General features: G+C 39.0%; 10 protein-coding genes, 2 long non-coding RNA genes and 1 other non-coding gene across 15 annotated transcripts in view; 5 read left to right on the top strand and 8 right to left on the bottom strand.

The window, feature by feature from the left end:
• Positions 1-662, bottom strand: part of LOC133714894 (31 kDa ribonucleoprotein, chloroplastic) — a 1,502-nt gene extending 840 nt beyond the window's left edge. The window contains exon 1 of the mRNA XM_062141164.1: positions 49-662. Within this exon, the coding sequence (XP_061997148.1) occupies positions 49-588 (540 nt within the window). The 5' untranslated portion in view covers positions 589-662. The remainder of the gene's footprint in view (positions 1-48) is intronic.
• Positions 663-3,927: 3,265 nt separating this feature from the next.
• LOC133717500 (uncharacterized) lies at positions 3,928-5,505 on the bottom strand. The gene is made up of 2 exons (XR_009849673.1): positions 5,068-5,505; positions 3,928-4,484 (listed from the first exon to the last, which is right to left on the bottom strand). It is a non-coding gene; the product is annotated as an uncharacterized LOC133717500 (long non-coding RNA).
• Positions 5,506-16,656: 11,151 nt separating this feature from the next.
• On the bottom strand, positions 16,657-17,245 carry LOC133716791 (profilin-1-like). The gene is made up of 3 exons (XM_062143447.1): positions 17,165-17,245; positions 16,954-17,082; positions 16,657-16,794 (listed from the first exon to the last, which is right to left on the bottom strand). Exons 1-3 carry the CDS (start codon positions 17,243-17,245, stop codon positions 16,657-16,659), a joined length of 348 nt encoding a protein of 115 aa, XP_061999431.1.
• A 519-nt stretch (positions 17,246-17,764) lies between these two features.
• LOC133716790 (profilin-4-like) lies at positions 17,765-18,421 on the top strand. The gene is made up of 3 exons (XM_062143446.1): positions 17,765-17,896; positions 18,056-18,193; positions 18,344-18,421. The coding sequence occupies exons 1-3, from the start codon at positions 17,765-17,767 to the stop codon at positions 18,419-18,421; spliced, it is 348 nt and encodes a 115-aa protein (XP_061999430.1).
• Positions 18,422-25,239: 6,818 nt separating this feature from the next.
• LOC133714792 (uncharacterized) lies at positions 25,240-26,220 on the top strand. Its single transcript, XR_009848818.1, has 3 exons — positions 25,240-25,400; positions 25,823-25,936; positions 26,135-26,220. It is a non-coding gene; the product is annotated as an uncharacterized LOC133714792 (long non-coding RNA).
• Positions 26,221-30,200: 3,980 nt separating this feature from the next.
• Positions 30,201-33,051, bottom strand: LOC133717920 (F-box/kelch-repeat protein At3g06240-like). The gene has a single exon (XM_062144680.1). It carries the CDS (start codon positions 31,858-31,860, stop codon positions 30,541-30,543), a length of 1,320 nt encoding a protein of 439 aa, XP_062000664.1. The 5' UTR covers positions 31,861-33,051; the 3' UTR covers positions 30,201-30,540.
• Positions 33,052-33,308: 257 nt separating this feature from the next.
• LOC133714747 (pyruvate dehydrogenase E1 component subunit alpha-3, chloroplastic) lies at positions 33,309-36,237 on the bottom strand. Its single transcript, XM_062141000.1, has 3 exons — positions 35,742-36,237; positions 34,405-35,185; positions 33,309-33,876 (listed from the first exon to the last, which is right to left on the bottom strand). Exons 1-3 carry the CDS (start codon positions 35,985-35,987, stop codon positions 33,599-33,601), a joined length of 1,305 nt encoding a protein of 434 aa, XP_061996984.1. The 5' UTR covers positions 35,988-36,237; the 3' UTR covers positions 33,309-33,598.
• A 2,334-nt stretch (positions 36,238-38,571) lies between these two features.
• TRNAC-GCA (transfer RNA cysteine (anticodon GCA)) lies at positions 38,572-38,643 on the top strand. The gene has a single exon. It is a non-coding gene; the product is annotated as a tRNA-Cys (tRNA).
• A 49-nt stretch (positions 38,644-38,692) lies between these two features.
• LOC133715561 (mediator of RNA polymerase II transcription subunit 4-like) lies at positions 38,693-40,996 on the top strand. 3 transcript variants are annotated; one of them, XM_062142095.1, is made up of 4 exons: positions 38,713-38,851; positions 39,013-39,239; positions 39,380-39,488; positions 39,589-40,996. In XM_062142095.1, exon 4 carries the CDS (start codon positions 39,620-39,622, stop codon positions 40,841-40,843), a length of 1,224 nt encoding a protein of 407 aa, XP_061998079.1. In that variant the 5' UTR covers positions 38,713-38,851; positions 39,013-39,239; positions 39,380-39,488; positions 39,589-39,619; the 3' UTR covers positions 40,844-40,996. The 3 variants fall into 3 exon arrangements, with proteins under 3 accessions (XP_061998080.1, XP_061998078.1, XP_061998079.1); XM_062142096.1 differs by lacking the exon at positions 39,013-39,239 and having other exon boundaries at positions 38,693-38,851; positions 39,594-40,996; XM_062142094.1 differs by lacking the exon at positions 39,013-39,239 and having other exon boundaries at positions 38,693-38,851.
• Positions 40,997-41,363: 367 nt separating this feature from the next.
• Positions 41,364-51,269, bottom strand: LOC133715560 (uncharacterized). The gene is made up of 19 exons (XM_062142093.1): positions 49,771-51,269; positions 49,322-49,633; positions 48,969-49,208; positions 48,723-48,849; positions 48,468-48,625; positions 47,702-48,335; positions 47,023-47,087; positions 46,830-46,931; positions 46,594-46,736; positions 46,293-46,348; positions 45,361-46,025; positions 45,068-45,258; positions 44,669-44,960; positions 43,899-44,186; positions 43,686-43,795; positions 42,995-43,328; positions 42,083-42,484; positions 41,737-41,983; positions 41,364-41,644 (listed from the first exon to the last, which is right to left on the bottom strand). The coding sequence occupies exons 1-19, from the start codon at positions 51,199-51,201 to the stop codon at positions 41,619-41,621; spliced, it is 5,823 nt and encodes a 1,940-aa protein (XP_061998077.1). The 5' UTR covers positions 51,202-51,269; the 3' UTR covers positions 41,364-41,618.
• A 3,736-nt stretch (positions 51,270-55,005) lies between these two features.
• LOC133714066 (granule-bound starch synthase 1, chloroplastic/amyloplastic-like) lies at positions 55,006-58,791 on the top strand. Its single transcript, XM_062140077.1, has 14 exons — positions 55,006-55,170; positions 55,259-55,599; positions 55,692-55,772; positions 55,852-55,950; positions 56,054-56,143; positions 56,608-56,671; positions 56,768-56,868; positions 56,954-57,063; positions 57,140-57,383; positions 57,466-57,642; positions 57,756-57,947; positions 58,057-58,143; positions 58,225-58,353; positions 58,437-58,791. Exons 2-14 carry the CDS (start codon positions 55,276-55,278, stop codon positions 58,557-58,559), a joined length of 1,821 nt encoding a protein of 606 aa, XP_061996061.1. The 5' UTR covers positions 55,006-55,170; positions 55,259-55,275; the 3' UTR covers positions 58,560-58,791.
• Positions 58,792-59,410: 619 nt separating this feature from the next.
• LOC133714068 (large ribosomal subunit protein P1-like) lies at positions 59,411-60,521 on the bottom strand. Its single transcript, XM_062140080.1, has 4 exons — positions 60,371-60,521; positions 60,193-60,265; positions 59,799-60,008; positions 59,411-59,699 (listed from the first exon to the last, which is right to left on the bottom strand). The coding sequence occupies exons 2-4, from the start codon at positions 60,259-60,261 to the stop codon at positions 59,646-59,648; spliced, it is 333 nt and encodes a 110-aa protein (XP_061996064.1). The 5' UTR covers positions 60,262-60,265; positions 60,371-60,521; the 3' UTR covers positions 59,411-59,645.
• A 2,104-nt stretch (positions 60,522-62,625) lies between these two features.
• On the bottom strand, positions 62,626-65,626 carry LOC133714067 (uncharacterized). Its single transcript, XM_062140079.1, has 6 exons — positions 64,665-65,626; positions 64,418-64,550; positions 64,025-64,142; positions 63,873-63,909; positions 63,479-63,752; positions 62,626-63,384 (listed from the first exon to the last, which is right to left on the bottom strand). The coding sequence occupies exons 1-6, from the start codon at positions 64,878-64,880 to the stop codon at positions 63,317-63,319; spliced, it is 846 nt and encodes a 281-aa protein (XP_061996063.1). The 5' UTR covers positions 64,881-65,626; the 3' UTR covers positions 62,626-63,316.
• Positions 65,627-68,221: the final 2,595 nt, after the last annotated feature.

Below are 68,221 nucleotides of genomic sequence, written 5' to 3'. Positions count from 1 at the left end.
TTAAGCAACAAACACAAAAAAGGGTAGCTAAGGGTTTATAAGGCTTACAATCCCATCCAATGCAGCAATGGCGGCTTTAGCGGAGTCTATAGAGCCCATTGTAATGTAACCACAGCCTCTGCTTAAACCGGTCACCGGACTCCGGGAAATCTCGACGGAGAAAACAGTCCCGTGTGGCTTAAACATCTCCATCAAGTCCTCAATGTCAGAGCTTCTGGGAAGATTGCACACGTACAACTCACACGGTCTTGGCTGCCGATTCTGCTTCTCCATTTCCAATCCCTCCTCGCCTGAAACATCGGCGCTGTGTCTCTCGTGCTCATACTGCTCTTCATACCCATTATCGTCCACACCTTGTTCTTCTTCCTCAGCCACTGAACTCACCGCCTGTTCCTGTTCCACTACGGCCAACGCCGTCAAAACCCCGGCTCTGTTCTTCGAGTACCTGATCTGGTGATGCAAGGAAGAAAATGGAACGGAACTGAAAACGAATCGTTTAAGTGAAATTGTGACTCCGGTCTTCGGGGTGGTGTTGTTAGTGATCCAAGAGGGAGGAGAGGGTGCTCTGATTAAGCAAGTGGCTGCCATAGCCACAGCACAACCTACACAGATAGAAATCCAATTTTTTCTTATGTAGTGCTACGGATAAGATGATTCGGTTTTTGTTTGGTATAGCTTTGTGTAGTAAGTGCTTTTACCAGGTAGCGTTTTTTATGTGTATTTATATTATTATTAAGGGTTTTTGTCCATTTACCCCATTTTTAGGGATTTTTTTCTCACTTACCCCATTAAGTTTTTTTAATTCTCTCTTACCCAATACACTCTAAGGGAGTCTTCCCTAATACCCCATTAAGATTTTTTTTTTGTTTTTAATTTTTTTTTAATACCATTTTACCCCTCACCCCTTTGTTACTTAGAGAGAGAGAAAAAATGGAAGAGAGAGAAACCATAGGAGACTTCGCCGGAGCCCGTCACCGGTCGCCGGAATCCGGTCACCGGCCGCCGGAATCCGACCAACTTTTGCCGGAATCCGGCCAACTTTCGCCGGAATCCGGTCACCGGTCGCCGGATTCCGGTCATCGGCTGCCGCCCACCGGAATTTGCTGAAAATCTCACCGGAAAGTTTTTTTGCCCCCAATAGACATCTATTGCCCCCTAATAGAGGGGCAATAGACGTCTATTGCCCCTCAATAGACGTCTATTGGCCCCCAATAGACGACTATCAGCCATGTATTGCCCCCCAATAGACGACTATCAGCCATGTATTGCCCCCCAATAGACTACTATCAACCATGTATTGCCCCCCAGTAGACGTCTATTGCCCCCCAATAGACGACTATCAGCCCTGTATTGCCCCCCAATAGACGACTATCAGCCATGTATTGCCCCTCAATAGACGTCTATCAGCCATGTATTGTCCCCCAATAGACGTCTATTGCCCTCCAATAGCAATTTCGGTCGCTGGAATCGGAACTAATTTCCTTAAATTTAAACTAATAAAATGTTGATTAAAGAAAAAAAACGAGGAGATGATATCAATTGAAAATATCTATTGCCCCCCAATAGACCTTTAATAGACGTGTATTGCCCCAATAGACTTCTATTGCCCCCGATAAAACTTCTTCTTTTTTTTCTTTCCTTCCTTCTGCCTCCGTTTTACCCCAAAAAAAAAAAAAAAGTTGATTTGGGCACCCAGAAAAAGCTCTGGGCACCCACATCTTCTTCTTCTCAATGGAACCTCAACGGAGCCGGCCATGTGTTTGCTGTGGATGTGGTCCTCATCAATCCAAGTCAAAGATAATCCGATGGCTTTCTCCTCGCTGGCTGAGCAGTCGAGGTCGTAATCGGACTTGGAGGCCTAGTTGTTGAGGTCGACGGCGCCAACAACTGAGCAGTGGAGGTCGGTGAGAGAATGGAAGATGCAGTTGTTGACGGCGACTGCAGTCGAGGTCGACGGCGGTGTGAGAGAGGGAGAGAAATCGGACTTGGAGGCTGAGTTGTTCAGGTCGACGACGACGGCAACTGAGCAGTCGAGGTCGGTGAGAGAATCGGAGATGCAGTTGTTGACGGCGACTGCAGTCGAGGTCGACGGCGGTGAGAGAGAGAGAGAGAGTTGGTGACGACGCCATGGTGGGCGGCCCGACTCTGGTAGTAGGTGGAGTTGGCGTCGGGGCTTTGCAGGCCGGGGAGGGCGGGGGAAGAGAGAGAGAGAGAGAGAGAGAGAGAGAGAGAGAGAGAGAGAGAGAGAGAGAGAACGCAGATCGGAGACTGAGAGAGAGAGAGTATTGGCGTCCAAAGAGAGAGAGGAGACAGAATGGCAGTGGGTAATTTTTTAATTGGTTTGAGGGCAAAATGGTCATTTGAGCTTAAATTGTGTATCTGGGAACAAAAATCTGTTGCTGGGGTAAGTGGAGTAACTTTTGCTTATTTTGGTGTTTTGGGTCAAGGACCCTATTATTAAGATGAGGTTTTGTTAGCTAAAATTAAAAATTTTGACAAATTTAATTTTGAAAGTTTAAAAAATTTTGAGAACAAATTAAATCACAAGAGTAAATATGATAATTATAAAATAGATTTTTATTAAGAAAATTAAAAAGAAATGATCCCACAACCTCCACTTTTCTCTCACTATTTTCTCCCTGCAATAACTGTTGTGTTTCATCTATTTTTTTATCATTTTTCTTAAAAAAAAAAATTATACATGCAGAGCATGTATGAAGAAAATTAGTATTACATTATTACGTTAAGGTACTTTGTCCAAGTACCTATGTGCTTCTTGTAGGACCTGTTGCTGCTGTTTAAGAAAATGCGTTTGAATTAATAAAAAGCTAATTTGCAGAAAAAAATAGAATGGGTTTTGAGAAACAAGTGTTTTCTTTGTATAAAATATTTTTCTCATAGTTGCAAAACGTTTTTAAGTAATTAAAAAATAAATTCAAATATGTGGTGGGTGCCTTGGCCATACCGAGGTAGGCCGACACTGCAGAAGGGGCACTCTAGCTCCGCCCGGTCGAGATAGTCTTGGTGGAATATGTGGTCGCAGGCCCGAAGTCGAGTCACCAGTTCATCAGGTCAGAGGGAATCCACACAGAGGGTACAGACTTGGAGGTAGGCCACGGTGATGATCCGCACTTGCCTCCACCTGGCGTCCGTTGCAGCGTACGATAGCCACTTGGCGTCGTCCATCAATTCTTTGTTTTTTTTTTTTTTTTTCAGATTTGATTTCCGACCAAAGAAACTGTTGAAACTGATATATATATATATATATATATATATATATATATATATATACTATTATTAAGATAAGAGAGTTTGTCAACCAAAACATAAATTTTTTACCAAAATATCCCTTAAATATTAAAAAATATTTGAAAAAGACAAAATGGTCAATTCACAAATAAAAGAAAAACAAAAGAAATTTAACAAAAAAAAAATGAAAAATGAAAAATAAAATATGAATATGTGCAGCAATTTTCTCCACATTCTGTGGAATAACTTCTCAAGTAATTATCCACACCCATAGGGTGTGTTTGGTGTCTAGTATATATATAGAAGAGACTTTGTTAGTCAAAACTGAAATTTTTGACAAATTTAACCCTAAAAAATTAAAAAACTTTGAGAATAAATTAAATCACAAGAGTAAATATAACAATTACAAAGTAGATTTTTATTAAAAAAAAAATTATCCCACAATCCCCACTTTTCTCTCCCATTGTTTTTTCTCTGCAATAACTGTTTTATTTTATTTATTTTTTTATTTTCTTAAATAAAAAACTATTACACATGCAGAGCATGCATGTACAGGAGCAGATCCAGGATTCAATTGTTGTCTAGGCTAATTAGAAGTGCATAATTTTTTTTTTTTTTTTTTTTTTGCCTTTAACAACATCCTTTGCTTGCCTGATATATAATCAATCAAAGGAGAACTTTAAATCAGGTATTCTAATACAATAAATTCAATCTTAAGAATACCAGATACATCCAGTTAACCTCTAACAAGAATTAAAGACAGAGGTTACAGCACAGGTACATGATGCCCACACAAGAGGGAGAAAAGGCATTCTCATAACAAATCAGAGTTAAATAAAACCTATAACACCTCAATTCGTTGACATCAAGGTAAAATAAACATAAAAATATGTCTTGTGTTTCTGTACACCACCGTAGCAATTAAACACAGACTTTCAACAGTTCGACTGTCCAACTAATATGTTATGGAGAAGCCTACACGAACCCTGAACACATCCTCTAAGTCCCCCAATCTGCACCTTACCCTCTCCCATGCTTACTTTACTTGTATCATAAGAATAATATAACAACGAACCATAAAACCAATCGGCAATCCCTCCAATTGTAACACATTCAGCTCTCTAATATAGACTAACCAATCCTCTTTCAAACACTGATTACCACACATCGAATCGAATAGGTTCCAATTGAGCAAATGTAGACACACAAAAGCCAAGACTAAATCGCACTGCTCGCTGCTAGATCCAAACAAAAACAACTTGTTATAAAACGTGAAATTCAAACTTTCTAGGATTCTATTCTCACATTTCCATCCATTTAACTGTTCGATCAAAATTCAACGACCATCATTATTTCTCAAAATCTCAAAATCCATATACCAGATTATCACACACATCCAACACCAAATCTGCAACACAAAATGCACATCTAAAAATAAATAAAAACTCTCCAATCCAACACCAAATCTAAAAACTCTCAAATATGCAACACAAAATGCACATCTATAAATAAATAAATAAATCACCACATAATCAGAAGCCAAAGAAAGCATCAAGAAATCCCAAAGCCCAACAAAATTACAAAAGCAATATTCACTTATTGTTACTTGATTTTTTCTTTTTTTTAGCTAGTAATTTATCATCAAAGACATTAGTCAAAGTGCATTCAGTCGGTAGTTCATAGTATATGCAATCATAGTAGTTAAAATACAATCATCAATTCATCAAGAACTCTAAACACATAAGAGGATCGTCTTGCTTAGTTATAACATCGCAAAGTTCTTCAGGTATAAATCAAGGCAACAACTGGGATACAGACCTTTGAAATTGGGCTTGATTAAGAGTTGGTTTTCTACTGGATATTCTCTCTCCTTCTAAGAGATCGTGATGGGGATGACCGAGTCACCGAGACCGACCATGATCAAGATTCAAGAAATCAAGAGCCTCAGTTCAGCAGTTCCTCACTCCTCAGCGGCTCAGCTAAGTAGCTAACATGGAATCTCTGTCCCTCTGTCTCTCTCCGCCACTGGTAGCACCGTAGCAAACAGAATCGGCGACGGCGATACTCTCGATCTGGGCCGACTGGGCGAGACTGCGAGAGGAGATCTGGGAATCTGGGAAAAACAGAGCAGGAAGAAGAAAAACAAAGCAGGAAGAAACTCTCGATCTACTGGATATTCTATCTCCTTCTGTGAGTCAGTGAGTGCCTCACACAGGCACTGAGGCTGCGAGCGGTGAGGGGCTGCTGTGATGGATATATTTTTTTTTTTCTTTGGGCTGGGTATGGGCTGATATATATATACCTAAGGGTTTTTAGCCCAAAATCTTGTCTAGGCTCAAGCCCATAGAGCCTTCCATGTCGGTCCGCCCTTGTGCATGTATGAAGAAAGCTAGTGGACTCGCACTAAAAAGGGATGAGAGGGCCTCTGAAACTTGCGGAGCGACCCGGACAGGCGAAACCTAGGTTTCGTGATGGCGGCAGGGTGCGTCGTGCTCTCCAGACCAGATAGAGGCGAGTGGACGGCGGCGTGGGTTTGGAGAGGCCGTGGTCTCTTCTGCAACAGTGTCGGAATCTCGACCAAGTTTTTCGAAGGCTCCGGTTGAGGCAATTCTCGGCTGAGGGTGGTTCTGTGAAAGTGGATTGCCGGATCGGGTCGAAGCCTTGGCGTTGGTGTCGACGCTGGCAGGTTTCGGGGCGACTGGAATCTGAGCCGTTGTGGAGGCGTCGGCTGGCCAAGGTTAGGCTCAAGTCGGGGCTGCTGGAGACGCTGGTTTCGGTGGCGTTGGGCTATGCTGCTGTGCCGCGCTTCGTGGAGGCGGCAAGAGGGCCGGCGAGGACTGGGCCGGTGGTTGGGACTGGTGGCGCTGGAGATCAGTGCAGCGGAAGGTCGCGGACTCGCGGGGAAGGAGATAGTTGTGAAAAATCGGCCGGATATATCTCACAGTTTCAAGGCCGGATATTACGTATTATGTCCATATTTTGAGCAGATTTATGCATCAACCTCGAAAGGCTCATTGGGAGGCAGCTTTACGGGTTGTACGTTATCTGAAATCTGCTCCTGGCCAAGGATTATTCTTTTCCTCAACCAGTGATTTGCGGCTGCGAGCATTCTGTGACTCGGATTGGGCAGGATGCCCACTTACGAGAAGGTCTACTACAAGGTACTGTGTGTTCTTAGGCCCTTCTTTGATTTCATGGCGGTCGAAGCGCCAAAAAACAGCCTCCCTTTCTTCAGCTGAAGTAGAGTATCGTGCAATGACAAGAGCTTGTTGTGAATTGACATGACTTCGTTATCTACTCAGAGACTTGGGGTTTTGCATCAAGAGACTGCATTGCTGTATTGTGACAATAAGGCTACATTACACATCGCAGCAAATCCAGTGTTTCATGAACGTACAAGGCATATAGAGATGGATTGTCATTATATCAGGGACAACTTTCAAGATGGTTCGGTGGAGACAAGGTTTGTGAGTTCTGCAAATCAACTAGCTGACATTTTAACTAAAGCTCTTGGCAAGGAGATCTTCATGCCTATGATTCGCAAGTTGGGAGTGCAGGACATCCACTCTCCAAATTGAGGAGGAGTGTTGGAAAGTATAGCATAATCTGTTAGAATAGTTGTCAATATCAATACATTCATTCTGTATCATTATGCATTCATTATGTATCATTTACCTAGGATAGTTTTCCTTATTTGTCACCTAGCTTTGTGGAGACTGATTGTAATTGCTGTATATATTGAACACTGATGTATAGAAGAGATTATCCAACCAAATATATTCTCTTTTCAACAGACACTTCACTAAGGTTGGGGGGAAATGGTTAAGTCATGGGCAAACGTACATAGTAACACTCCTCTAATAAATAATTTTATCAACTGATAAGGAGCTAAGAAATCAGAGACTCCATAATGCCAGCCTAGTAAGCCGACTGACATGCTTCTTCAAAATTGAAAAGAAAGCAACGATCTAATATCCAAACAGCTAAATAACTATCTACTTAATTTGGTTGTGCAACAGAATAAACATCATGTAGTTGTTTAATTGAAAACTAACAGGTAAAGTTGTTATTAGAGAATCCAAATGAACAGGAGAGACATGAATGGGTTAAGTTGGCATTCGTAAAATCTACAAAAGAGAAGCATTATGAGGGAAAAAATACTTTAAATACTCACCGGCCAGGGTCACGGAGCTTATCGGGATCAGCCAATGAGTGTCCTCTAAACCTCTGTGTTTCACATTCCACCAAGGTTGGTCCCTCTCCTCTACTGGCCCTTCCAAGTTCCAATTGCCTCCTCCGCTACTGCCCTCACCTTCAAAACATCTATCCTGTCCACATGAACACCGGGCATACCAAATGCAAGTCCTTTCCTCTAAATTTCAGGATCAGAAAGTGCCCTCAGATGCGACATTCCAATAGACCACAGATTGTTTTCCACAACAAATATAATTGCTATTTCCACAATGCTGCCACGCGCAAAATTCAAAGAACTGGCCATTGTTAGCAGTCCCATCTCCAAAAAATGCCAACGTCACGCGATCACTGTCTGGCTGTTTCAACACCTCCCTATAGAAGGCTGCTCCGGTTGCCCCTGTTTCAAACATCTCAAGTCCTCATCATATGTTTCATTTGATGGAAAAAAATATATATATATTAACATAAGGAACATATAAAGTAGGATAATTGTGCTTGCTGGGGTTGGGAAAGCGCCGTCCTTGGCTGTACCTTCCTCCATCATTGATGGATATTTGGTTCGGTGTTGTTGTCAGTGTCGGTTACTTTACGCACGGCTTTTTACAGTTGTTAGCATTAAAGTCACCCTCAAGTGCAAAAGGTATAAGTTATAGAATATGGGTTTAAGGTAAGGATAATGTCGAACTCACCAGGATTGGCAAATCTTTTCCTAGTTAGAGAAAACTTAGAGAAAAGTTAGAAAGAATACGCAAGTATACTATCACAAACAAAGGCTCACAAGCGAACCCAACTCCATAGTGAGTACGTGGAAGATGGTGTGTGGTGAATTGATTTTGATGTTGGAAACAGTGGTGATCCAAATTGACACAACTAGAACAAGTAATGTAAACTAAACTAAGCTAAATAAGTTGTTATCAAATGGATGGGAGTTAGAGCTTAGGTTGTCAGCCATAGTCTCCATTGCATGCATTGATGCTCAAACTACAAGTGATGCAATCCCAAATACCCAATTACCCTCTTAGCATCCGAGAAAAACTACTAAGGGCTAAGGCCTAAACTCCTTTGATTTTATCATTTTCAACCAGGTAAGTCTAGAATAACTACCTAATTAAGAACATATCCTATTACCGAGCAAGTCTCAATTCATTGTTATTAGATGCATAATGATTAGAGTTTAAATAACCAAGCAAGCAAACCAACCCTACGCCTAGGTGATTTTAACTCACTAATTAAAAATAAATAAAGAGGAACATACATTTCCTTACTAGATCTATTGAGTGGGAGAAGACACTACTCATTTGCTTTCCTGTTAGTTCAATTCCTGCTTCGCACTTCTCAAGTTTTGTCTTCAAATCTACAGCCTCCTATAATCATATCATAGAGGAAGAAAAAATAACATATCATTAAAATGATTAGGCACTGATGCAGCGTGTAGTGTACCAAACATCGAATACAACTAAAATATGAACGAAATATAAAATCCTAACTCTCGTTGATTCTCTAGATTGAGAATTGCCGTGAATTAAAGGGTAAAAGAACTAGATAGTACCCTAAATCACTTGTTGATTCTCTTAGTTACAATGGCTAAGGATTGTAGAGGCGTCTATGCCTCCTTGATTTCTGAAGGAATAGCCGAGTTGATAGAACAAGAACATGAGGAAAACTTCTGAAATTTTATTAATTCATCAAAAACCAATTGTTACAATGAAAAAATGGTTAATATAGTATCCAAACCCTAAAACAACTAACAATAATTAAGAAAAAACAATTAAAGAAAATATATAGCTATCAGGTCATGTGCGACTAGTAGCACGAAATCCGCGACCAGTTGTGTAGGCGCTCTGCTTGTGTCATGACTAGTAGCAGATATTTGCGACCAGTAGTAACAGATCAGGGCTGATCGTTATGACCAGTAGCAATAGATCAGGGCTAATCCTTGCGACCAGTAGCAACAGATCATGGCTGATCGTTCCCAGACAAGGTTCTGGGATTCACAAAACCACTGAAATAGCTCCAGTCCTCGACCCATTGCTGGCGATACTGACTCTGGCGGTAAACCCCTTACTCAAATGATTACATATAATTAATAACGTGTGAATTCAAATTTTAAAATTTGAAAAAATAAAAGCAAAAATAATAAAAAATTGACAACATCATGTGATTTAAATTTGCTTCCTTTATGGACCTAAAGATGTAAATTGGAGAGAACTCATTGACAAAATTAACAAAGAATAAGTGACCGAATTGCATCTACGTACTGTTGAGCTACGAAATTAGGCCTCGATTAATATTCCTCCCAATTAAATATTTAAAAAAAAAAATTTGAAAAATCCATACACACACCTTAGCGGTACTATTGGGACAGAAAGGGAGCGCGAACATACCCGTAACCCAAATCATGTAAAATGGGTGACCCGCTTTGACTGCGTTAATAAAAGCTTTGAAGTTGGGTCACGTTTGCTTCACCATCTTCGATCTCATCTTCTCCATCTTCAACTCTTCAAGCTTCATCTCCCTAATCTGATCGTACCAGCTTCCGGCCATTTACGGCCGTCTCTCAGGTAAATCTCTCTCCATCCTGCTTTCTTAGTTTTTCTTACCATTGCTAGTTCATAAACCATGGTGGCTCTCTAACAGTGAAATAGAGAGAATATGAATCAAGAAACAGAGAGAATATCAATTGCTGTTTCATTTCATTGTGAAAAGAATTTCTATTTACAACAACATGTTGATTACATGAACTCTGATCAGTTTACAACAAGAGCTAGCTCAACCCTATACAAAGAATGTAATCTGTAAACCAAACAAACCCAGAATGAATCAAATCCCTAAACCCATTACAAACCCAGAATGAATCAAATCACTAAACGGCTAAACCCCATTATAAACCCAGAATGAATCAAATCCCTAAACCCATTATAAACCCAGAATGATGTCAATGGAAACCTAGATTTCAACCCAAGAAGGTTCCTTTCCCAAAGAATGTAAATCTTTAACCCAGAAGCCCAGAAAACCAAGAAGGCTTACCAAGATCATTCGGCTCTTCTGGGTCGAGGCGGTGGTCGGCGGAGCGGCTCGTACGGGTCTGGCTTTCGCACATGAGTAAATTGTAAGCATCATTTTGTGAGATTTTGGAGGAAATTAACATTAAGTTATTTCATTATGTGTATCATACTAAAAAGGAAAGAGTTAAGATATCAAGGGGTGAATCTAGGGAGCTGCTCTAGACAAAACGGGCAATCAAAATATAGGGTTTATACGAGATACTAAATATAAGAAGCGTACCACTATTTAGACACGAATATTATTGCTTTGTAAAATATACGCAAACTTAGTTGTTAACATATCACTCTCATAATGTTAATAGAAGGAAGATATAACTTTTTTTAAAAAATATTTGTTTATTGTAGTTAAATCAAGGAAAAAAAACCTCATATCTTGAAGCTAGCAAAGAATTATCTTAAACAATTTGACATTAGTTCTCATAAAGTTATAGTTATCCGACATCTTGTAGCAACGTAGTTAGTTCCCTACATGTTCTTTACTACTCACTTGTCTGTCCAAACTTCTTCACTCTTGAAAACAAGAATCTTTAAACTGTTTCCTTATAATGACATGATTTTGATGACTTGTGTTAACACCAAAATTATAAGAATTTAACTTTTTCTCCAAAATATGTTTTCTCACTTTTTTCTATAGTATTGACTGTATTGTCAAGTCAAACTGTCAAAGCATCCTAACAGAAGTACTGAAATTAAATAACTTTAGAAAATTTTAGGATTCCATATCTCTACTTTGACTTCTCCTTTTTTCAAGCACCATTAAACACTGAAAAAGCAAGCCATAAAATTTATGACTAACCTCACAGTCTGCACACATCTACTATCAACCCTAGAGCAAATCTTACATCAGACAGTCGGATCATTAGATTAGTCATTTCCATAATAGACACATCTCATATGTCGTCTTTAAGGTTAGTTTGAGTTCAAAACAGAGGGTATTTGATGTACAATATTTATTATGAGCTCTCGACTATTTACTCAATTTGGGTCTAACAAATACTCCACTAAAAGATTTGTGCGCCAATTAACCAATTTAAAGATAAAAAATCATGTTTGCCCTTCAAATAATAAAAAATCATTGGAGACTTCGCCGGACTTCACTAACCGGTCGGAGGTTTCCAAAGAGAACGCTGGAGACTTTTATTACCTCCTAATAGAAAATTTAATAAATTTTTATTAGAGGCAATACAAAGTTTATTGGGTATCATTTTGTTACCCCCCCCCCCCCCCCCCCCCCCAAATAAAACCCAATAAATTTATATTGAAGGTCATAAAAACTTCATTGGGGAGCAATAAAACCGGACTCGGACTTTGATCACCGGTAACTGATCGCACTACTAGAATTTTGCCCCAAAGGGCACCGATAGAGGCCACTGATATTCAAGCAGTGCTGTTGTGATTTGGGTGCCACTGATGGGGAAAACGGTGTTATTTTTTTGGGTATCCCACGGGGAAATTTGACAAAAAAAGAGGGCCCATTAATTTTTTTAATACCAAGAATGACCAAAAAAGAATTTATAATAATTTTTTAATTCCAAAAAAGAAAATATCGGTGCCCATCTCTCTCTCCCTCTAGTATTCTCTCTTCGACCAAGCCTAACACACAGACACTCTCCCATCTCTCTCCTCTGACCTCTCTCCTCCCAAGAGAGTTCTTCACCACCCGACCCAAAATTTTCTAGATCTACAAAAATTTCAAAATTCAGTCAGATGCCGATTAGTTCTTCGCCTCAACCTCCGGATCTCCTCGGTCTCTAGTCTCTGGCTTCATTACAAACCCAGAATGAATCAAATCCCTAAACCCCATTATAAACCCAGAATGATGTCAATGGAAACCTAGATTTCAACCCAAGAAGGGTTCCTTTCCCAAAGAATGTAAATCTTTAACCCAGAAGCCCAGAAAACCAAGAAGGCTTACCAAGATCATTCGGCTCTTCTGGGTCGAGGCGGTGGTTGGCGGAGCGGCTAGTACGGGTAGGGTTCCAGAAGAGGCAGACGAGGACGGGGGAAGTGCTCAAAGGGATTGAGGCGTTTAGGGTCGAACCGGCGAGGCATGAGAGGGGCCCTTGCTGGCGCCTGCTCCAAAGTAATCTCCGCCGTCATGGTTGGCCACTGGTGGTGGGTGGACTGGCCGTAGGAAGGGAGGACGACCCCACAGAAGGGGCAGTCCGGCTCCGGCCGGTCGAGGCAATCCCTATGGAAAATGCAGCAGCAGGCGCGAAGTTGGCTGACGATTTCGTCACGTCGGATGGGGTCCGCACAGCGGGGACACAATCGGAGGTGGGCCACCAGGATGGAGTTGACTTGCCGCCTGACGTCGTCCATCTCTTCTCTCTTTTACTTTTTCTTTCTTCTTTTTCTTTGGGTTTTTGTCCATTTACCCCATTTTTAGAGATTTTTTTCTCACTTACCCCATTAAGTTTTTTTAATTACCTCTTACACAAAACACTCTAAGGAGGTCTTCCCTAATACCCCATTAAGATTTTTTTTTTTGTTTTTTAATTTTTTTTAATACCATTTTACCCTCACCCCTTTGTTACTTAGAGAGAGAGAGAGAGAGAGAGAGAGAGAGAGAGAGAGAGAGAGAGAGAGAGAGAGAGAGAGAGAGAGAGAGAGAGAGAGAGAGAGAGAGAGAGAGAGAGAGAGAGAGAGAGAGAGAGAAAAACTATAGGAGACTGCGCCGGAGCCCGGTCACCGGCCGCTGGAGTCCGGCCAACTTTCGCCGAATTTCGGTCACCGGCTACCGCCCACCGAAATTGCTGAAAATCTCACCGGAAATGTTTTTTTGCTCCCAATAGACATCTATTGCCCCCTAATAGACGTCTATTGCCCCCCAATAGACGACTATCACCCATGTATTGCCCCACAATAGACGTATATTGCTCTCCAATAGAACTTTCGGTAGCCGAAATGGGAACTAATCTTCCTAAAATTAGACAAATAAAACTTTGATTAAAAAAAAAAACAAAGAGATTATATCAATTTGAAAACATCTATTGCCCCCCAATAGACATTTAAAACTTTTTTTCCTTTCCTTCCCCCAAAAAAAAAAAATCTGATTTGGTCACCCAGAAAATGCTATGGGCACCAAATCGGAGCAAATCCACCCTCATCTTGCCTCTGCTGCCTAACCAAACCTATTTTCGAATTCAAATCATATGGCTTCCTTTGCTGGGGTAGCTTGATAGCAGGGTCGGATCGCCACTGCTTGGAATCAGAGATGTAGTCGCGTGGTGGCGTTGGGGCCGGAAGAGGGAGGAGTGGGTCGGGTCGGGTCGCCACTGCTTGGAATCAGAGTGCATGTCGCGCAGCGGCGGAGCTTGGAATCGGAGATCTTCCTCATGTGGCTGCGAAGCTTTGTAGGTCTTCTTCGCGTGGCGGCGGTGCTTCGGAGGTCTTCTTCGAGGTCGACGGCGACGGTAGAGCATAACTCTCCGAGCTCACATTCCGGCGGACTGTGATTTTTGGATTTTATCGAGTTCTGATATCTGATTTGATCGAGAACTCGCGGAGGTCTTCTTCAAGGTCGACGGCGACGGCAGACCATAACCCTCCGAGCTCACATTTCGGCGGACTGTGATTTCTGGATTTGATCGAGTTCTGATATCGGATTTGATCGAGAACTCGCGGAGGTCTTCTTCAAGGTCGACGGCGACGGCAAACCATAACTCTCCGAGCTCACATTCGGACGGACTGTGATTTCTGGATTTGATCGAGTTCTAATATCGGATCGAGTTCTAATATCGGATTTGATCTAGAACTCGCCGGACAACGGGAAAAGGAAGAGAGAGAGAGAGAGAGAGAATATTGTGCTGTGCTGGAGAGAGAGATATGAGAGAATGGCATTAAAATGAAGTTGTTTAATTAGACTGAGGGTATATTTGTCATTGTACTCTGAATTGGGTTAGTGAGAATAAAAATCTGTTGTTGGAGTAAGTGGGAAAAGTTTGGCTCATTTTGGTGCTTTTGGGCAAGGACCATTTTTCTTTTGTTGAGATTTGATTCCCGACCACGGGTCGCTGAGACTGATAGGTGTATATATAGTGCGATCGGAGGCCCAATTCGCTATTCAGTTACGCCGACCCAATTTGTTATTCAGTTACGCCGAGTTATTATACGGTATTTTGTTGTTGATTTTCTTTTTTCTTTTTTAATATATCAATCATAGATTATTCTCAATATATATATATATATATATATAAATAAAGGTGGATATATCAATCATAGATGTTGTAACCACCTCAACTGGAGATCCCTATAAACCCTTGTGGAAGCGACTTTGGAAGGCAAAAGAGTCCCAGGTAAAGTCCTAAACTGTGTTTGGAGAGCATGTCAAGATATCCTGCCTACCCGAGGAAAACTCACTTCCAAGGGTTAGGAAGCTGAACTGAAATGTGTCTCATGCTCTCATCCCTTTGAAGACGTAGCGCACGTTTTTTGTGCATGCCCCGTTGCAAAAGAAATCATTGCAGGCGCCCCCTTTAATTTACAGGTTTTCATCTCACCACCTTTTGATTTCAAGGAGTACATGCTTGAGCAAGCAGTAAATCTTCAAACTGATGTGTTCCAAAAATTACTCATGGTTTTATGGGGTCTTTGGAAGAATCGAAATGATACCCTCTGGTCATGCAAACCTCAGACAGCGCAAAACATTGTGTGTGGAACCATGGCTTGGTATTTTGAGTATCAGCAAGCCAACTACTCTCCTACTAAACCTGCTGGAGTATGGAAAACACAGAAATGGACTCCACCTGCTTCTGGAATTTTAAAGCTTAATGTAGATGGGGCTTTTCTGCCAAATTACACTGAAGGAGGAGTGGGGGGGTGTTCTTAGAGACTCTCATGGCCATTTTGTTGCTGCTTTTGCTCACCATATCAACCATGTTACTTCTGCAAAGCAGGTTGAGCTGCTGGCTAATAAATCGGGTCTGCAGCTATGGCATAATATGCAAGTCAGTGACTGTATTGTGGAGGCTGACTGTCAAGTAGCTGTAACTGAGATTCATGCGCAGGATTATCACAGTTTGGAACATGGGAACATAATTGATGATGTCCATTGGTGGATGCAAGGTAAAGCAGGGATCTCTATTATTCACACACAGAGCTCTGCAAATGCAGTAGCTCATTGGTTAGCTAGTGAAGCATATGAATCTGTGGATTGCTTAGATTGGCAGGGAAGTGCCCCAGAAATACCTAGAGATGTTCTATGTTATGATTGTAACCATATTGTTTAATCTCAATGCAATGATAATCCCTTTATTCAAAAAAAAAAAAAATCATAGATGTTGTAACTTGTAAGGGAATCTGCTTAAATGCTTTGTTGATTTCATTTTCGTTGATGACACTTGCTTTTTTGTATGGTTCGGAATTATTACGAGTAATTCACTAGTTAATTCACTCATGAGCAAAATACGAGTAATTTTAAAGAAACCAAAATGACGTCCAATCTCAAGTTTTCATTACCAAAATATGTGACCCTTCATATTTTTAAAACACAAGTTTATATTCATATATTAATGGACGAGCTTGATGAGCAATTATTTCATCGAGCTACGAATCATTTCCATTCATTCGATGACACACACACATACAATATATCTCTCTTTATAGTTTGTCATGTATAGCAATGTTCAAAAAAAAAAAAAAACTAATATAGAAGGGAGTTAGGCCGTTAAATTTGGACCTCTGTCAACATTTTTTGGGAAATAATTGACCAACCGTCACGCCAAATAAATACCAGTTGGATAGTGAATAACACAATTACATGTATGATCTCTAATTGAGCCACGCTCTACAAGTGTTACATGTTGTAGAACATATCACCCAAATAAATCAAGAAAGACAAGTTACATCAACATAAGGCAACAAATTTATCGCCTGAACAAAATATATAATTTAAACATTTCTTTAAAAAAGCAAATTACAACTAGTTCTAGAGACACCAATTAATTAATATTATTCTGTCAAGCTCAACTTTCATTAACAATATATGTGAAACACGTTATTTTTCAAATGATAGTTTTCACTCACTCATCAAATAAATTGATGAGTTTGACAATCAAGACAATATTGTCCACAAATTAAAGACGATTACAATCCCACTACAAGTTTCATAAATTTAAAGATAATTTATCCGTACCTATATCCCCTATTACATTCCAAGAGTATTAGCAATGTAATCGCCTAATGTTTCAACAAGTGCGTTGCACATGTCATGAGTCACAGGCTCCTCATAGATGCCGATAACCAATGCCTCCCTCGTCCTTTTGATGGTTACTCCACCAGAGCCCTAATATATATACACACACAAATTGAATATATATTAGTCATGAATAATTAGGTCAAAGATGAAAGTTAACATATCTAATGATAATCAAAAAAATATTTCAATGTACGTACGATCTTGCATGTAATATGTATTAAATATGGTTGAAATCTAAAATCTCACCCGCTCTCCCCGAATGACTTCGTTGTCTATTCCTTCAATTAATGTGTATTGCTTGCCACCAATAAGTATGTCAATCCTTCCAGGCTGGTCCAATTCTTCCACAATCGCAGTTATCTCACCATTGTCAAACTACAGCACCAAACATCGCATAGGTGAATAATCAGATATAAACTACAAAGTCCAGAAAAGGAAAGAAGTAATAGGAACGAACCGAGGGGAAATAGGAGCTTTGAGCCCAAACAGTGCCATCTTGTCCTACGATTGCAGCTGCGGTTAGGTGATTGCCCTTCATGGCACTGTTATTTTCGTGACCGGGAAGCTCAGTAACATCGCACATCAAGTGAGACCGGATATAGTCCTTCCATGTTATTTTCCTCTTCTCCCTATCTAACTAGCTCTTTTCTTCACTACTGTTTTGCTCACTAGAAGATGGTGAGTTAGGGAAGCCTCTGGCTGCTAAACAGACAAATTTATAACTAGCTAGCATGGAATTTATTTGAAGTTAATTTAGCATGAATTTGACTGGTGGTAAATTCATTCGAATTTGCATGACAGAGTGAATTTAGAATTATTTGCATGACTTAAATTGTTTCATGCAATGTCATATATTTCTTGACCGGCCAGAAATTGATGATAGACAATTAGGAAATGCATGACAAAAAATCATGGGAGGTTGATAAGTTGTGCTAAAATATAATGTCACTGAGCTACATATTGGTCAGAGAAAGAGAGGGTGCTGTTGTGTTTTTTGTTTTATTAAATTTACTTCCATATATAACTCTTCCATCTTCAAGTTTGTTTTTTTAACTCAATGGCGCTGTGGCAGAATTTTGTAGACCGCCACTTAATGGAAGCAGTTGATGGTGAGACTGGTAAACTCAATGCAGGTGCAATAATCGGACAAGATTATATCGTTCGGGCTGCAAGCCCCGATTTCCCCAAGGTTAGCTTGATCTCCTTCTCCTTTTCCTTTGTGTTGCTGTTGATGCCATTCTAGCAAGAATTTATGAATCCACGTACTCCAGCGTATTCTTTTTAATTTGTTAGCTCCACTTGAAAATAATAATAAGTGACGTTGATCGTGTACGTGTTTATTTCATAGCATGATTTTGAGGACATAACGGCTCTTCTAGATGGATTCGACGACCCGCAATTCTTCGAGTTGAACGGATTATCATTTGGGGGAAAAAACTACCGGGTCATCCAAGAAGATGACAATACCATCATTCGTGGAGTGCTGGTGAGGTTTTATTCTATATATACGTGACACAATTTAATATGGAAACCTATCTAACTTAAATAATAAACCGATACAATTTCAAATATTATTGTTTATCATATATAATTATTAGTTTGACCTAATTAATTAACGTCTGACATAATTGATTAGGAAACTGAACGAATTACTATAAAAATGACTGGGACTTTGTTCGTCATTGGCATCTATGATGAATCGATCTTCACATAATGACGTATGCGACCAACTTGTTAGAAGGCTTGGTAATTAACTAATTACCTAGTGGAAATGAATTTTTAACTCTAATCTCCACTAGTTCCTATTGAGCTCGGTTTGACAATAAATAAGAGTTATTTGTTGCTGGAACAAAGTAATGTAATAGCTATGCGTATGAATAACCGATTGATCTTTTCAATCTTATTTATGTAACCTCTTGGATATATATGGATGACACTTTCTAATTCTATTTTGTTATTTTGGATGAAAGGATGGTTTCTTACTTAATTTAACCAGTTCCATCTACATCTAATAATATAAAGCTTAGGAATGTTACGTAAATTAAAAAGAAGGCGAAGAGAGGATGCTGGTCTCTTTAATTTCCTCTGTTTTTGTTTTCTACAGTAAAGTTCTTTTATACAAAATGAGAATTAATTAATAAAACCGATCAGTTGTTGATTGTAGAAAGCTTAAGGAACATGATACCCCTAAGGATACAACAACCGATCAGTTGTTGATTACCAGATCTGAATTGCTTAATTGAATATTGGCAAAAATGTCAACAATTAAACTATAATCGATTTACAATCCAATTTTATTAATCACATCTTGCTTGATCGCATCTTATCTCAACTTAGAGTTAACAAAAATGGTGAGCTGGCCAATAATTACAAACTTCTTATATCATACCCAACAATAGATGCATGCCTAGCCTCTTCCATAACAATGATATAACATATTTAGTTATTTAACGAATTACTCACTTCTTTTTTTCTTTTTTTTTTAAAGGGGTTTGGAACCCAGCCTAGCTGGGAGGCTCAGCCCCACGCCCGGACGAATTACTCACTTCTTAAACACAAATAATATAATCATAGACTTGGAGATTATGATGTGTTAAATCAAAAGCTAGCTAGGCATGTTTTTTCTTCTTCTTTAGTTTACTAGTGATTTGCTTGAATTGTGGTGCCAAATGAAGGGTAATTTTTCCCACTGGATTAATTATGCGAATTTTCAGTGATTGTGCGGTCCATTTACCCAAAATACAACCTAGTTTCCTGACATTCTTGTACTCTCAACTTTGGTGCCCCTAGATTTAACCGTACCTCATATCGAGAAATTGATTAACCGAGCTAAGAAGCTATTAATGATAATGGGCATGGGTGTAGAATTTTAGAACTCAGGAACTATATATTACTTATATATGCAAACGAAACTAACTTGCAAACATGGAAATGAAAAGAATTAAGATGACAATACAGCATTACGGGTTCTGATGTTATACCAAATTCACCCGTAACAGTAGAAATCCTAAGCTAAACTAGGAACCGTACTGCCAGATTGACTTGAGAAACTAATCGATCAGAATAATACTAAACAAAGTTAACACATCTTACTCGTTTTGGTTGTTGTTCGAAGTAGAAATTAACTCGAAAAGAGTTTGCACATACAATGTTCATTCCTGATCGAATTTATTATAAAAGACAACTTAGTGAACCTACTAAATATTGTAGCATTTCCCCCCTCATCAAATTGCGGCTTTTGTGTTCTTCTTCCAATTCTTCTACCGGTTTTTTGTTTATATCCTCATCCGATCCGTTTCTGCTTTGTTAGTCCCTCAATTCCCTTCCTCATTGGCTTTTTTAGCCTTTCCCAACTTTTCTTTATCATTCATGGCCTTCTTTTCTTTGAGGAATTTGACAATCCCTTGAAGCACCACTCTCATAAGCTTGTCAGTTACTGCTGCAGGAGTGACCTCTGCGCTTTGTATTAAGCCTTCAATTTCTCCACAGAGGGATGAGGGTGGCTTTCATGGATTCCCAGGCAGTTAGAGGCTAAGGTTCTGAACCCACTTGGAGTGCAATATGACAAAGGAATGTGGACGTCCATCCGACCTGGAAGCAACAACGCAGGGTCTAGTTTATCCTTGTGGTTGGTGGTGAACACAACTATTCTCTCATCGCTACAGCATGACAACAGACCGTCTATGAAGTTCAGTAGACCTCGATAGAGTGTGAACTGCAATTGTCATAACACCATCTCAGTGCCTATTGACTATAACATATTAACATATACAGGTACCACGGTACCACATAAAGGTATGCTTAGCAGTGCAAAGGACTAAGGATAACAAGATTCTATATATTCATACTTAGGAAATCATGTCAAGGCTTAAGTTAATAACGGTATTTAAAGTTTAGGTACTGACCTTGCTTGTAGGACTACAGGGTGGGATCCCAAAACTCAGTTTATGGGATCCACCATAAATAAACCTCCAAAGATATTTTACAACTTTGTTCACGTGGCTGTGAATGAAAGTTCCATTCACTTAATTAAGTTTTTTTTTTAATAAATACTAACTTTGAAATTGGATTAGTTGTCTCTAAAAAAAAAAATTGGATTATTTGGCATCAATTGTCTTGCAAATGTGGCGTGAGACCAATATCAGACCATGTATGCTTCTGCACACGCGTACTAATACATCTTCCAGCGAGTTTTGCATGTTTAATATCACATATATCCCATGCTTCTTGCTATAAGAAAAAATCATACAAGTCTTGATTCTGGCATCAAAAGAACTGGTGATGTATGTTGAAGTAGCGCGCACATGAGTAAATTGTAAGCATCATTTTATGAGATTTTGGAGGAAATTAACATTAAGTTATTTCATTATGTGTATCATACTAAAAAGGAAAGGATAGAGTTAAGATATCAAGGGGTGAATCTAGGGATGTATCAGAATGAATCAAATCCCTAAACCCCATTATAAACCCAGAATGAATCAAATCCCTAAACCCCATTATAAATCCAGAATGAATCAAATCCCTAAACTCATTATAAACCCAGAATGATGTCAATGGAACTCTAGATTTCAACCCAAGAAGGGTTCCTTTCCCAAAGAATGTAAATCTTTAACCCAGAAGCCCAGAAAACCGAGAAGGCTTACCAAGATCATTCGGCTCTTCTGGGTCGAGGCGGTGGTCGGCGGAGCGGCTCGTACGGGTCTGGCTTTCGCACATGAGTAAATTGTAAGCATCATTTTGTGAGATTTTGGAGGAAATTAACATTAAGTTATTTCATTATGTGTATCATACTAAAAAGGAAAGGATAGAGTTAAGATATCAAGGGGTGAATCTAGGGAGCTGCTCTAGACAAAACGGGCAATCAAAATATAGGGTTTATACGAGATACTAAATATAAGAAGCGTACCACTATTTAGACACGAATATTATTGCTTTGTAAAATATACGCAAACTTAGTTGTTAACATATCACTCTCATAATGTTAATAGAAGGAAGATATAACTTTTTAAAAAAATTATTTGTTTATTGTAGTTAAATCAAGGGAAAAAAACCTCATATCTTGAAGCTAGCAAAGAATTATCTTAAACAATTTGAAATTAGTTCTCATAAAGTTATAGTTATCCGACATCTTGTAGCAACGTAGTTCCCTACATGTTCTTTACTACTCACTTGTCTGTCCAAACTTCTTCACCCTTGAAAACAAGAATCTTTAAACTGTTTCCTTATAATGACATGATTTTGATGACTTGTGTTAACACCAAAATTATAAGAATTTAACTTTTTCTCCAAAATATGTTTTCTCACTTTTTTCTATAGTATTGACTGTATTGTCAAGTCAAACTGTCAAAGCATCCTAGCAGAAGTACTGAAATTAAATAACTTTAGGAAACCACTGCAAGTGGCCTAGTGGTTCTTGCCTAGCTGGGTGTGCTCCCCAACCTAGGTTCGAACCCCGAAGCTGTCAAAGTGGCCAGGCACTGTGCTGCAATGCACAGTTGGAGCATTTCACATGCGCCGAAGGGGTTTATCTTGACAAAGTCAAAAAAAATAACTTTAGAAAATTTTAGGATTCCATATCTCTACTTTGACTTCTCCTTTTTTCAAGCACCATTAAACACTGAAAAAGCAAGCCATAAAATTTATGACTAACCTCACAGTCTGCACACATCTACTATCAACCCTAGAGCAAATCTTACATCAGACAGTCGGATCATTAGATTAGTCATTTCCCATAATAGAAACATCTCATATGTCGTCTTTAAGGTTAGTTTGAGTTCAAAACATAGGGTATTTGATGTACAATATTTATTATGAGCTCTCGACTATTTACCCAATTTGGGTCTAACAAATGCCCACTTACTCTACTAAAAGATTTGTGCGCCAATTAACCAATTTAAAGATAAAAAATCAAGTTTGCCCTTCAAATAATAAAAAATCATTGGAGACTTCACCGGACTTCACTAACCGGTCGGAGGTTTCCAAATAGGACGCTGGAGACTTTTATTACCTCCTAATAGAAAACTTAATAAATTTTTAGGGGCCGTGACCACTTACCCAATTTTAACCTAAAAATTGCCCACTTGCTCTACTAAGAGTTTTTTGACCCCATTTACCCAATCTAACTTCTACTGACATAATTACCCACATTTTAATCTCTCTCTCTCTCCCCCCTCACCGATTTCTCTCTCTCTCTCTCTCTCTCTCTCTCTCTCTCTCTCTCTCTCTCTCTCTCTCTCTCTCTCTCTCTCTCTCTCTCTCTCTCTCTCTCTCTCTCTCTCTCCCTCGCCCCCCCCCCCCTTCCCCCCCAGCTGGACGGCCAGATGCCTAGCCACGACGCCTTCAGCACCATCTTCTCCGAGATCGGTGCCGGCAAGCATGTCCCAGGCGTAATCTTCACCTAACTCGAGCCCACCATCTTCTTCTCCGAGATCGGTGCCGGCAAGCATATCCCAGGCGTAATCTTCGCCGACCTCGAGCCCACCGTCAAAGCCCGTCGTCCCAGTCGCTGCTGCTCGTGCTGGAAGCTCCCGGAGGCGCTGGTCCCGATGTGGGAATTCGGGTCGGATAGGAACGTCGGCGTCCACCCCCTACTTGTAAGAATTCTTCCTCACCTCGGTTCTTGTGCTCGGCCACAGAGACATTGCACCTCTATTTGCATATCTCAGGCGCTGCAGGTCCTCGTTCGTCTGGGCCGAGCGACGGCGCTGCTGGTGTCGCCGGAGGAGTGACATGGATTACTCCGGTTGTTGCGTTTTTTTTTTTTTTTTTTTAAGTATTGTTGTTCAGTTTTTTTTTTTTGCAAGGAATAGCATTTTTTTTTTTAAATGTCTATTGGATTGGAGGCCAATGGTCTACTATCTGTTCAACAATGTAAGTAATCTGACATTGCAATGTAACTGTGGGGTTTGTTTGATGGTCTACTGGGGGGCAGTAGACACATTATTGGCCCCCAGTAGACTTTGATACGAGGGACAAGGATCACTATAGTGTGGTGTTTTGATAAGTTACATGTTGTTTTCTGTGTATTAAAGTCAAATTATCTGTGAATCCTACAAAAAGGTGCATTTTTGGTGGTCTATTGGGAGGCAGTAGAGACATTGGACTTTGTATTGGGGGGCAATAATATGATTATTGGGAGGCAATAATATGATTATTGGGAGCCAATAATATGATTATAAATTGATCAATTGTGCCTGTAGTGTATTCATTTTGGTTTTGGGAGTTCATACAATTCACTGGACGGCAATAATATGATTTTTGGGAGGCAATAATATGATTATTGGGGGGCAATAATATGATTACTGGGGGGCAATAATATGGTTACTGGATATTATTAGGGACCGGTCGCCGGTCGCCGGCGCCCTGCCACTGGTCACCAGAGGCCGGCAAGGTGGAGGATGACTTCTCCCTCTAAGTGAAAAAGGAGAGGGCAAAAAAGTCTCAAAAAAAAAAAAATTAATTGGGTAAAGGGGAAATAATCCCTTAGAGTGTTTTGGGTAAATGGGGTTAAAAAACAGTTGGTGGAGCAAGTGGGCAATTTTTAAGCTAAAATTGGGTAAATGATCATTTTCCCTTTTATTATTAGAGGCAATACAAAGTTTATTGGGTATCATTTTGTTACCCCCAATAAAACCCAATAAATTTATATTGAGGGTCATAAAAACTTCATTGGGGAGCAATAAAACCGGACTCGGACTTTGATCACCGCACTACTAGAATTTTGCCCAAAGGGCACCGATAGAGGCCACTGATATTCAAGCAGTGCTGTTTGTGATTTGGGTGCCACTGATAGGGAAAACGGTGTTATTTTTTTGGGTATCCCACGGGGGAATTTGACAAAAAAAAAGGGCCCATTAATTTTTTTAATACCAAGAATGACCAAAAAAGAATTTATAATAATTTTTTAATTCCAAAAAAGAAAATATCGGTGCCCATCTCTCTCTCCCTCTAGTATTCTCTCTACAAAAATTTCAAAATTCAGTCAGATGCCGATTAGTTCTTCACCTCAACCTCCAGATCTCCTCGGTCTATCTAGTCTCTGGCTTTCTCACTCGATGGTTACCTCATCTCTGTTCTCAATAAATCTGGAGGAAGATAGTTTTGGTAAAAACATGTCTTTTATGCAAGTCTGATTTTGCCTATTATTTTTCCTGCAAAAAATCACTTTGTATTGGGTCTACTGGTCTGCATGTCCGTTTTGGTTCAATTTCTTAAATATTTGGTTGATTACTTATTTTGAAATTATTGTTCTCTGATGCTATGAGTCACTTAATAGCAAAAGATACTTTAACTATCCATGGGCAAAGCAATCAGCTTTCATGTCTGAGAAAATCTGAGCATGAGGGAGTTGTAGTGATTAATTTGTAATGGAGTATAAATGGTGATTTAATTAATATATTAGGGCAGCATTTAGACATTAATGTTTGATTACATTGTTACCTATCAGTGTTCTAATTAAAGGTGAATGATATTGGGTTAATTTTGTTTCATTTGTACGCACTTGTTTTATAGAAGATTTAGGTTATAAATTTTGGTTTTTTTTATGGACACATGTGCTATAAACTTTGATTGGTAGAGAACTTTGTTATTCAGCTTACCATTAGAATTGGGTATCATATTTATTTTTAGGGATGCAGCCTCAGGAGTACACTCTGCAGAATTGGGGCTGTTGCTATACATGTCATGAAATCGAGGTATCATGGTGTAGTCCATGTCAGCTATAGGAAACATTACATTTATATTAAAGAATGCAGTGTAGTAAATAAAAATTCTTATTGTGGTTTCTTTCCAATAATCTGTGTTTGAATCCTCAGTAAATTTTTTGGACCATTGTCTTTGTTTATCTGAGATTTTGTCTCTTTAGATGTTTTGACTATGATTTCTTTCTTAGAAGTAGTTCTTTCCTAATGCACTACACTTGCATTTATGTTCCTCTTAAGTTGTTTTTATTTGATATGCCTACTGAATGGTGCCTGGTCCTTTAATCATATTAGTGTAGTAATTGAAGTACTTTGATTTTTTTTTTATTGTAATGTACTTTTCCCTTGATTTTCGTATCATCTGTCTATGCTTATCAACTGATGAAAATTTGCTATTTTGTGGTTTCAAATTGCAGGTTATGATGAATACCATAAAAGTTGCTTCCAAAAGTACATTGGAAAGGAAACTTGAAAACTAATGATCACTCCATTTATTACTCTCTCATGTGCCTTATTGGAGTCATAAGCAGGTGCGTGATCGGTTTATCTGTTTGTAATTTGGCCATGTATAGCTAAAAAGTATCATCTCCTTCAAATTCTTTTTTGAGTGTTCTACATTGTGAACTTTGTTCTTCATCATATTTGCTTTTTGACTGAGGTCACAACTCTCTTTTTTATCTTTTATCTTGGATATGTAGAAAGCTAATAAGTATTGTTGCTTCTGACAGATTTGCCCCCTATTGTTGTTCATGTGACCGGTCTTTTAGTTTATGGTCCAATTTGCACTGGGTGATTGTGTTCATTCTGGTTGAAGGTAATATACTTGTGGATTATTGTTTCATCCATCTTTGCTTTGTTTTCTGACTCTGGTGTAAAATTCGCACTTAATGTGTTCATTTTATGTTTTCTCCTTTCTGGTAACCTTTTAGCTGTAGAATGTGCACGGAATGCTCCTGATGGTACCTTGGTGCATTCTTTGATGGGTCACAGTGAATCTGCAAGTAGTCTGGGATGTGAGTTTCCAGATTCCTTATTCTACTTGGAATTTTCATAAGTTTTCTTGAATGTTTTACTTGGGATATGTGTGCCTGTGTGGTTATGTATTTTGCCAATGTTGCAAATGATTTTCAATGATTACTTATTGTACTTCTATACACTTGTTAATGCTTTCATGAGATCGACTCCCCATCCTCTAATACTTTTATTGCTGTGATATTCTTTTTTTCTTAACTGTAGGTACCTATTCAATTCTCAATTGCTTTGAAGGGTTGCACTTGCAGGTATGACCGTATGAGTTATTATACTTTCCTACATGGGGTGGCTTCTTTACCATAAGTTATTATACTTTCCTACATGGGGTGGCTTCTTTATCACAAGTTATTATGCTGTTGTAATTTGGGGCACTTAGAATTAGACTGATATTTTGTTTTCTTTTTAAGATTTGGTTTAGTATGTAAACAAATGGTGACAGGATTGTACTTGGTGTTGTGTATGTTCACACATAAGTCTATATATAGCCTACTAAGTGTTTAAGATTTTACAGGCGGGACTTCCAAAGTTGGACAGAGCTAAACACCAGAGAGGGTCTTCATAGAGCGCAAAGTGCTAGTACTCTGTAACTTATTGTTTAATTTCAGATGTTCAGTATACTTGGAATCACTAAATGTATTTTATTGTTAATATTTTGTTATTATCAGTAGTGTGTATTACCATGTATTGTGGAATGCTATAATATGATGACCAGAAAGAAAAAAGGAAAAATAAGAAAATCTCTAGTGTGGGGTCATTTTAATGAAGAAAAAAAAATGGCACCACCTTTTAAAAAAAGTTATTTGGTGCACGCTTCCCACCATTCTAAGAGTTGCTAATTGGAGACATAAACGGTGTAAAAGAAGATGTGGCACTTGACAAAAGTAATGTGAGAGGGTGATGTGATAACCATGTCAGTTTGGTAAAAGTTTTTCAACCGATAACGTATTGGTGCCCTATGCTCTAAAGGAAACGGGAACAAAGGGCACTCTCAGGGGCTAATGAAGATTTAGGTGGCTTTTGTGAACAATGAGCACCCTTAATGGAGGGTGCCCTTTGGCCAATTTTGTAGTAGTGTCGTTGGAGATTTTATAGTTCACTGGAGATCGCCGGAGACTTTTATTACTCTCAATCAAAAACCAATAAATTTTTATTGGGAGCCAATAAAGTTTACTAGGGGGCAATAAAGTTTATAGGGTATTATTTGGGGACAATAAAACTGGACGCCTAACTCCGGTCATCGGTAACCCGCAATTTGGCAGAGCTCTAGCTTTTACTAAATGGTTAGTAAACTTTAAATTCTTCTATGCAATGATCTCTGTGTGACTTAGACTCATGGAGATTGATTTCGAGTTAAGAAACTACAAGAGAGCATTAATGAAAGTTGCTCTATGCAGATGATCTATTCATTTTTGAAGGAGCTACAGGGGGCGGCAATAATCGGTTCAGCTTCTCAAGCAATTGATAGGAGCATTTTATGCGACGTTTTATGTGTTTTTCTACTCACATTTTGCTATGTTATTTCCTTTAAGTTAATCATTTTAACTTAGTTTAATGTCTTTAGGTACATTTTAGCTACAAACGAAGAAAATGAGTTGTAGGAAGCAAGAAATGGAAAGAAATGAAGATTCTTGAAGGTTCTTGATGTTTCTACTTCAAACAAGATGTGGAAGACATGTGGAAGCATCTAGAAGTCTCAAGAAGATCATTACCGAATTGGACACAAATTGTTCTTTAAAAATCAAATCTATTACAGATTCGGAAAACTGCCAGTGCAGATCATTCAACTTCAACGGAGTGTCAAAAATCGTTCAGAGCTCAGAAAATTATGATCTTTATATGGTTGGAAAGCTACGGATGTCTAGTTTTCAGAACTTTTTACAGCTCGTCGATATCTATTTTCTAGAAGAAGTTATGATCATTTTAGTGCACTGAGGTCAAGTCTGCCGGAAATCTGTTTTGTGTCAAAGGAGTTCTAACTCAATTTTGTTTCTTCATCATCTATCTTAGTTTGTTTTCAAACTTGAGTACCATTTAGACAGAACATTTAGACTGTTATAGTATAAATATATTATAGTATAAATATCTATATCTTGTAATAGGTACTTGAGTGTATAGATAAGTACTTGAGTGTGTAAATATATGTATGAAGACTTGTGTGGAATAAAGTATATGGGGAAGCAACAAGCATGACAGCTCTCATAATTGCAGCAACCATGTGGAGTTGCAGCTATGATCATTGAAGCCATTATAATGGACTTCTTACCATTGCATTCACACTACAATGTATTTCTATAAATACCCTATTTTGTGAGCAGAATATAGATATCTTCCTTCATCCATCTCATGTTCTTTGTCTCTCCATCTCCTCTCCATTTTCTGTTCATTCTCTAGTCTTCTAGTTCTGCATTCTTAAGCAAAGAGAAAGAGAAGCCATGCAATACATCAATTTCCTAGACGCCATCCACCCTTGTGTCGTCCCTAGAAGATTGCTTGCTTTCAAGGATCTTCAAGTTCTTCGTCTCAAGGCTTTATCATTCATCTTTCAAGGTGTATTATATCATTTCTCTTGTTTTCTTTGTTTGATTTTGTAAAACTATGAATTATAGTTAACATAACGTTAAGGGCAAAGTTTAAAGCCCGTTTATATATTTTGAAATAAAGTTGTGATTTCTATATGTTGATTTATATGTTGCTTATGTGAGATTGCTTGATTGATTTTGGATTACAGAAAACTTTTGCATGTTTATGTTCTTTGGTGATCAACTTAGGATATATGCATATAATTGGAGCTAGATTTAAGTAGTGAAGGCTTTGGACAAAAGTCGAAATCAATTAAGGAGGATTGCAAATAGATGAACTTTTTCATACTAGGTTGTGCACTTTGGTTGACATCCTTTCTTTGTTCTTCATGCATTGAATGTGTTCTTGATTAGCTAGATTTCTAGACTATGATTGCATATTCAATAGGATTGATTTAGGTGCTTTCACTTAGATTGATTATTCAAGGAAAGTAAAATATGGGAAATCGTTTGCTTACTAACGTTTCACATGGTCAACTTATTTCTCATGACATAGATAATCAACTATAGGAATTGTAATTGGATTTCATTCATATGATTGTGGTTTTGATCTTTGTTCCTTGCGTTCCACCCTTGTAAATGTGTTTTTACATTCTCTTTATTTCATTTAATTTTAATTCCGATTCTATAATCCCAAAACCCCCCTTTTACATTAACTTGTATATATATTTCTATTCTTTGTTTTATTTTTGTACATAATACTTTTTACTTTATTTTTATACATAATTCTTTATTTGTTTATGAAATTAAAGGAGTACCCTCAATCCCCGGACTGAACGATCCCTGCTTATCCTATACTGACAACTACATTTTGCAGGGTTAAATTGACACTCATTTTGAGCGTATCAGCAATATTTGATTATTTTGAATTATTGACTTTGAGGTTAGTTAAGGCTGCATCACCAACAATGGCTACTGTTGGTCTTGGTCTTGGTCTTTCTTTCTACGATTATGGTTTAGATGGTACTTGAGTAAAAGCCACATTCCCTATTTTACAATGCACACTCTCTCGTTTCCGTATTTTATTGAAATCCTTAAAAAAAGTCAAAATTAAGTTATTAAGGACAAAAATTTAAGTTACTAGAAAATGAAATATGATGTGTAGATTGTAAAGTGGGGACTGTGAATTTTACTCCCTTCAAGAAAACTCATGAAAGAAAGCACCTATGAGGGTTAGGTTGGGTTTGGTTTTTTTTTTTTTTTTTTTTTTTTTTGGTGGAGAAATTCTATAATCTGCTTATTGCCTTATTGCAGCATTTTTATCTTAACTTGTACATCTTGTTAACAATTGTTCATAATACATCTCTATAATTTCTGCTGTTATATACTAAGATCTTCAAATAAGTTCCATCCAAAAGTTCGGTTTTTTATTCTACAAAACACATGAGATACTAAACAGAACGCTAATGTAACAAATTTAGTAAAAAAACACAAAGTCATAGCTTGCTATTAAATCAGAGAGCAAGATTGATTATGAGAAAAAGAAAAGGAAAAAGAAGAGAGGAAAAAAAAAAAAAAAAGAGCTAGCCTGCAGATTGATAAGAGTATTTTCCACGTCTCCTGTCTATCCATGGATTTATTCTCATGTTGTTGAGATCCCTTATGAGATCCCTAACTGAAACAAGGCTCTCAATGTATACTCCAACTCTACCAACTTTGCCAATTTCGCGAACCGATAAATTCTGGAAGCTTTGTGGATTTTCTTCATCAAAATTGTACAAAATTAACCTTTCTCCAAAAACCATCAAATCATGAGATTCCGTCCAAAAACCAGAGTGTGATAACTCAGCATAAGGGATGGAGACCCTCATTTTAGTCCACGACTCCCTCACTCCATATTCCTTCATGACCCAAAACTCACTATATGTTTCTGCATGATGGGGCTCCACTGTCGCTAATGTTATGCATAACCACTCTCTAAAGGCCCCTAGTTTCACCAATTGACTGCCACTGGATAATTCAGGCGGTAGTGGAATTTCTCGAGTCCGTATCAACGGTGCATCCAAAGCTACAATCACAAATGCCTCATCATCATAATTGTATCTTTTCAACGACTTCATCAACCAATGAAAACGACCATTCAACATGACCCCATTTTCGTTTCGATGCATTTGTGAACTTGCAGGAATGTAAGGATGCGGGGATGATAATTTATGTCGCCACGAATCAGTTTCAAAGTTATAGACACTAAACCAGGTTCCCCACCACCCTAAAAAAATATCATCATCATGTATACAAATGTCTCCCTGAACCAACTGGTATTGAGAAGAGGAGGAATCAAAACCAAACCCATATAGGTGATAATTATAATTATGGAACTCGTAATAATCTAGTGGTGGTTTTGCTAGATGCTTGGATTCACTTGTTGCAGGGTTAACCAAATATAACTCCAAATCAGATAACTCGAGGAGAATCAGGCCATTGCAGGAATGGAAAAACGGAACTCGAACACTTGGCTGCTCACGGTAAATATAATCGAGCTTAGTGGCAGCTACTTGTTCATCTTCTTCATCATCATCGTTATCAATACCATTATCTGTATCAGCCGCATGGTTCTTAAGAAGCACATGTTTATGATTTTTGAGAAACTCATCTAAGTCCAAAGTATAAAGACCATTGTCTGCCGCGTCGGTGAATATCACTCTTCTTCTTTGGAGGAATACATCCTTGTTCTCAGTGGCTCTGTTGATGTGCCTCTTAACAAAATGGGTGTCGGATATCATGGCTTTCCATGGTTTTGATACACACTTGAAGCGGCATAAGGACTTGGCTGGTAGCCATAAAAGAATATCATCCATAATCTCTGGTGGAAGGTACAAGTTAGGCTCGCCACGGTCTTCCATCGATCTTCTTAGCTAGCTAGGTGGTTATAATCAGAAAATAAAAGATTGTAGTTTGAGTAATGCTGCACAACTGACTCTATATCTTTATGCTCCAAACCGTGAGAAATATGTGGTTATATATAGGCAAATTTGCTTCAAATCTATGTTCTGCAAAACAAGAAATCCCAGTTGATCGAGTTAGAACCCTTATCACTGTAGGACGTGGATTCCTAAGCTTTAAATCCCAGTTGTGTTAGAATCCTTACTACTGCAGGACTGCTTTATGATTCTTATGTGTGCATCTCAATTGGGCTGGGCTGAGATTCTTAGGAATTACAATGATCGATCGATATATTAAAATACCGTCCAGATATGCTACATTATGCAGGTGTTATGTGTATTAAGTTCACATGTCCGTCATGTTCCGACTATGCTTGCTAGCTCCGTTACCAAGTGTTAATGGAGAGCCAAAATTCATGGATAGCCATTCTCTAAAGAAGATGCTAATGCAATAGTCTTCTGCGGATTCATGCCTCTCATTAGTCCTAACCATTTTTGGAGATGATGATCAAGTATGCTGTGTAGTTCTTGAATTTCTGTAAAATAGTAATGCACATTTGTTTATTTTAGAAGAAACCATGTGCTATTCCAGAATAAAGAAAAATAACACCCTTGGACCAGCAGTACACTGAAACACAAATGAAAGCAAAGAGGATTACAATTTAGGCCCCTGGGTTCAAAGGCTTCTTCATGCCGTTGGGACAAATGCAGCATGGCTGCAATCACTAATGACTGCCAACAACTACGATTCGTTCATACATTATGATGCAGAAAAGATTCAGTCAACTTGGAGGCCTTCAGCTGGACAGAGATTGTAGGGCATTAGTTAGCCACTTCTCTAGCATGACCCAAAGAACTGTTAAGAGACAATTTTGCTCGGCTCACTCAAACGGCAACCATCCTCAACTTAGAAAAGGTCTCTGAGATTCTGGATTTCTGGGGTGAGAATTCAGGACCTATGACCTGGAGACTGACACCAGCTGAGGTCAGGCGAGTTTTGGGTCTGAGAGTTGATTTTCAAGTTGTAATTCCCGCTTAACAGACACCTCTTCATATTTTTTTTGTTTTTTGCCTCTTCAAAAAGATTCATATCTTCATTCTTTTTGTTACCATTTCCTACAGTTTTGTCACCATATTTCTCTGTAATAATTCTATTTTTCAGCTAGATTCTATAACACTTGAGCTTGAACATGTACTAGTTATCATTCATCTTCCCAATAGCGGACATTGATAGTTTAGTTTCTTATCGTGTCAATTTCGCATGTCACTACATCTTTTTTAGTTTTTGTAAATTGTATCAATGCGCTGATTATGTAACAAGCCCCATATAATGTACAAGGAGGATCAACAATTTTTTGAAGTCAAGTGAACCATTTCTCCATATCACTTTAAACTTCAAACAAGGCAAATTTCTGAGAATAATCTGTAAATATAGAATTTATGATAAAATTGGACAAGAACCGACATCCCTTCAGGGTATTGTTTGCAATTACAGAAAGAGTGATAACTTGAAACGTACACGAATGACCAAAATTCAAATGAAAGACCCACGCTAAACACAAGTATCCTGCTTCCAGTAGAAATGCAAATACAATCTTCTTTTTAAGTGACAAGAACTGCTAGCAGTAACTAAAATTTAATAGCATGCATCTAGGAACAGAGAAATAGCACAAGTTGATTGCTATAGGTCCAACAAAGATTAGACTTTGGCAGTGCCCTGAGTAAATTTAGGGTCCTCACATCTGTAGTGGCCATCAGGCCCTATTCCAAAGCCTTTAGGATCGGCAAACACATTCTCGAGCAGCTGGCTGCGAGGTGGGAGCGGGCTCTCGTCGGCGAACTCAACAGCATCCTCAAGCACCTCATCTATCTTCTTATCTATGGCCTTCAGCTCTTGTTCACTGGCTAAGTTGTGCTCGAATATGTATTTCTTCAAGGCTGTGATGGGGTCTCTGGCAGCATAGTGTGCCTTCTCAGCTGGCAAATTAGAACCAAAAAATGGCAGTTAATATATAACAACCTCAATTAAATGACGTGAAAAGAAAATGAATCGATCATGCTAGGTGCAAAAGTCTGGTAAAGAATAATGATAATTTGATATGTGGTGTTCAAAATTGAAGTGAACAAATGAACAGACACTTCACTAAGGTTGGGGAAAAATGGTAAAGTCATGGGCAAATGTAAACTGTAGCACTCCTCTAATAAATGATTTTATCAGCTGATAGAGGTGCTAAGAAATCAAAGAAACTCCATAATGCCAGCCTAGTAAGCTGACTGACATGCTTCTTCAAAATTGGAAAGAAAGCAACTATCTAATATCCAAACTAAAGAACTATCTACTTAATTTGGTTGTGCAACAAAATAAACATCATGTTATTGAAAGCTAACAGGTAAAAATATTATAAGAGAATCCAAATGAATAGGACAGACATGAATGGGTTAAGTCAGCTCTTACAATGTACAACAGAGAAGCATGACGAGGAAAAGAAAAATTCAAATACTAACCAGGGTCACGGAGCTCATCGGGATCAGCCAATGAGTGTCCTCTAAACCTATATGTTTCACATTCCACCAAGGTTGGTCCCTCTCCTCTCCGGGCCCTTCCAATTGCCTCCTTTGCCACTTCCCTCACCTTCAAAACATCCATCCCATCCACATGAACACCAGGCATACCAAATGCAGGTCCCTTCTTCCAAATTTCGGGATCAGAAGTTGCCCTCAGGTGCGACATTCCAATAGCCCACAAATTGTTTTCCACAACAAATACAATTGGTAATTTCCATAATGCAGCCATGTTCAAACATTCAAAGAACTGGCCATTGTTAGCAGTCCCATCTCCAAAAAATGCCAACGTCACATGATCACAGTCTGCCTGTTTCAACACTTCCCTCCTATATTTAGAGCTGAAGGCTGCTCCTGTTGCCACTGGAATCCCTTCACCAATAAATGCAAACCCACCAATCAAATTGTGGTCTTTTGAGAACATATGCATCGAACCACCTTGGCCCCGGCAACAACCGGTAGCCTTTCCGAAGAGCTCACTCATGACTTCACGAGCGGGGACACCCTTACTCAAAGAGTGAACGTGATCACGGTATGTGCTCACCACAGTATCTTCCTGCTTTGTAAGCTTGATGAACCCAGTTGACACAGCTTCTTGGCCATTGTAAAGGTGAACAAACCCAAACATTTTGCCTCTGTAATACATCTGAGCACACATGTCCTCAAAAGCTCTACCCAATACCATGTCTTCATAAAGCTCCAATCCTTCCTCTCTCGTTATCAGCTAAATACACAAAAATTCAGAAACCATAGTCTCAGACACTGTTCATTTCATTATAAGAACATAAAATCTTCACAAACCACACTAGGAAAAAAGAACTCAGATGGGTACTTCTACATCCCTTTGAACTTAATTAGCTGTATATAATGAAGTTTCCCTTACTTTAAACATACTCGAATCAAATTGATCTCCAAACAAGTTGTATTTTCGATTAGACAAAGAACTCAGATGGGTACTTCTACATCTCTTTACACTTAATGAAATGTATACAATGAAGATTGCTGGACTCTTAAACACAACACTCAAATCAAATCAAATTGAACTAAATGCACCCAAGTTGAATTTTTTATTGTAAATTTTGGACCAAACAACTTGAATCATGCTTGATTGAGTTCAATTCACAGCTCGTAAATCTCAGCTAACCAGCTCTTCAAAACCCAAAAATCTTTCTTCAACAGTGAAAAACCAAAATCCAATTCTCTCCTATTCCAACCATGCATGGCAAACCAAACCAAACCTTCCAAAGAATTCAATCAAAAGAAATGAAAAGAATGATTACCAGATTGGTGGAAGCACTGGCCTTCTTCTCCTTGACAGCCTCGGAGACCGAAACCACCGCGGATCGGCGCTGCGCATTGGGCTTGGCAGCTACACAACCGGGTCGGAGCTTGCGGGTGGATCCCAAAAAAGACGGAGTCTTTGACATCAGCAGAGAAGAGGGTACCTTGTCATTGGATCTGGCAGCGGCGCCGGCGGTGGTGGTGTTGAGCCGGAGGGGCTGGGTGGTGGCGGCAGAGAAGGACATGGCTCCTCTCTCTCTCTCTGTGTTTCTATATTTTGGGTTCAAGGGAAGAGAGGAATTTGGAGGTTGAAGCGAGAGAGAAAAGGAGAGTATAAGAGGAGAAGAGAAGGCGGAGGAAACGAGAGAGAGGAGCTTGGAAATAACCGCCTGAAGGGCTCAAGGGCGTTGGAAATCCACCCAACTCAACTAACTGCTTGTTCCAAATCACTACTCTGCTACTTGCCACTTGTGGGAGTTATGTGTCTTGTTTGGCTTCTATGCTATTTTGGGGTGTCACATTAGGCCTTGTTAAGTCCGAGGGTCAATAAAAGCAAAAGAAACGAGGTAGAGAACGCGCCTCACGCGCCTGAGAAAAAAGCAAAAGCAAAGAGAGCTCCCTCCCGGCCGAACGCCGCCGCCGCCGCTTCGGCCGCTGCGTTCCGGTCCGGGAGAGGATGGTGGTTCCGGCTAGCAGCAGGGTTCAATGGCAGCGACTCGGTCCGGGATCCGAGAGAGGTTGTTCGAACTTGGAGAGGGCAGATCGATCTAGATCCGTTCTGGCTTCGGGGGCGAGCACAGGGGTCTGCAGGCGTGATTCTGTGGTGTTTCTGGAGCAGTTGGAGTGGCTCTGGGACACGGATGGCCGGCGGCGAACCATGGAGGCTCAAGAGGTAGTTTCGATCTGGGTTCGGGTGGAACTGGGTCCGATCTGGGTTTGGGGATGGACGGGGGTCTGCAGGTGTGCTTCTGTGTTGTTTCTGGGGCAGTTGGAGTGGCTCTGGGACACGGATGGCCGGCGGCGAACCGTGGAAGCTCTGCGGCAACTAGGGGCTGGGGGACGGTCGCTGCGATCCCGATCTGGTCGGTTCTGGATTGGGTTTTGGGCACCGATAGGGTTGAAGAAGGGCCTGCACAGTGTCGTGGTAATATGGCGGTGCAGGGTTGCTGCGCGGCGGCGTTGGTCTACTCGAGGGCGGTCTGGTACCGGAGGTTGCAGATCGATGCTTGCTTGGTGGGCTTCTGCTTTGGGCCTCTGGGAGAGATGGTGGATGGGCCGGGCTTCGGCTGTTGGGCTTTGCTGCTGTTTTTTATTTTATGTTTGTTTTATCTCTGTTTGTTGTTTTGTTTGTTTAGTTGTTTGCTGTTTGTGGGTTGCTTTGCGCATGCTGCGCGAAATAAGTCCCTGCATTCGTTGTGTAGGGATCGTTGGGCTTTTTGCCCGTGGGTGCACTCTTTGTGCCTTGTCTGCTCTAGGGTGGCGGCGAGTTCATTGCTTTGCCAAATGGTCGCTGCCTCCTAGTGGCAGGGTGAGACTTCTTGCCACTGGATGGAGATTCAAGTGGCAACATGATAGGAAAGCTGGTAGTATGGATATTACGCTTTGCTGCATTAAAGTTGCAGATCGAGTAATCTTTCCGTTGTGTCACCGCTGGGAAGCAAATAGAACCGTCTGTCGCGCGTTCTTTGCTAGCTGGTGTGGATTGGAGTACAAGTTTTTAGTTGAGTCGTCTCATGAATTTTTTTCTGGATGTACTCTAGTTGCATATTGTAATCTGGGGTTTAGGCACAATGTCCCCCCCTTGTATTCTCCGGTTTCATTAATGAAGGCTTGAGGGCAGCCGCACCGGCCCTTGTTCAAAAAAAAAAAAAATCCGAGGGTCACATACTATTATTGTTGTTCTTGGACAGTTGGGGGATTTGAGGTGAAGGGTTTTTTTTTCTTTTTCTTTTTGGGTATTGAAAATGGTAAAGGTGTTTTTGTTAGTGGTTTTGGGTTGGATTCATGGTGAGGGATGTGAGGCAAAAGATGATTGGAGAAAAGACATTCAATTTGTGTTAGTATTGTGTGTTAAATGTTGGTGTTGTGATTGTGACCTTGTGGACAAGGATGAGTTCCAACGTGTCATTGGATGAGGACTAAGAAGTCTATGACTACAAGTTTCTTTTTATCACATGGGTGACAGATATAGTCAGTGTTTTAAAAATTGTTAGGTGCTAGGGGCGTGAAGAGGAGCTTAGAACTTAGACGGCGAGTTTTGTGCGTATTACGAGATTTTTTTTTTTTTTTCATATCACTAAGCATCTTATATCACTAAGCATCAATTGCTTCGATTAGTTCGAGTGGCGCTCAAACTAGCCTGGTTTAAAAAAAAGATCAAAATATTTATTTCTTTTAGTCAAATGCTTAAAAACTACTTTTTATTTTTCTCATATTTTCAATAAATCATACTATTAGATATAGTTTTTTCTTTAATTGCCCTTATTTATATATTATAAAATTAAAATAAAATAAAAGTTCGCCTAGGAATTTACTTCAGCCCCGTCTAAACTCCTAGGCTCTATGCCCCTCCCTACCTCCCGCCTAGAATATACAATCCTACTCAAGTGGTTAGTTAATTCTATACTCAGTTATACTTAATTGTCATTAAATTTAGATCTACATATAAAAAATAATGAGGTGGTTCGCATTATTCTTCACCTTTAAATACACAAACGGGTACAAACTAAATTAACTATTAGAGTAACTTGACATGCCATGCTAAACCATATGCTTTAAACTAATAAGTAAACCTATAAATACCTAATAGATGGAGCTATTTGACAACAAGGGTCCATAGCTCAGTGGTAGAGCATTTGACTGCAGATCAAGAGGTCACCGGTTCGAACCCGGTTGGGCCCTTAGCTAATTTTTTTTTTTTTTTTGGCAAATTCAGTTGCAACCCATTGGACCAAGCCCACCCGGCAAGGGCAATAGTTCCCCTATTCTCGTTAAAACGGGAACCTTTTCAGGCTCTGTCTCTATGTCAGCGTCCCGGTCTCTCATGAAAATCGCAGGTGATGAAAGCTTCACTCTTTCCATTCCGTCGATGAAACAGAACAATCCCCAGGTGAGTTTATCTTATTCCTTACTCATTGCAGGTTTTTGCTGCTGTTTCTCTGAGTTTTGATTTCCATTGTTGATGAAAGATCTGCAATCTGGATTGCTTTGCTTTCCTTTGATTTGGGTCTCCTTTTTGGATGGTAGTAACTTTTTTATTTTGGGTTTTAGGTTTAAGGAGAAGTTACACCAAGGGGCGTCTCCTTAATCCTCCTGTTTTAAGGATTTTAGATTCACATTTTAGGCCACGGCTTCAACATTGTTATTAAAAATCGTATTTCAGATTGCTGATTAATTGTTTCCAACAAAGTTTGGATTTTTAGTGTAGTGTGGCCTAAAATGATATCCAAATGTAATTATTTCCAAGCTTTCAAAGTGTAATCTACATAAAGTATAAGGTGCTAATGTTTTGAACAAATTTTCTTTTTTGTTTTTGTTTTGCATTTTGTAGAGAGAGAGAGAGAGAACTGAACTAGTTCTTCAAATTTGCTTTAGTAAAAAAACCAGGTTAAGAATATGAATTTCTTGGATTTTGCAGCTTATGAAGAGCTGTACATAAGGAAAAGGAGAGTCCTTTAAGCAAAGCAACTTTGAATTCTTGGATTTTGCAGCTCACTAGTTCTACCTGGCTGTTACTGTCTCGGCTGGTGAGACTCCTTTTTCTTTTTTTAAGACCTAGTTCTTCCTGTTATCAGATCATGAATATTTTGTCCAATGTTAATGTTTCTTCAATTTCTTGATTTGTAGTGTAGTTTGAGGAAACAAGTGAAGTTCCACAATGCTTCAACCGCAGATTGTACAATCCCCAGCTAGGCTAGGCCTATCGAACCCCAATTCACCTGCTTTTCAAAACCCTACCCCTCCAAAACTCCCTTTACAGCAGCAGCCTTCTTCTTCTGCTTCTGCTTCTTCTTCTTCACAGCATTCCAATCTCTCCCCATCGCTGCTCTCTCTCCTCTCGCCCCTCCCAAGAGCCCAATCCCTTCTAGTTCAAATGGCCTCCCTCGCGTCTAAACTCTTTGAAGTCTCACCTAATCGGTCCCTTTGGCTCAATGCATTCCGCGGTTCCTTCCCAACCTTCCTTTCTTCCCAAACCCAATCTCAGTTTTCAATCCCGCTTGAGAACTGTCCTTCCTCCACCAAAGATGTCCTCTCCCAGTTCACAGCTCTTCAAACCCAACTCTTTGAGGCTGTTGCTGAACTCCAAGAAATTCTTGATCTTCAGGACGCTAAGCTGAAAATTGCACATGAAGTACGGTCCAAGGATGTCTCACTTCTTGCCTTTTCCAAGAAACTCAAGGATGTTGAGCAGGTGCTTGATAATCTTGTTGATGATTACTCTGATTTGTCCCGCCCCAAAAGGGTAAAATTGGATGATGGTTCAGAAGATGATTCTTCATGCACTACTACTGTTTCATCTCAGTTGAATTTATCAGATATTTTGTCATACGCGCATCGGATAAGCTACACAACATTTGCACCACCAGAATTTGGGGCTGGACAGGCTCCTCTTCGCGGATCACTCCCACCTGCCCCGCAGGAGGAGCACATGCGTGCTTCTCAACTATACAATTTTGCAAACCTGGATGTTGGTTTGCCCAAGACTGTAGATAGCACGGAGAAAACAATTGAAGCAATCATGGAGCCCCCACATCCTGCTCCAACAGAAGCCAATCAAGCTCCAAACTTTGGTGCACTTCAAGGTCGGCTTCCTCCAAATATCACAATTCCGTCTGGTTGGAAACCTGGGATGCCTGTGGAGTTGCCTACCGATTTTCCTATGCCCCCACCTGGATGGAAGCCTGGGGACCCAGTGCCTTTGCCCCCAGTGGGATCTCTTCCAGTTCCTAAGGTCGAGGATCAACATTTACGGCCTAAACCTCAAGCAATGCATAAACCGCAAGAGCCAATACAAGTTATGCATGTTGAACTGGATATTCCTGATCAAGACGATAGTAGCGATTATAGTAGCGATGAAGGAAGCTTTGAAGATGATGATTAGCAGATTGTCCTTTTGTTCTGACTTCTGAATGCATATGTGACTGTCGTTTTAGTATTCCATTTACATATTTCCCTTGAATCTCAATTTTCGTATTTCATGTACATTCAAAATCCACTTATTTTGAATATCAATAGGTGCACTTGGTCCTTCCCATCTCCAATTTTATTTCGAGTTGAGTAGTTTGAATGGAGAGATGAGAAACTATTATCATTGTTGGCTATCTTTGATTTGAAATTTTGAATTATGCCGTGGAAATACATTACTCTCAGTTCAGTTGGGCTTCTCGAGCATTCACCAAAGAAGCTCATTGCAGGTCTCTATTGGCAAAGCACTTGAATCGGAAGTCTGAAGTTGCCTGATTTTTACATTAGCAACAAACTTGGGAAGGATACACATTACACAGTACATCTGAAACTGCCAGTGTTCCCCAGTGACGTTGCTATTTAGGACTTTGGAGACTACCTTCTGAAAGTTCCATGCAGACGGTATCACCATGAATCCAGATAAAGACACGTGAAGCTGGAAGGAATATATTTGATTTACTACAAAATGGCAGATGCCTTTCTATAAATCATTTACAAAATTTGTGGTACTTTACAAAGTATTTACAACAGATCTAAATAGAAGCACAGAAGGATTAAAAAGAATACAGGAAACGGAGGGAAAACGGGTTAAAACTCAGCTAGCATGGTTAGTGCCTACTAGATATTATTGGACAGCCTCTGCAGAATCCAACTCCAGTATTGTTACTTGTTAGTTGTAGATGGCAATAGTATCATCGCCTGCTGATCTTGTCCTTGCCTGGAAAGTGGATATCTATATGTTAGAAATGGACACCTTTCACAGACTCACAAATTTCATTACATTTACAAGAGACCTAATGAGATACTTACCATTACCAAATAAGTTTGTTTTCAAGGGAAACCGAAGAGATGATCCTTTTACTTTTACCTCCCTGAGTTGCTTGATTTTACTTTGTTTCTCTGTTCTCACAAGATCACTGCTGCTCTCTCCTGGTGACAGAACAGGTCCGTGCTTAACCTTTTCATGGTACACAGCTGGTGGGGCAAGCCTCAATTGAGGCATGTTTTCAATCTCGACTAATCCACGATGTTTCTGCAAATTGGTCAACATCTCAAACTGCAATATCCAAGTTCAGTTTCTCAATTAGTTTCATGTACCAAAAATCAAGGAAACAAAAATGACAATAATGACAATGATAATAAGAAGTTGCTATACTCGTGATATCTGCTGAATCCCATAGCTATTCTCAGAAGTGCTTTCATGTGGGTGAACAACTGTTCCATGAGTATGATGGGTTCTTGATGAAAACACCTTCACTAAACTCTCCTCTGCTAGAACCGATTTGTTTTTAGACCTCTGAGATTTCTTCTTGGGCATACAAACTGGGCATCCAGAGGACGAGCTACGACTTGATGTTTCATTCTCTGAAACTTCGCATTTAAGATGTGTTGCATGACCACAATTGAAAATGCGAATGTAGCTGGAAGAGTTCTTGTCAAGGAGGCAATCGCATATGCAACATTTTGGGTTGCGAGGAGCATACCCATGTGAGGCTCCTTTCTTGAGGATGCTCATAGTATAGAATGTATCATCTTCTATCAGGGACTTGGCAGTATCCTACATGACAGATAGAGTTAAAGGCAACCGAAAAGAACAAAAAGAAATACAATACAAAGCTTCAGAGGAAACAAATTAGATATCCAGAGTCTAAATTTGAATCCAGTCAGTGCAGAAAGTTTAATATATCACTTAATCAGTAGACTCTGCATAAGATTTGAGTGCTGCTCAATAGCCCCACAATACAGCTAGAAATGAATCAACTGCAAAGCGTACTGCTTCTGTCTATGCAGATATATTTAATGCAACTGACAATTGTAGCTTTGACAACCAACTTTCGATGTTGTAGATATTCACAAGGAGAAGAAGCAGAGTAAATCACCAAAATGACATAGAAGATTTTATTGTAGTTTTTATTTTTTAGTTTTTAAGAAATAACATAGAAATTATTCATGCTTATTGCCTTGTAAGTACGTTCCACAAGAATGACTTTGACACAATAATTCCCTTGAACAAGAATACATCATGTACATAACTAGCATAACTGAGATTAAAATAAAGCTGCTGTACCAGAATTCTTCTTTCGAAGCCATATGTGCTAAGCATCCCCAATATTGTGAATTTAAAATCACCAAATTCCTGGCTACCATTGTCAGAAAGGAGCTTTGACATGATAGTTGGAAGGCGAACATACCCTATCATGCCCTCAACAATCTCCTTGATGAACCGAGAAAACAATTTTCTTAAAATATCAGCACCTTTATGAGCCTTTGGGATTCTCCACTTGATGGTGAAATTAATTTCATCCTCTTGTGAATGCAATGAATTGGTTACCATTCTATTATGATCTTCTCCTTTAGATACCGTACCAGCACTAAACGAATCCATTAAAGGCTCACAAAACCTGTATTGAAAGTTGGGAGGATGATTAGTCTTCAATAATTCCATGATCATGTACTGCAAGACTACAATGAAATCCTTCATGGATCATCCTAGACAGATAACAGAGAGCACGGAACCAGTTTTTAAAGTGCAATAATAGATAGAATGCTCCCTTGTATATCATAGTTATGCAAGTCTTTATAGTCAAGATAATCAAACAAGCTTCCTTTTTTCTTTTTCTTTATTTTATTTTTTGGGCCGGGGGGGGGGGGCGCTTCTGAATAGGGAAGACAAAATGCTGAAATTGAAGAATGCATTATGGCCAGATAATTGTGCATGAGTAAAGCTTAGCTGAGACCAAATTGAAAACTGAACTTACGAGTCAAGCAATTTGAACCAGAGTGCCTCTGATTCATCAGGATTTAGACGATGGGTGTTCCGTTGGCACAATCCTATACATGCATGCAATATACTGTCTATATCATTCACCTGAAATGGAAAAATTTACAAGTTATACATAACACTTCAACGAATCTATAGAAAGCATAAAAAACCTAACCACATGCTAGATTCAAAAATGATATTTACCGACCTCCTCCACTTTCAAAGCATTGCTCAAGTATTCTGTACTAGCAGAACCACGTGAAGCCCCACTTAAATTTAGACTACCAACAGCAGTTTCAAGCTTGATAAATTTGTCATTGAGGGTGGAAAGTGTAAGTAAAAGTGCACTTCCAACATCACCAACCCTCTCCAACAAGAATGATGAAGCATCTATTATTGCATATTTCTGGCAGAGGCGTAAACAGTGCTCCACGCGATAGCTATCAAATGTCTCTAGGAATTTGAGAACTGATTTGCATTCAAACTGGCATAACAGCTGCAGAAGTAAAAAGTGAAACATTTAAAACCTGAGTTGGTATCCCAACAAGTGCTCCACAAGAATTTCTGAACCTAATCAAATTGGAAGTAATGCATAAAGACCGCAATGACACTGAATAAGCTTCATGACCAGAAAACAAACTTGCTCACTATTTCAAGCCTCAAAGTTCAAAGTTGGCCAGAATGAATATATTGAAAATAAGTACACTTTAATTGAATAAGCTTCATGACCAGAAAACAAACTTGCTCACTATTTCAAGCCTCAAAGTTCAAAGTTGGCCAGAATGAATATATTGAAAATACGTACACTTTAACTGACCCAAATAGACTGGAGCACAATGGACACACTTAAAGCTCACAATAGCTCAAGAAGGATCAAGAATTTCAGAGACAAATGATGAGCTGAAAACATTGATTCATCCAATAAACTTAGTTAAAACTTAAAAATAACAAAAGATCACTAGTTTATGAAGCGCTCACCTCCAGATAAAGCTCAATCATATCATCAGTCAAATTAATAGGACTATCACGCAAAAGCTGTGGGAAACTAGAGACCCTTTCCAAGAAAGCCTCAACTCCTTTTGTTTGATCCTTTACTCCCATAAGATTGTCGGTTTTTAAACTTGAGAAGTCGAGGGTGCCAGATAAATGAACCTCAATCACTGTTTTTAAGTACAGGAAAAGGCTTCGTGGATGGGAGCGAAGTTCAGATAGGATATGAGAACCTTCTGCACTGGTAAAATGGTCCATGACCAAGAAGAATGCACCCTCTCTACATGGGATCAGAAGATGTTAGAAATTGAATGAATGAGGAAGAACTTCAATTAAAATGTGAAAGATGAAAAAGAAAAGAAATATTCATGATAATTAAGGAATCACCTGTTTAAGTTAAATAGCTCTGGAATTCTAGAAATAACTGCTGATCGAAAAGCAGCACATTCATCGTCAGTCAACTGTAACAATGTTTTGTTGATAAAGGCAAAGGCATGAATGGGTTCGGCTGCATCTTTCATATAGCAATCCAGGGCAGCAATATACTGATGTCTGCTGGTATGAATTAGGCCACATACCTAAAAGACATCAAGAAACCTTGTAGTGAGCAACACTGTATGAATTGTATCAACATGTTTCTAAGACAACATCATAAGCTAATAGGACACTTGAAGATATACCTGGTAAAATTGTGCTTTCTCACATAGCTGTAACACAGAAGATGAATTCCAATCAGTCTCCGGCACTACCTCAAGAAGGCCAAGAACCTGCTTCTCTCTTCTTTTTGAAATCATGCTATCTCCAGAAACAGACGTTGGAAAGTTATTCTCTGATGTCAAATACTCCAAAATCTGAGAAAGTACAGTCTTCGAGACATTAGCTTTTCCACATGCAACATAATATGCAATAAACTCGAATAGATGATCAATATCTTTCTTTGAAGGCCACTCTACGACTGATCCAGAGTCAACACTGCTAGCAGATCCATCCTTCTGGGGAATGTCCTTACTAATAATGTGAATAAGAGTATCAATTGTATTCTGGACCAATGAATCCTGACTTTGAGCCGTTGAATTATTCCCATACTGCAGCTCTGTATCTGCATCAGCTGAATTTTGAGAAGAGAAGTCCCATTTCGAGGTTTCAACTTCTGTGAAAGCACATCTCAGAACATCTAAAGTAGCTTCAGTATCTAGCTCTAAGAGATAATAAAGGTTGAGATATTCTCCTCCTGGGAATTCGCTTGAGAGTGCTCTTGAATTAGGGGCATCAGAACCCTCCAATAAAAACTGCAAAAGTTCTGTTCTGAGAGATGGCAAGCGTGAAGGAGGAATTTTTCCTTGTCCTGCAAAGAGAGATGATTGATGCAAAGTTTCTTAATCTGAATAATGAAGTCAAAGCCTAGGAAATATAGAGACTGAAGTGATTTAAACATGTGTTCCAGAATGCTGGTCCTCCTTCACCCCTTCATACTTATTCTGTGACATTTCTATATCTTTTTCTGTAAATTACTTCAAGATCCAAGCCATTTCTACATAGGTTTATAATAGAAAGAGATATCCTGCTAGAGTCCTGTGATATTGAAAGGCCCAACCTTAAGTGAAGTCTGTACCTGGTGGAAAAAAAAGGCCTGAAAAGCAGTACTTCAAATAAACTAGCATCCTGTATCTGCAAACAACAAAAAGTAAAATAAGACCATGGGAAAGTCAAATAGCAATATGCAGCTCAAAACTAAACTGAAATATATGATACAACTCATTATATGGTTTTTTATCAAGTTAACCAATGAAAAGAAAGATTCGCTAAGATGTCGCTGGAAGGAGAGGCAAACTTAAGTAGTACGACAAACTACTTAAAACATTTCCAAACTCAAGTGATTACAACATGAGGGAGAAACATCAAGGAGATCGTACCCAAGGGCCATAGCACCTTCTTTGTGACTATTTCGCAAGACCACCAACAGCTCCTCTAATGGTGACCTGAAATCATTCAATCCTTTGTTGAAAAGATACACCAGGGCACTATATAATCCATGCTCGCGGCATAACCTAACAACCTACAAGAAAGGAAAAATTAATGTGAGGTGAAAATTTAAAAGAAACAAAACTAGTGGACAAAAATCACTAGCAAAAATCTGAAAGGTAGAGACCTGATTGAAATCCAATGAAGAAATATCCATGTGAAGGACACATTGCTCAACACGCTGTAACCACCCTTTGTGACTGTAATGTTCTACCAGAGCTTGCATAATCTTAGAAAAGGGAAAAGGGAAAGAATGTCATTATGTAGATTGTAGAATATAGCTGCCAATACAGCCAAAGTACTTGAACATTATACAGTACCTCAGGCGGAAGAGAACCAAGCATGTCCTTCAATATATAAGGCTCCAATAGTTCCAAAAATGTGTCTAAAAAGATTCAAGAAAAACATATTAGTAGCATGCAATAGTGGATAAAAAGGAAAATTTTGTATGTAGTGTACTTCTAGCTATGAAACACAGCACATACTTCATATGCTGCAAATCTACAGCACTGCAGCTCACACAACCCGAAAGCAGTACAAAATTCCTAGAACCTAATTGCCTTGTTCTATCAAATACTGAAGTATTAATCCACTTACCATCAAATCATGAAAGGAAGTTGAAATGCAGGTCTACTAAGACTTCAACAAAGTTATTCTCAAAGATGAAAAGTTTCAACCCTATACTGCTTAATGCACTTCAGCCTTTAGAATGACCCTTGCCATGAGTTGTAGTAGGACAATAAAATTGGTACTTTCATTTTATGTATTGTTGATGCTACAAAGGTACTCTTCTTAAAATGCCATTCAGATTCAATCATAGTTGGTAGCAAAATGGAGTTTACCACTTCATAGGATAAGAAATTCAAGAATGATTCCCATATTTTTCACTTAAATAAAATAACTCTTAATCCAGAGATCCAAGACTTCAGAAAAGAAAAGAATAAATGCATGAAGTTCTACCAGACCATTAAATGCAAAAGCACACTGGGTTGATAATACCTCTCTGTTGAACAGCTACAAACTTCAAGAAGATCTCATCAAAAAGTATGTCAGTCCTCTTGATATGGACACAGAATTCAACTGCAACCCCACCAACACGGGTGTATTGCTCTTTAATTTCAGTGTGCACAGTACTACTTTGTCTGTTTAAGGCATCAACTTGATCCATTTTTTCAATTTGGTTGCAGAATGCTACTGAAATATAAGAAAAAACTTCCTCTACATATGACAAAAGCAGCTCAACCAGGTAGGGCATTATGACCTCCTGTACAGCATCCAGAGTTCTAGGAAGGTCAACAACACCATGAGCTTGGCCATCATAAATTGTCATTGCCATGTTCAAAGAACCCATCCAGTCACCAGCTCTCCGTAAAACCTGAATCCGTTCCTTCCATGGGAGAAGCCGGGAAACAATAAGATGAGTAGGTCCAAGTACATATACAGAAGCTCCTCTTACAGCTATGCAATTGTTATAAGCTTTTTCAGGGTTTCCAAATACATTGATGAAGTGAGTATGATAAGAAATGAGATCATCCCCTCTAAAACCATCTAGAGAAAAACTTGTTTGGTGAATTACAGTTCCATCCTTTGCAAACAAACAAAGTTGTCCAGTTATCGTGAGAACCACCAGCATCTGCAGACAAAAAACCTCAAATTATGCCCATCATGTTGTGAGCTAAACTTGACTCCTACACCATCTACAGAACTCTTCTAGGCAGAATAACATAAATTCAGCAAAATAAAAGACATTAAATCAGGCACATACCTGATCGTCCAACCAAGCCACACCTATGGCTGCACTTTCAAGAGACCATTTACCATATACTTTCAGCTCTGATTTGACCAACTTTGCTACCTGAACTTTCCGATCCCAAGCAATTGCAAGTAATGAAACTCTTTCAACTGCTTCAGTAGGCGTATTCTCTAATCCAAAGAAATAAATGAACAAATAAATGAATGGCTGAACTCTCATCTTAGGAATCCGTCAACTGGTAATTTAACAGGGAAAGTCAAACCTTACCACTATTAGTAGGTGAATTATGCAATTGAGTTGTGCATTTCCAAGCAGTACAAGGCATGGAACCCTCCCGAACCCCATCTGGTTTAGAAAGTTGTGCATAGACATGCAAAGTGGGAGTTAGTCTTACCTGCAAAGAAGACACAAGGTTTAACACAATGTGAAAAAATAATGTGCAAAAAGAGCCAAGCATCAATTCTTAAAATATAAGGTACATGGAATTCACTCTATCATCTGAGGGCTTCATACCACCAAAGCATTTTGATGGGTGACAAATACGACCACACCTTCTTCAAACAAAGAGGATCCTTCATTGAAGAGTTTCCAACCTGCATCCCCACCAACCACACCACCCATCATACCACCAATACTGCTGCCTGAACCCATCGCATTTCCCTGAGAGGAAAGTGAAGAGCTTCCACTCAATTCATCAATGAGGAGTGGTGAAGCTGACAGCGTCGTGCCTGTTTTTTGTCCATCTAGAAGGCACTGTTCCAGTGAAGATGAATAAGATGATCAGGTTGATAAAATTATATTGTTGGAAGATCACACATCAACTACTACATGCCTACATCTGTCAGCAATGCCAAATAGTGATTTACCTGTGTTTTGATGGAGAATCTATTAAGCAGGGGAACCACAGAGAAGGAATGTAACAGTACCAGACCCTTACTATCCCCAGTAACTGCCTTAAAATTACGTGTGACCTGAGAATCATGCCCCAAAAAAAAAGTATGTACAACTGGAGCTGTATGTTCTCCGGTAATTACTTTGGCAGCGGATGCCCTCTGAACATCCCAAACTGTAATGTGACCATCGGCGTATCCAGCTAAGAGTAGATCCCCTTGCTGATTGAAGGATATAGAAGTTACCGCAGCATAAGACCGCTCTCCTTGCAATCCAAGAAATATCAGCTGGAAAATATAATCCATAGTGATTAATATGAGTTACCTATCTCAATTTCATAATAGGTAAGACTAAGTAAAATATGGAAATGCTGCTTGAAACAAAAAGAATTAAAAGCAATAAGAGCGAGTTAACAGAATGTAACCTTTGCATCCATGTTGTCAGCATTATAAGGAGAGTATTTACTGGGGACAACAAGGACAACCCCTCTCGACATTCCTATTGCAATGTAATTACTGTGAACTCCCAGTACTTGTGGCGTACCATGATCACGCCTCAAAGCCGGAGCAGAAAGGGTCCGCGTAATGGTATTTTTAGCATCAACATTGAAATATCCCAATGTGGTGGACCCTCTCCGAACACCCTCAAGTCTCATAGGTTGAGCAGCAGCACCCTCTTCCCAATCCAAAGCAGTTGAAGCTTGTTTCTTCTCTAGCTCTTCGGCGATTTCAAGTGGCTTTCTTGATTTCTTTTCCGCTTTTTTACTAATCCTCCTGCTCTCTAGTTGCTCGATTCTCTCCTCCACAAGTTGAGTGATTGAAGTTCCCAATGCATCATCATCATCATCAAAATGATCCTCACCATCTTTATCATTGTCATTATCACCAACCTCATCATCACCATTATTACCACCAAGATGCTGCTCATCCTCACCAGTAGGCTCATCCTTAACATCACCATGTTTCAAAGAAAGACTATTTTCATCTAAATCTTCTTCCTCTGGTGGACCTTCCTCCGAAACCCGAACATTCTCATCCAATTCATTATCTTTAACATCAGTTGCATCTAAATTTGTTGAATTCTCATCCAATTCTTCACCAGCATTGCCAGCACTAACTTCATCAACCTGACTCACCTGCTCTACCTCCCTCTCCCTCTCCAAAACCTCATCTTTCCTCCCCAACTCACCACCAAAATCCTCCTCTACTTCATTCGAATTCGACGGCGTCGTTTCGGAACCAACCGCATTGCTATCCCCGTTAAAATTGGACCCTCCCTCCGATCTCTCACCCAATTCCGCAGCCTCCACAACCTTCTGGAAACTCCCGCTCCCGGCGCTCCTCCTCGACTTGATCGCCGCGGCGTGCGGCGTCGGCATCGACCTCGAAGCCGCCGCAGCCGCCGCGAGCGCGGCCCCGGGCTTCGCATTCGTCCTCACACCTCCCAACAGCCACGGCGACGGCCTCGAAACTCTCCCGACCGAATCGTCCGGGAAATCCCCGGACCTAGCCCGGCTGTACAAATTCAAACCCGGCCGGACCGCCTTCTCCTCCAATTGACTCAACCGCGCCGCTCCCTCGGTTCTTCCGCTGGCGACCGAAACGGCGTCGCTCTGTGGCGGTTTGGGATCGGACGCGAGGAACTGAGATAAGGTCGAACTACGCGGGGAAGAGGAGGGGGATGCTGACCTGGATGAATCGGTGTCGTTGAGGATTTCGTCGATCGTACGGCGAGGGACGGAGGTGAGGTCGTGGTCGGAGTCAGAGGAGGAGGAGGAGAGGTGTGAGTTGAGGAACGAGTCGAGGTCGAGCTCCATGGCGAGTTGTGGTTCCGATTGTGTGAGCTTCTTGGTCATCTCCAGAGCTCTCTACTGCTGCTGCTTCTTCTTCTTCTTCTTCTAGCTATGGCCGGTAGTTCGTCTCCGTCAGTATAAAAGTCTGTTTCTTGTGAATCAAAACTACGATGCGCATGTCGTTTGGTTACAGTCAAATTGGAAAGGGATTAACGACATGTCGTGTACAAAGGGTACCAAACAATTCCGATAGAGGCATAGAGCTGAAGGATTAGTGGTGTTCAAGGTTGACTTGAAATCTTTTTGTTTCAAGTCATGAAGAAAACTTTTTGTCTCCCAGAACTCATGTTGGTATTTTATCTTCTAAACATGGTTTCAAAATTTCTAATCTCATGTTTGCAAATGACTGTTTAATCTTTGCCAAAGTTTCTCATTCTGCAGCTGCTAATATTGCTCAGATTCTAGCCAGATTTTCAGAAGCTTATGGACAGCAGATAAATTTTATTGAGTCCATTATTTACTTTTCCTCTAATGTTTCTAATGCCGTTAAACGCGATATATCTGCTATGTTAGGCATTAATCATAAATCTTCTATTGGTAAATATCTAGGAATTCATAACATTATTTTTTGGAAGGATCCTATCATACGTCTGATTTACTTTTGAAACTGCAGAAAAAGATGGCCAATACTTTGTCGAGAGGTGGAAAATTAACTCTGATTAAAGTAAATCTTTTAGGTATGTCTAACCATGCTCTATCTTGCTTTAAATGTCCTAAAAAAGTTACAACTGTTATTGATACCCAATGTAGAGATTTCTTTTGGGGTGGTAAGACCCCTCCTATGGCCTGGGAGCAGGTTTGTCTTCCTAAGGACATGGGAGGTTTAGGAATTAGGCCTGTTGAGTGCTTTAATAGAGCTGCTCTAGCTAAATTAGTTTGGAAGATTCTCACTGAACCTCATAATTGGTGGGTTCAATTGGTTACTGCCAAACACCTTACAAATTCCCACTTGTTATCTGTTAATAAAAAGACTTCCAATTCTTTAGCTTGGAAAGGAATTGTTGATGCCAAATCTTTAGTAATGGAAGGTATGAGATGGACTGTTGGGAATGGTAAAGACATTTTATTCTAGACTTTTAATTGGGTTTTGCCTTATCCTCTTTATTTGATAATCCCTAAAGATGAAAGGAACCATTTAGACTGGACTCTTAAAGTTTCTTCTTTTATTCAAAACTTTCAGAGGAATAAAGATGCTCTTTCTTTATTGCTTCCTCATGATATTGTTATGCAAATTCTTGTTGTTCCTATTCCTATGAATGATATGCCAGCTGAATTTGTTTGGGGACAGTCAGGCTCAAGTAAGTTTTCCATCAAGATTGCTTCTTGGTTACTTGCACAAAAGAATGCCTCTCATTCTAAATCCAAGGTTTTGAATAAAATTTGGCATTTGAATATTCCTCCTAAAATTAAGATTTTTGCTTACACACTTTTGAGAAATCGACTGAAGACAAGAGATGAGCTCTCTCTTTATAATCCTAATATTCCTTCTTGTTGTCCTCTGTGCCATAATGACACTGAAAATTTAGACCATCTTTTTATGCATTGTAACTTTGCTCAGGCTGTTTGGAGATTTTCAAATAACACATCTATTCCTAATAATTGGCTTGCTTCTTTTATTTCTTGGATAGAATCTTTGTTTCATAATCCTAATCTTAATGCAGATACTATATCACAAGTCCTTCTTATTTCTTGGTCAATTTGGCATACCAGAAATCAGGTAGTTTTTAAACAGTTAGTTCCCTCCCCTTCTTAAGCCTTCTTCGGGGCTGTTACTCTGGGAGCTAACTACTGCAAAGCTAATCTTAAAGTGTGTAATACTAAGGTTTCTAAGTACTTTCATACTAAATGGAATCCTCCGGATCATGATCAAATTAAAATAAATTTTGATGGCTCTGTGAGGCAAGGTAATGCTTCTCTTGGCTTTGTTTTTAGGAATGTTGATGGTCAACCTTTTTTTTGCTGCTTCTAAGAATCTGGGACCTGCTTCAGTTCTCATTGCAGAAGCTACAGCTCTCAGGGATGTATTACATGTTGCTCAACATTATAACTTTTCCAGAGTCGTAGTTGAAGGAGACTCGAAGATAGCTACTCCTTGGCGGATTAAGACTTTGGTGGAGGATATTTGGAAGCTTGCTTCTTCTTTCTCTTTCATCAGGTTCAGACATATTTTCAGGAAGGCTAATTTTGTGGCAGACAAATTAGCAAACTTTGATCTTCAAAATCATTTTGCAGCAGTTTGGCACCACTATCTCCCCCTTTCTGTGTCTCATGCGTTCCATTTGGATCAGTTGGGTGGGGGAGTGCTTAGAGGTTTCTCTCTGTAGTTTGTTTTCTTGTTTTGTTTTTGTCTTAAAAAAAAAAGTCATGAAGAAATCATATTTTAAGTTGTGCACTTGGAGAATTCTTAATCACTTGATCTCCAATTTGAATAAATTAAATTAGAAAATTAAGTTAAACATTTGGTTATTGAAATTTATTGAAGGAAAAGCCGAGTTTTGTGAACAATGTTTTAGTAATGCCGCACTCCAACAAGCAAGCTTATTCAAATATAACACGATTCGTCTCATGATTTTTTTTTTTTTTGAATCAAGGGGAAATAGTATGAATCACAAGGCAGAATAGGTTGTTATATACCCTTCCACTTTCATTTAAGGACACAAACAGACAAGAAGCTAGTAGTAGTACCCACAATTGATACGTAAAAATAGACCTACTCAGTATACATTCAAATACGTAGAGGTAGTGGAGACCCTCATTTGGTACTACTCCATAGGCGCTAGAAAAACATAGGGTGCACATCGGTGCTTAGCTTCTTAAATACAAAGAATTTATTGTAAAAGACAAAATACCCTCCTTTGTCTCATGATCATTAGATTCACATACAAGTTGTTTATGAACCTTATAAAAGTTATATACGAAACTCAAATGAGTTAAAAATATATAAGCTCGAAAAATTTAAATGCGAACTCGAGGGAAGGTGGAGGAGGGTTTGCATTTGGTATTTCCATACCCGGTTTTGGTGTATCTGAGATGGTACAAGCAAGAGAAGGTGTCGACAGTAGGGTGGTGGCAGTGTTGGGTTTACTGCAGTCCCAAGTCTGAGTCTCTAGCAATCCAATTTTATCGGGTCGAAGTCATGAAGAGTATACACTTGGTCGATCAAATGACTGGCCGGGTGTACTCTGGGTGGCGAGTTTGTGTTGGCACATGTAAGGTTGTATGGTTTCATTGATCTTCTTGGCTAGACGAGAGGTGAGATGTCAAGGCTGCACTGTTCCTGCGTATGGGTTATAAAGTGACGTTATATTTAGTTGACTTTGCCATAAAGGCTTTGTGCAATAGTTTTTTTATTATTTAGTTCAAGTTTGTAGTTAGCGACTTACAAGATGAGAGGGTAATAAAAATTCTCATTGTCTTGTTAAAGAAGTATTGTCAATCAGCTTTTGCACTTTGTTTAGAGTCAGGGTTTTCTGAGTTCCAACAGTGTGTCTGGACTTTCAGATTGATGTCTAGTGTGGGTAAAATTTGGTTTCATCACATTCATGATTCATGTTAATTGTTGATAGAATGACTTTTACACCTTACTCATTGTAATCTTTGATTACGAATGAAATTTCTCTTCTAATAAGGTTGTACGGAGCCGGACGTGGACAGACATTGACCCAACTCCCTGCCCTACTACTTGAACTTCAGTCCAAGAACAATTTGCAGACGAGAAATTCTTTGAGCATATTCCACCATGCGTCTTGCAAACTGGGTCCGCAACTAAGGAACTTGTAGACCGCAAATGAATCTTGAGGTCCTAGCCATTTCAAACCCCTCAACAAAGATCTTTTAGTCGCCATGTGAAAACTGGAAATTACACCCACACCCTCTTGATCACTTGCTTTAAAGCCCCCCAGTCGTCAGCAGCTGAGCATTTTGGTCAAGAAGAAGAACAAGAACTCATTCACTGCAGCCTTGTCTAGTTAGGTGAGCTTTCTGTTTCCCTTTTGCTGATGATTGCTTTCTCCTAACTTTAACAGTGATCTAGTTTCTCAAAAGTTCCACTCTTTTTCAGAACATTGCTAGCCATTAATGGCAACTGTCACTGCTTCAAGCTTCACTTCCACAAGCGCTCATGTCAACTACGGCGTGTCATCTACCCCAGAGGCTAAACCGACGTTTCAGAACTTGGGTTTTGGGAAGCAGGCCCCGACTCATAATGGGTTGAGAGCTTTGAACGTAGTGAAGGCGAAATCGATTGCTATGAGGAAATTGAACACTCGGAGTTCGAAGCGTTCGGGTGCTATTGTATGTGGGAGTGGGATGAATTTGGTGTTTGTGGGTGCAGAGGTTGGTCCATGGAGCAAGACTGGTGGACTTGGAGATGTTCTTGGAGGTCTCCCACCAGCTATGGCCGTAAGTTCGCTTTGTTTCCTTCAATTCTTTGTTTTTGACTATCAAGTTATATATATTGATGAGCATGACAAGTGAACATGATCAATTTTCAGGCAAATGGGCACCGTGTGATGACTGTTTCACCGCGTTATGATCAGTACAAAGATGCATGGGATACAGAAGTTACGGTTGAGGTGTGTGTAGTTATATAATCTACTTCGGGATTTAGATATAAACTCTTCAATTTTTTTGACATTGATGATGTGTATGTAGCTTAAAGTAGGACAGAAGATTGAGACGGTTCGGTTTTTTCACTGCCACAAACGAGGGGTTGATCGTGTTTTTGTAGATCACCCACGGTTTCTCGAAAAGGTTGGTCTTTTGGGTCATTGTTGTTTCTGAATTTGAATAGTTTGATTAGTTGGAAAAAGTTTGTCCCTTTAATTTGATGTCTTGGTGACTCTGGTTTTTCAAGGTATGGGGGAAAACTGCATCGAAAATATACGGGCCTAGCGCTGGTGAGGATTACACGGACAACCAACTTAGATTCAGCTTGTTATGCCAGGTATAATCTCCATCTTTGTCACTTTGTGCTTGCATATGTTATTGGAATCCTCTGGAATTTACTCTGTGAAGTTGATCTTTCATTAAATATGCAAGAGTCATAAAAAGGTTTTAGATATGCAGTTAATCTCCTATGGCACCACAATATGTAGCTATGTACGATGCTTTTGTAATTAAAGATTTAGGCTTCTTGCACAAGTGATTGCATTGTACATCAGTAAATGGTTGTGTAGGTGTTTGGTTCTAAGTGAGAAGTGGTCGAAAGGGCAGCTTTTGCTGAAGAGATTGCCTTGTGGATTTTTGCCTAAAGTTTCTAATTTGTGTTACATATACTCTTAGTTACTCTTAAGCTGTTAGGAAATGGTATATCAATCCTTGCATCTTATACCTGTCCTTACTGATTTCTTTTTCTTTCCTGCAATTTTATGTTCAATTCTGATGATTGTATAAACTTATATGTTTTAGGCAGCTCTAGAGGCACCGAGAGTTCTGAATCTTACCAGCAACCAATATTTTTCAGGACCATATGGTAGGAAAACTCAACTACAATTCTCTAAACCAATACTCACTATATAAAATAATAAAAATCATTTATGAATTGATACTATGAACTTCCTACATGCAGGAGAAGATGTTGTTTTCATTGCCAATGACTGGCACACAGCCCTCCTCTCATGCTACCTGAAAGCCATATACCAACCCAAAGGAATATACAAGAGTGCCAAAGTAAGTGACTGGTGTAAACCGATTTGTGTTCTGCCCATTCCTGTCATATGCAATTCCTTAAGGTAGTGTGCCAATCTTGTTACAGGTAGCCTTTTGCATTCACAACATTGCATACCAAGGCAGATTTGCATTCGCGGACTTCTCACTTCTCAATCTGCCATCTGCATTTAAAAGCTCCTTTGACTTCATTGATGGGTATGGTTTTCTGGGCACAATAGAATAGTGGTATCATATGATTGCATCTTGAGTATGACTCATTCCAATTCTACAGCTATAACAAACCAGTGAAAGGGAGGAAAATTAACTGGATGAAAGCTGGAATCTTAGAATCTGATAAGGTCTTGACCGTTAGCCCGTACTATGCCAAAGAACTTGTTTCTTCAATTGAGAAAGGAGTCGAATTGGATAACATTATTCGGAAAACTGAAATTCTTGGTATAGTAAATGGCATGGATGTCCAGGAATGGAACCCGTTAACTGACAAGTATACAGATGTCAAATATGATGCTACAACAGTAAGAACAATTATTAAACTTGAAATTCCATGAACAGATTCTTTGATTTATATGGCAAGTTTTTGAAGTTTGGCTTGCTTAGGTGATGGATGCAAAGCCTATTTTGAAAGAAGCCCTCCAAGCAGAAGTCGGTTTGCCAGTGGATAAGAACATCCCTGTAATAGGTTTCATTGGTAGGCTTGAAGAGCAGAAGGGTTCGGATATTCTTATAGAAGCGATTCCCCACTTCATCAAAGAGAATGTTCAGATTATAGTTCTTGTAAGTACCAGACATGGAAGATGTTTTCACCCTTTTGCAAATTTTTCATCCTAATTAGTAATTACTAAAAAGCTATATCTACTAACCTAAGCTGCATTCTGCAATTCTCTCAGGGGACTGGCAAAAAACCAATGGAGAAGCAGCTTCTCCAATTGGAAGAAGAATACCCTGACAAAGCTCGAGGAGTAGCAAAATTTAACGTTCCTCTGGCCCATATGATAACAGCCGGAGCTGATTTTATGTTGATTCCCAGCAGATTTGAGCCTTGTGGTCTCATTCAGTTGCATGCTATGCGTTATGGAACTGTAAGATCCGTGCCTCCAAGAAGTTCTTCCTTCGAATTAGTACACATATTTGCAATGTACTGTTTTTCTAACTGGGTGGCTATTTCTAATTCACCCCTGCTTTTTGCAGGTTCCCATTGTTGCATCAACTGGCGGGTTGGTAGACACTGTTAAAGAAGGATTCACAGGATTTCAGATGGGAAGTTTCAATGTCGAGGTAATACATATTTTTCTTTAGGTTCGCACTGAGTTTCAATAACGTTAGTGTGAGCTTCAGCCTTAGAAATAAATATTTCAGTGTGACGTTGTTGATCCTGTGGATGTACAAGCTGTGGCCACAACTGTTACAAGAGCTCTTAGAACTTATGGAACTCCGGCTTTTGCTGAGATCATTAAGAACTGCATGTCTCAAGATTTCTCATGGAAGGTATGATACATGAAATCATGAATAATCCATTCCATAGAATCTCGATATTCCATATCTAATGCGATTGTGGCACATTGGGACAGGGACCTGCTAAGAAGTGGGAAGAAGTGCTGCTAAGTTTGGGTGTTGCTGACAGCGAACCCGGACTAGATGGTGATGGTGAGGAAATTGCACCCCTCTCCAAGGAAAATGTCGCAACGCCATGAAAACAAAACAAGTTCAACCTGTTGATTCAGTTTTGTGAACCAACACGGAACAGAATCTGCTGTCCTAACTGACCCGCCTTGAGTGTATTGTGACAAAGATTATGCAGTTGTGGAGGCATAAGTATATAATTAATAAGTGAAACCGTAGCCTAGTTTCTGCAGGCAGTGGTGGCTCTCACCACACAGCCTAATAGCTAGTAGTGCAAATGAAAATCAATATTTTTTGTTCTAATTTGTATCCATCAAGTATTCTTATATTTTGCACCAAACCCTAATTAATCAAGCAAAACACCAACTCCACAATTTAGGCATTATGGGTTTAGCGGTTTAAACACCAAACTGTTTCAGGGTTTAAACACCAAATAGTTTATGCCAATGGGTTCAGGGTTTAAATACCAAATCAGCTTTACCATTCACCATAAGGTCCTAATGTTCCAGGGTTTAAACACTGGTCAATTCAAAAATGTGTGACCAGCCTACTCATGTGGCAGAAGACCATAAGAACACAAATTGGACGGAGAAAACATAAAACCTAAGAGCAGAGGTGATGGCTGTTATGGACAACAAACAATTCAGGCACCATCCAGCTTTCAAACTCCAAGTAACTTGTATCCCACACACATGAAAGGATTAATTCTAGCTCTCATCCGTCTCCGACTATTCTACCATGGTTTAGAAAACCTAAAACCCAAACACAATCAAAGTCCTAGCTCCTTCAAAGATTAACAGATCAAGACACTATACCATGAAATTTCACTCCAACAGAGAATCAACCATAACCTTAAGTCATGCAATATATATAATCTACCCAAGTTAAATGCATAACACATCAATACTCTCAAGTAACCACATGCAGGTAAATCTTTGGGCAACATAATTATATATCAAGAAGCTTAAACGCAAATATTCAAAATTAAGATGAATGCCCAGAAACTCATGACTCTCTGAACAATCTGTCTTCACCAATACACAATTCCAAAACCAAAAGGGAGAAACCCTCTACTAGATTAAATAAAGTAAAATAGTCTCCAAAGTACTACAAGTTCTGAAACATAAAATCACTGCTTATAATTCTGAAAGGAGCTCCTAGTCGAACAAGCTGAATCCCATATCTTCATCACTCTCTTCCTTTGGCTCCTCCTGTAAAATCAAACAAACAAAAACCCCCATATCAGATAACCCCTCAAAAACCCAACCACAAAAACAAATTCCATAATCTCATAAGAATAATTCAACTACCTTCTTCTCTTCCACTGGAGCAGCTGTAGCAGGGGCGGCGGCGCCTGCACCTGGGGCAGCAACGGCAACAGCACCACCACCGCCTCCGGCACCAACATTCAAGATGAGGTCACCGATGTCTCTCTTCTCGGCAAGCTTGGCAAACAAACCAGGCCAGTAGGACTCGACAGAGACATTGGCAGCTTTGACCAAAGCGGCAATCTTCTCAGCCTATAACAACCAATCAACCATAACAACAGCCTCAGAACACAAACTCACACCAACATAGATTAAACAATAACAGCTTAGAAAAACAACAACAATTTCTACCCAGCAGGGATAACCCAATAACCATTAACTCAAAAAATCTAAACTTTTTATGAAAATATCAAGCAGAGAAGGAAACGAAGCATACAGTGATGGGGATGCCATCGTCGTGGAGGATCAAAGCGGCGTAGGTGCAAGCAATCTCTGAAATCGACATGGTTCTGCAATAAACCACAAACCAGAACCAGAATTAATACTCTGGTTTACAGTGAACAAATGAACACTAATACTCGAAAAGATTAAACCGGAGGGAGAGGTGGGTTTACCTGAGGAAGATGAGATCTGAGAGTGATTGTGCTTAAGAGTGCTCTGCGGCTGCTGCAACACCACAATGGCTCTGCTTTAGGGTTTCTGATTTTCTAGCGAGGTCTAGGTTTTTAAAGGCGCTTAAATGGGCTCCCTCATATCTCTGAAGCCCATTTGAAGAATGTGGACTAACAAGTCGAAAGGTCCATAACCCAAAAGTGGTTAATATGTTTTGATGTAGATGAAAACGACATCGTTTGCATTTAGGACTCTGAAATAAAACTTTCATTTCGTTCTTTCCTATATGAAAATGAACTTCTTTCATATCACGGCTAATAGCATTACTAGTTTCTATGAAATTAACTTCGGAGGACATAGTTGAAAGAAATAGAGTCGAAGAAGCGAGCAAGATAGTGAGTTTCTCGAATGTTAGGTGGTTCGCTGGTTGTCTAGCTACTTGGCATAAACCCGCGTAAATGATAAGGTAGTCGATTCGATTGTTTGGTTGAAAATGAGGTTCCAAAACGTAATCAATCATCAATTTCACCAAACAATGAATCAAATATGATCTCGAACTAGGTTGACCAGCCTGTAACCATCCTAATGTATACAACCTGTAACTATATTCTCGAATGCTAGATTGAGATAAGAATATCTCGAATTTGAATTCCAGTCGTAAAGTTGCAAAGTTGGATCTGTGATTAGTGAGCAAGTCATATAAGCTTGAGTTTGTCTAATTAGTTTGGGCTGTTTGGCCCGAATACATACCTAACAAAATATAGGGCGATTTAAAGTTTTGAACGTAGAAGTCCTATTAACATTTTGTATAATATGTTCAAAGGTAGAATGATAAAAGATGCCCTAATAACTAACCGTTCCCCACCCGAACATTCACCTTTCTTCTCATAATCATCTTAATTTGACTATCAACCTTTATTCTCTTTATTATGAGTATAATCTAGATAGTCGATATAAATTTAATTTTATTGTCCTCATGCATGGGTGTTATAACACTTTTAACCATAAAACAGAGTCAACCAACCAACAAATCGAATAACTAGAAAATGTGGAACATGGTAAAGAACTAAAGATCTTCACACTACCCAAACTGTTTTTTTTTTTTTTTAATAGGGTTGATTTTTATTAATAATCAAGCCATGAAAATAGGTCAGAATTTAACAAAACTTACATAAGGTTACGGGACAAACCGGATAACTTATCTAAGCCACAACAAAACTCATTAAGATCTAAAGGGATGCCCGCTGAACAACAAGCCTAAAACTATGTAAGAATAATCTCGCCCTCTAAGGAAAAAATATTTATCTAATCTAATCTGCCAGGCACGCAATTGTGGTACAAATATCAACTAAAAACGTCTTAAAAAAACATATAGAAATTACCCCTACTGCAAAGGCCCGAGTCCAGAATGTCTTGTTTTGTTGAACCCGAAACAAGTACTTTCTCCTTCCCCTTAGGGTCGGAGCTAGTACTTGCCTCAGAGTCTTGAACATCCAACAACCTCGGCCTCAAGTTGGTCTTCCTGCTTTCAAGTTCTCCATCATGATCCTTGGGCTTGTTCCTGCGACTCCTAAGGCAACTCTTCTTCTTCGGGATCTTCCCAATAGTAACCGGGACCTCCACAAGTTCACCAAGATGAAATTCATCACCACCAAGCTAGGCTTTAGCCGCTTCTCCAAGCTCCACTCACCCTGGCACCATTTGCGCACCCCCAATGCTGTAGGTTCAAAAGCAATAGGAGATGCAGGCCCCACCAGTCCATCACCTGCAACGTCAGATCCAATGGGCCCAAGCTCCGAGCCCACAACCACTTCCATCCTAGACCCAGGCCCGCTGCCACCCCAAAACTGTTTTTATCTTTTTCTTCTTTTTTTAACACGAAGTTTCTTGGTTAAAGCATGAACAATTTGTTGGCATTCACTAGTGTACAAGCCCTTGTGCTTGTTATTCTTGTTTGTTTTCTACTATTAGAATTTAGGAAAGCGCTCTAGTTTTCTTGAACACCCAAATTCCCTCTCAAACTCCGTCTTTAATTTCAATTTTAAATATCATCTGGATGGTGCTAATGTGCAATAGAAGGTTACCAACTCTTGTCTTTCCATTTTCCTCCCTAGTACCTGAATTTCAATTTGCTTTTGCACCTTTAAAAGTTAAAAACAAGCAGATTCTGAAAAACCAGCATGACAACTTTTGTGATATCCCCTTGGATGCCAAACACATTCTTCAAAGCTCGAAAGAGATTGGTTATGCAAAAGAATTTGAATCAGACTGACTAAACATTGCCCAATGACAGTAAAAGCATCTACCAACAGAGAAATAAGAGAGACAAATCTTCTATTTTTCCAACTAATCCTGTGATCTCAAAAAGTATCAATCATGAATAGTGGACCAAACAAAAAAAAAATTACAAGTTAAAATGGCCAAGCTCCCCTAGCTTTGACCAAACTGGGATTCAAAGATATAAAATCAATCTTTTTCATCCCTTCACTTTTCCAATATAAACAAGAGGGTATATGTCATTGGATGCTCTATGCATCCTAGACACAATCATCTGGTAAATTAGTATCTGAGGTAGAATCCAAAGCCAATATTTAGCTTCCACCCCCATGCCATGCCAGCCAATACATGAATGATTAAGTCATATGATCCTTAAAATTCTTCTCCTAATGAATGCTAACAACTACTTAAAAGACTTGATTCCCTATTTCGCCTAATTATCCCGAAGATGTATGATGATGATTGAAGACAATGATGATGATGATGATGTTAGTTGCACAAGCAAGCTTCTCTAAAATGCAGACTTTGGTACCCTTTTTCTTCTATTCTTCTGGTTGCTGATATATATCTGCAGCAAGGCACCCTTTTGATATGGTTTCCTTATTAACATGTTCCCTTAACTTTTGCACCTGATCAACTATAACCCATTTACCAATGTGGTTAATTATCTTTTAACTCGAAGAATTCTGTTCAGAATTGGTTGCAGAAGCTCCAGTTACCCCAGAGGCTATTGTTACACCTATAACATGAATTTGCATGTAATCAAATTCTCTTGAGATGGTTGAAATTGATTAGTAGTAAAGAATGTGGAAAAGGGTGATTTATGTTTTTACCTGTGGTGGTAGAAGTGGTAGTAGCAACTGGGATTGAAGAAGGAAGTGAGAGAATCCCAGCTGAAGAACCATAGTGTTGAGGCAAATATGGGTACTGCACCATTTGGGGATATTGAACTCCAAAGCCTTGTGCTTGGTTACTACTAGCATGTGCATATTGAGCAGCAGCATAGTATGGGTAGTAATTGTGGTACATGCCAGCTGGCCCTGATGCCCCAGCTGTGGTGGTGTAGTAAGGTGAGAATTGTTGACCACCATAAACACTATAATAGTTCTGCAAGAAACAGAGAATGACATTGTTTAATCCAATTGTTTGTGAATATTGAATATGAACCAATGCTGCATCAGAAGCCCAAAATAGAAAGGAATTTATGAAAATGATAGATGATTTTACCATGGGATATATGGAATCTTGTGAATATCCAGAGTACCTGCAAGTGAAAAACCCCAGAAGAATTCATATATTAAATACAGAATAACAATATGCAGAAAGAAAGAAAGAAAGAGAGATTTGGGTCAATCATTCCCTACAATTTTGTAACTCACCCATAAGCTGAATAAGGAAATGTGTATTGACCACTGGGTTGATGGAAGTATGTGGATGAAGAGCCATGATAAGCAGGTGGAGCTACCAAACCAGGTGCTGGTCTAAACCTTCCAAAACCTGCATTACCAAAATAAATGAATCAAAAGAAAGAAAAAAAAAAGTACTTTATTCATGTTCTTTTCAATCCAATCCTAGCATTTTTAGATCCACATTTCAATTCACTACCAAACAAACACAGCAGCAACTGTGAAAATGGGTTTTGAGAATATGATCCAGGAGATCACTAACATGTTCATGAAAGTGGATATCAAAGTGAAGATATAATTTGGTGATTGAAAAACTCAAAATCAAATAAAAAAGAGAGAAACTTTTAGTATGAGAAAGACAGAGACCATGTTGAGGAGTGGGTGGACGAGTTTTCTGAGCACCAATAGAAGCAAGATTGCAGTTTGCTCTTCTTCCATCAATAACAGGAGATGGGTTCTGACAAGCCCTCATGGCTGCCTCTGGATCCTTAAATGTGACCTAAGAAAAGATCAAAAATTTTATGATATCAGAAACCAGAAAAAGCTTAGAGAGAAAGATACATGCAAATAATGAAAGACCAAAATCCACAAAAGATAAAATGGGGAGGCTTACAAATCCATAGCCTTTGGATCTTCCAGTGTTTTTATCTGTAATAACAACAGCCTCCAAGATCTCTCCAAACTGCTCAAAGTACCTCCTCATAGTCTCCCTCTGAGTCTCCCAAGCCAAACCCCCAACAAAGATTTTGGTGAAAGTTGTGTCATTGTATTGATGGCCTGGAATATTATTGTTACCCCCCACCATCTGAAATTGCCTTGCTTGAGACATAACACAAACAACACAAGGGTGTCCCAACAAAGCAAAGAAAACCCAGAACCCCAAAAACAGAGAGAATAAGAATGAAAGAAACTTTTTCTGGGTTTTTTTTTTTTTTTATGCAGATTAAGGATATCACATCAGAATGAAAAGAAACACACTCGTGCAGAGCTGTGATTCTTCTTCTTCTCTTCTTCTTCCTCTTCTTCTTCTTCTTCTATAACTCTGTTTTGTTTTTCAAAGGGTATAATAATGATAATAATAACTCTCTCTTTTTAGGACAACTCCTCAGATTCCTCAACAACAAGGATGATACCCGTAACGAGAAAATCATTACTGTTGAGGGTGGAAAGGGAAAGAAGAAAAAACAAATGCTTCAAAATACTTATATAATATCCCAAATCACACTACTAAGAGAGAGAGAGAGAGAGAGTCAGAGATATTAATTAATCAAAATCAAAATTCTGAAGAAGATCAAAGAAAAAAAGGAGAAGACAAAAAAGCTGCTAGTGGGCACCCACGACACAATTGTCTGTCCAATGAAAATGTCCAAGACCAGAAGACCATTACCTTTTTCTTGCTGTAATACAAAAACATAAAAGAATGGATTTTCAGCATAATGAATTGAAAATCAAATTAATAAAGATTACATTTTTATTTGGGTTTTGTGGGAAGGTGGGTCTTGGATCGACATTTGCTTCGCTGTCTTCAACCTTCCATTTTTCCTGTGCTCTCTTTCTCTTTGAACCCCGTTTATGGCATTTTCTTTGTGGGTCTCTGAGATATGATCCCTTGAGTCTCTCTCCTCCCCCCCCCCCCCCCCCTCTCTCTCTCTCTCCTCTTTCTCTCTCTAAAGCTGCAGCTAATTGCAAAATTCTGTAAACCCAAAAAAAAATTACCGGAGATGGTGGGCCAAAACTTTCTGGCACGACCTCCTAAATTTTCTTCAGCACAAAATTTGGGTACTAATTTTACTAAGGGCACCTCTGTTCTTCCTTAAGTACATTACTAAAAACCCAATTTATGCCCACCATTGCAGTTTTACCTAAAACTTGATCCTCTTCAATTTGGTTTCCCATTTTGACAATGGGTCCATTTTATTTATGTGTTTTGCTGTCCAGAATTACCTCATCTTTCATGATGAAAGAAAGAAATACATTGCCATATTGTTTAAGCAGTTGTTGTGCAATTATATCACAAATTGATCATGTTTAGTAGTTGAAAGTTGAAGAATTGGCAGGGCTAGTTGTTGCATCACAATAATGACCAGCTCTGCAAATTTTTCTTAATGCCAATGATTCACAACCTCATCACCTCTAAATCTCATAGCTATAGAGGTTTAGGGTTTTAGTTCATAACAGCTGAGGTTGACCATGCAGATAGGGCAACCTGGTATTTTCATGGGGAATCAAAGTACTTAGGGGCACCCCTATCTAATTAGTAATTGCTAATCTTGTACTAAGTATGATTAAGAAAGAAGAAGCAGTGGTAAGCGGCGTCTATAATGGTCGAAATGGGAGAGTGGGAAATTTACTATATTAGGTCTGACCGGAGATAAAAATAGTTGAAAACTCTGCAAAACCGAATCATGACTGTCTCCACCGCACAACGGTTTTTGGACCGACGGAGAGAACGGTCAAACCTCTTGTGTTTTTTTAATTCATTGAACTTTTTCTGGTTTTATTGGGTGTCGGCTCTCTTGGCGGCTAGTCTTTAGGTCTTAGCTTGGCTTGAGGAAATAGGAGATGAAAGTGACGCTAAAGTTTTTGGTTATTAGGAAAGTTTGGATAATGTCATTTGGTTAGTAAACTCTTTGCTTTGCCTAAGTAGAGTGACTTGGTTACATCTTTGTGTCATTATGTCAATGTGAATTCATATTCATCTTATCTTGTCTTCAGATTGAATATTATATCTAGATAATGAAGTAGTCTTGTTTTTCTTAGTACTTGTCAGTACCAATATTATCCGGTTAGGTACACACGTTTAAAGAGTTTTTCTATTGGAACATCCAAATTTACTCACTTGACCTCTATGCTTTTTACACCTCTTATCAAATTTTCAAATACTAAATTTACTCACTAAACCTCACTAAACTTCCTCAAATAACCTCACTCATATAATTTGCAAACAAATTATTATCTTTAAAATAAAAAAGTTTAGTCATTTCAATGATTTAATCACTCTATAAATCTTAACTAAATATACATTTCTTAATCAAACTTGAGTTTCAAAAATTAATGTCTAATCAATAAGAAAATGCCATGAACTATTATGTTTTTTTTTTTTGTTTTTTTTCTTCTATTTTAGCTGTGCAAAAAAAAAGTGAAGAAATCATTTGTTTTTATTCTCAAAAAAAAAAAAAATCATTCGTTTTTTAAAGTTTATTTTTTTCTATATTTTTTGTACCACATGATTACTTATATATATATATATATATTTTTTTTACAAATATAATGGATTGACTTAGATTTAGGTCATAAATCATAAGAGGATTTATTTTGTTTTCCCTCACCAATATGTGTTCAACATATATATCATACATTTTTATGTCACATGATCTTAATCATATTTTTAATTCTTATTAAATATATATGAATGCTTTAATGAGTATGTAGTGAAATTGGAAAATGAAAATAGATAAGGAAAATAACAAGGAATACAATCTAATATTATTGAATTGAAAAGTCTACATAAAATAAATATAATATTTTTTTGGTATAATTATTGTCATTAATAGTCATTTTATAGTAGGCTATATATGTCATTTAAGAATTCATAATAGAGTGAGGTCAAGTGAACAGATTTGGAGATCCCAATAGAAACTCTCACGTTTAAATGATGAAATCACAGTAGAAATGTATGTAATCAGCCGGTGTTATCAAGTGCAGACCATATCGACATTATGTAGTTTTATTCGTACAGGCAAGATATCAAAGATTGCATGTTAGGTTGTTTTGTTTGTCATGTTATATTTACATTTGTCTTTCAAACAAAATTGACTAACAACTCATTCTCAAAAAAAAAAATTGTCTACCAACTAATTAGTTTCACATGCATTTTAAGGGTAAATGAAATGATATAATAACTCAGGCATTTAAATGAGTGGATAGAAATATAAATAGGAACGATTGCATTCATTAGCACTCTTTCAGATTTACTAGTGTTTATTTTTGCAATTTGTAATGTCTTTCATCTCTTCATCTATTTTCAACTTGTGATCGAAAACTTTATTTTTCTTTCATAATATATCAATGAGTGGATAGAAATTAAAATAGGGACGATTGCATTCATTAGCACTCTTTCAGATTTACTAGCGTTTATTTTGCAATTTGTAATGTCATTCATCTCTTCAT

Source organism: Rosa rugosa, chromosome 6 (genome assembly GCF_958449725.1).
Source record: "Rosa rugosa chromosome 6, drRosRugo1.1, whole genome shotgun sequence".
In the NCBI taxonomy this organism is placed as follows: domain Eukaryota; kingdom Viridiplantae; phylum Streptophyta; class Magnoliopsida; order Rosales; family Rosaceae; genus Rosa; species Rosa rugosa.
The sequence above is the reverse complement of the archived record's forward strand: the minus strand, read 5'-3'. Positions and strand labels throughout refer to the sequence as shown.

Coding starts and splice junctions, on each gene's coding strand:
- LOC133716791 (XM_062143447.1), bottom strand. CDS start 17,245: ATGAAGGGCAATCACCTAACCGCAGCTGCAATCGTAGGACAAGATGGC. Junction 17,083..17,164: donor AAAGCTCCTATTTCCCCTCG/GTTCGTTCCTAT, acceptor TTGGTGCTGTAG/TTTGACAATGGTGAGATAAC. Junction 16,795..16,953: donor AAGTCATTCGGGGAGAGCGG/GTGAGATTTTAG, acceptor TATATATATTAG/GGCTCTGGTGGAGTAACCAT.
- LOC133716790 (XM_062143446.1), top strand. CDS start 17,765: ATGGCGCTGTGGCAGAATTTTGTAGACCGCCACTTAATGGAAGCAGTT. Junction 17,897..18,055: donor CAAGCCCCGATTTCCCCAAG/GTTAGCTTGATC, acceptor TTTATTTCATAG/CATGATTTTGAGGACATAAC. Junction 18,194..18,343: donor CCATCATTCGTGGAGTGCTG/GTGAGGTTTTAT, acceptor ATAATTGATTAG/GAAACTGAACGAATTACTAT.
- LOC133717920 (XM_062144680.1), bottom strand. CDS start 31,860: ATGGAAGACCGTGGCGAGCCTAACTTGTACCTTCCACCAGAGATTATG.
- LOC133714747 (XM_062141000.1), bottom strand. CDS start 35,987: ATGTCCTTCTCTGCCGCCACCACCCAGCCCCTCCGGCTCAACACCACC. Junction 35,186..35,741: donor CCAGTGCTTCCACCAATCTG/GTAATCATTCTT, acceptor TTGTGTATTTAG/CTGATAACGAGAGAGGAAGG. Junction 33,877..34,404: donor CGATGAGCTCCGTGACCCTG/GTTAGTATTTGA, acceptor CTAATTTGCCAG/CTGAGAAGGCACACTATGCT.
- LOC133715561 (XM_062142096.1), top strand. CDS start 39,620: ATGCTTCAACCGCAGATTGTACAATCCCCAGCTAGGCTAGGCCTATCG.
- LOC133715560 (XM_062142093.1), bottom strand. CDS start 51,201: ATGACCAAGAAGCTCACACAATCGGAACCACAACTCGCCATGGAGCTC. Junction 48,626..48,722: donor TAATTCACCTACTAATAGTG/GTAAGGTTTGAC, acceptor TCTTTGGATTAG/AGAATACGCCTACTGAAGCA. Junction 44,187..44,668: donor TGATTGAGCTTTATCTGGAG/GTGAGCGCTTCA, acceptor TTACTTCTGCAG/CTGTTATGCCAGTTTGAATG.
- LOC133714066 (XM_062140077.1), top strand. CDS start 55,276: ATGGCAACTGTCACTGCTTCAAGCTTCACTTCCACAAGCGCTCATGTC. Junction 56,869..56,953: donor GAATATACAAGAGTGCCAAA/GTAAGTGACTGG, acceptor ATCTTGTTACAG/GTAGCCTTTTGCATTCACAA. Junction 57,643..57,755: donor ATGTTCAGATTATAGTTCTT/GTAAGTACCAGA, acceptor CAATTCTCTCAG/GGGACTGGCAAAAAACCAAT.
- LOC133714068 (XM_062140080.1), bottom strand. CDS start 60,261: ATGTCGATTTCAGAGATTGCTTGCACCTACGCCGCTTTGATCCTCCAC. Junction 60,009..60,192: donor ACGATGGCATCCCCATCACT/GTATGCTTCGTT, acceptor TGGTTGTTATAG/GCTGAGAAGATTGCCGCTTT. Junction 59,700..59,798: donor CTCCAGTGGAAGAGAAGAAG/GTAGTTGAATTA, acceptor TTGATTTTACAG/GAGGAGCCAAAGGAAGAGAG.
- LOC133714067 (XM_062140079.1), bottom strand. CDS start 64,880: ATGTCTCAAGCAAGGCAATTTCAGATGGTGGGGGGTAACAATAATATT. Junction 63,910..64,024: donor TTTCCTTATTCAGCTTATGG/GTGAGTTACAAA, acceptor TTTCACTTGCAG/GTACTCTGGATATTCACAAG. Junction 63,385..63,478: donor TACCACTTCTACCACCACAG/GTAAAAACATAA, acceptor TTCATGTTATAG/GTGTAACAATAGCCTCTGGG.